Source organism: Mobula hypostoma, chromosome 3 (genome assembly GCF_963921235.1).
Source record: "Mobula hypostoma chromosome 3, sMobHyp1.1, whole genome shotgun sequence".
Lineage (NCBI taxonomy): Eukaryota > Metazoa > Chordata > Chondrichthyes > Myliobatiformes > Myliobatidae > Mobula > Mobula hypostoma.
Genome location: NC_086099.1, coordinates 171502405 through 171574493, shown reverse-complemented (window position 1 = coordinate 171574493; position 72089 = coordinate 171502405).

Below are 72089 nucleotides of genomic sequence, written 5' to 3'. Positions count from 1 at the left end.
AACAGGTACTGCTACTGAGTATCAAAAAAAGAATGATCAGACCCTTGCAGGAATAGAAAGCACACCAGTAACTCTGACGTATTCCCGAATTACACCACTGCCCCACCGAAGCCATGTTCTAAGTAAATGCTAGATGATTAGGCTTGGGCCTTCAAGCTAACACCTGATGGATTAATTCACACAGATTAGCATGCAAAGTGTGACCAGGATGGCTGGCTGCCAACCTGTGGTCCTGTTTCTTCCCCAGTGGCACTATTAGGAGAAGCACAGGCAACTGTGGGGATTAATTGAATGACTCCTAGAATTTGGGTGTGATGATTGTATGTGTCTACATGAGTGTTCAGTGCAATGCAGGCAGCACACCATGCTATTACTAGTTATAGCGTCCAACCAACTCTAGGCATGCTGTTCTTTAGTTGCATGCAGAAATGAGTGGCTAGCACCAGTTCAGGTTAACTAGTACTACTTAAAACCAGGATATGCTCCCGAAATGTGATGGTAACCCGGGAACAGTGACGAATGGCATTTGCGTCAGAATTTGCAACACTTGGTCATTCAGTGATTTTTGTTTGTATTACAATTTTGCGGAGCAGCAGTTTTTACTTAACGACTCTGTCTACAGGAGTTGTAGTGGAGTGGCCATCACCATTATCTTTTAAAAAGATTGGGTTCTGGGAAAAAGCCCTGTAGAAGATTTGTCCTGGAGTCCATCACACTCCTTCACCAGGAGGGTCTTCCAATGCATCAATCATTTCACTGTGCTTATTCAGCAGTCTTTGTTAAGTCCTCCAAAATACATAATCTAAGTAGAGCAGAAATCCTATATGATCTTGCCTCCTGGCACATCCTGGCATCATCTTCTCCTATCCTGCTTCAGTGGCACACCATGTGAAGGTCCACAGTGGGTTGCTGTTCTTGGCCATCTGAAAGAGGAATGGTTCGGGGTCATCACTGAGGGCCCATTTCTTCATCTCTAGTGCCTCTTAATAAAGGAATGTTTTTCCTCATTTTACTGAAGATTAATTGTCGATTGTCAATATGACAGAACAGGTTGGCAATGCTAATTCTCTCACTAACCTTGCCTCTTTGCCTGGTTGGTCACACCTCCTCGTTCTGTCCCTGGTCTAGTTTCCCCAGTAGTTCACACACTTTGCCCTCCCATTCTAATCAAAACAATCCCTTCAGTTAATGTGCTCTGCTGGTTTATAAGCCAAGGATTCCAGACACAGGCATTCCAAACATTTTCATTTATTTTCACTCACACCTTTTACATCAGTTTGTAGACAGCAGAACAGTCCCAGAAGACCCGAGGTACAGTTTGGGGCGTCCTAAAATAACGCCTGGGTTAGCAGGAGCAGGTGCACTACACCCTACGCAGGCAACATCACTGGTGGGGAGGCATTATTCTTTTATATTCATCTGAGCATGTGGACACTGACCTGCGGCTTTAACTAAGGCAGTTGTTGTGGAATGACACTGTAGGATGTTAGAATCCCTGTTTAAAATGTTCCACTATGGTCTGGTCATGAGATTATCCTATCTCTCTCTCTCTCTCTCTCTCTCTCTCCCTATCTCCCTATCTCCCTATCTCCCTATCTCCCTATCTCCCTATCTCCCTATCTCCCTATCTCCCTATCTCCCTATCTCCCTATCTCCCTATCTCCCTCTCTCCCTCTCTCCCTCTCTCCCTCTCTCCCTCTCTCGCTCTCTCGCTCTCTCGCTCTCTCGCTCTCTCGCTCTCTCGCTCTCTCGCTCTCTCGCTCTCTCGCTCTCTCTCTCTCTCTCCCTATCTCGCGCTCTCTCTCTCTCTCTCTCTCCCTATCTCGCGCTCTCTCTCTCTCTCTCTCTCCCTATCTCGCGCTCTCTCTCTCTCTCTCTCTCCCTATCTCGCGCTCTCTCTCTCTCTCTCTCTCCCTATCTCGCGCTCTCTCTCTCTCTCTCTCTCCCTATCTCGCGCGCTCTCTCTCTCTCTCTCTCTCCCTATCTCGCGCTCTCTCTCTCTCTCTCTCTCCCTATCTCGCGCTCTCTCTCTCTCTCTCTCTCTCCCTATCTCGCGCTCTCTCTCTCTCTCTCTCTCCCTATCTCGCGCTCTCTCTCTCTCTCTCTCTCTCTCCCTATCTCGCGCTCTCTCTCTCTCTCTCTCTCCCTATCTCGCGCTCTCTCTCTCTCTCTCTCTCTCCCTATCTCGCGCTCTCTCTCTCTCTCTCTCTCCCTATCTCGCGCTCTCTCTCTCTCTCTCTCTCTCTCCCTATCTCGCGCTCTCTCTCTCTCTCTCTCTCCCTATCTCGCGCTCTCTCTCTCTCTATCTCCCCGCCCCCCGCCCCCCCCAGCCCAGCCAGGCAGAGGCAGTTTTAAACCCTCAGTTTGGCTTTGCTGAGTGGTGTGGAGGTTGGATTTGATGGTTGGTGAATAGTTACGTTGGAAAGTGAAAGACAAATTGTGTCATAGAGAAAGCCTCTGTATATTTGTAAACCTTTGTACATGTTTGCTTTCATTTGTTTATTTATAAATACATATTTTCTTCACAACTTTTTGGGCAGCATTTGCTCTTTTTTTTCCTCCACCTGACACTAAATAAAGACCCCTGCACTAACATGCAGTTTACCACTTGTTTTTTCCCAATTGGTGACCCTCCTTGGATACGTTTACCCACACCTGATAACAGATGTAACAGTCAACAATGTACTAACTGAGAATGGTGCCAGCAACTCCTGGGACTAGGGATTGGATAGTGACTTTTAATGGACCTTTAACCATTGAATCACTAGATTCAGTTTTGCTTCCTTACTCATTTGGAAAAGGAATAATTCTTCACCTAAAGTAAGATGAATCGTCACCTCAGAAAATGGTCTAAACTATTTTTTCTCCATTAAGGCAATCTTATGGATCACTAGCTTAATGCTATGTGTGAAAATCAAACAAAGTAAAAGATCACAACAGTTCAAGGAATAGTGTAAAGTGAGGCGGAAGTTGATATTGTCAGCTTTGCTTTGGTCTTACCAAATGAAGTGATGCAAGTTCTTGCAGTTGCCATTGTGTGACACAGCTATGGGTCCTTGACACCCCCTCTTAAAGGAACATGTCACAACAGAAGCCACACTCTTGCAGCTGCAGGAGAGTGTTGGTAGTGAATGAATGTGTGCTGCAAATGATGGTCATGGGGCTATAAGAGTCCTTGGGGTTAGAGAGACCAGAAAAATCTGGCAAAGAGCATTCCCCCCAAAAGGAATTTATTTATGTAAGGAAGCCATAGATTTTCCAAGGCTTCTATAAGTCAGTCCAGTCCTGGTGAAGGGACTCAGCCCAAAACATTGACTATTTATTCCTCTGCATAGATGCCACCTGAACTGCTGAGCTCCTCCTGCATTTTGTGTGTTACTCCAGATTTCCAACATCTGCAGAATCTCAAGTGTTTACAGTAAGATAAGCCAGGCTGACTGGTGCCAATGAGGTCTCTGAAGAAATGTGTCCTCTCTGCCTGCTCTTGAGGGTCAAAGGAGAAGCAAATGGAGATTTCTCTCCTTGAATAGGAAACATGCTTAACCCCCTTTCACAGCAGTAAGTAGCAAATTTTGAGATGTGATGGTGAATGCCACCTGCAGCATAGTTCAGAGCCAGAAAATGAGAATAACTGCAATGATTCAAAGTACGTTTCTTTTTTAAAGTATGTATGCAACATGCAACCCTGAAATTCACCTTCCCGACAGACAGCCATGAAACAAAGAACGATGGAATCAATCTGCTCAAAGAAAAACATCAAACCCCCTGCCCGTGCAAAAAACAAATTGTGGAAATGGCAACAAAAAAGAAGAACAAGTGAAAACACAGAATATAAAACACAAAATCAAGAGGCATATTTCAGTTCAGCTCGGCATTTATTATCTGCAGGCTGCCCTGATTCGAAAATAGCCCAAAAATAGCAACAGAAAAAGGAGTAACCAGAACTAGTACATATGATAAACCTAAATCTATATATAGAATAGTACAGCGCAGTACAGGCCCTCCGGCCCACAATGTTGTGCCGACCCTCAAACCCTGCCTCCCATATAAGCCCCCACCTTAAATTCCTCCATATACCTGTCTAGTAGTCTCTTAAACTTCACTAGTGTATCTGCCTCCACCACTGACTCAGGCAGTGCATTCCATGCACCAACCACTCTCTGAGTAAAAAGCCTTCCTCTAATATCCCCCTTGAACTTCCCACCCCTTAGCTTAAAGCCATGTCCTCTTGTACTGAGCAGTGGTGCCCTGGGGAAGAGGCGCTGGCTATCCACTCTATCTATTCCTCTTATTATCTTGCACACCTCTATCATGTCTCCTCTCATCCTCCTTCTCTCCAAAGAGTAAAGCCCTAGCTCCCTTAATATCTGATCATTATGCATACTTTCTAAACCAGGCAGCATCCTGGTAAATCTCCTCTGTACCCTTTCCAATGCTTCCACATCCTTCCTATAGTGAGGTGACCAGAACTGGACACAATACTCCAAGTGTGGCCTAACCAGAGTTTCATAGAGCTGCATCATTACATTGCGACTCTTAAACTCTATCCCTCGACTTATGAAGGCTAACATGCAATAAGCTTTCTTAACTACCCTATCCACCTGTGAGGCAACTTTCAGGGATCTGTGGACATGTACCCCGAGATTCCTCTGCTCCTCCACACTACCAAGTATCCTGCCATTTACTTTGTACTCTGCCTTGGAGTTTGTCCTTCCAAAGTGTACCACCTCACACTTCTCCAGGTTGAACTCCATCTGCCACTTCTCAGCCCACTTCTGCATCCTATCAATGTCTCTCTGCAATCTTTGACAATCCTCTACACTATTTACAACACCACCAACCTTTGTGTCATCTGCAAACTTGCCAACCCACCCTTCTACCCCCACATCCAGGTCGTTAATAAAAATCAGGAAAAGTAGAGGTCCCAGAACAGATCCTTGTGGGACACCACTAGTCACAATCCTCCAATCTGAATGTACTCCCTCCACTATCATCCTCTGCCTTCTGCAGGCAAGCCAATTCTGAATCCACCTGGCCAAACTTCCCTGGGTCCCATGCCTTCTGACTTTCTGAAGAAGCCTACCGTGTGGAACCTTGTCAAATGCCTTACTAAAATCCATATAGATCACATCCACTGCACTACCCTCATCTATATGCCTGGTCACCTCCTCAAAGAACTTTATCAGGCTTGTTAGACACAATCTGCCCTTCACAAAGCCATGCTGATTGTCCCTGATCAGACCATGATTCTCTAAATGCCTATAGATCCTATCTCTAAGAATCTTTTCCAACAGCTTTCCCACCACAGATGTAAGGCTCACCGGTCTATAATTACCCGGACTATCCCTACTACCTTTTTTGAACAAGGGGACAACATTCGCCTCCCTCCAATCCTCCAGTACCATTCCCGTGGACAACGAGGACATAAAGATCCTAGCCAGAGGCTCAGCAATCTCTTCTCTCGCCTCGTGGAGCAGCCTGGGGAATATTCCGTCAGTCCCCGGGGACTTATCTATCCTAATGTATTTTAACAACTCCAACACCTCCTCTCCCTTAATATCAACATGCTCCAGAACATCAACCTCACTCATATTGTCCTCACCATCATCAAGTTCCCTCTCATTGGTGAATACCAAAGAGAAGTATTCATTGAGGAACTCGCTCACTTCCACAGCCTCCAGGCACATCTTCCCACCTTTATCTCTAATCGGTCCTACCTTCACTCTTGTCATCCTTTTTTTCTTCAAATAATTGAAGAATGCCTTGGGGTTTTCCTTTACCCTACTCGCCAAGGCCTTCTCATGCCCCCTTCTTGCTCTTCTCAGCCCCTTCTTAAGCTCCTTTCTTGCTTCCCTATATTCCTCAATAGACCCATCTGATCCTTGCTTCCTAAACCTCATGTATGCTGCCTTCTTCCACCTGACTAGATTTTCCACCTCACTTGTCACCCATGGTTCCTTCACCCTACCATTCTTTATCTTCCTCACCGGGACAAATTTATCCCTAACATCCCGCAAGAGATCTCTAAACATCGACCACATGTCCATAGTACATTTCCCTGCAAAAACATCATCCCAATTCACACCCGCAAGTTCTAGCCTTATAGCCTCATAATTTGCCTTTCCCCAATTAAAAATTTTCCTGTCCTCTCTGATTCTATCCTTTTCCATGATGATGCTAAAGGCCAAGGAGCGGTGGTCACTTTCCCCCAGATGCTCACCCACTGTGACCTGACCCGGTTCATTACCTAGTACTAGATCTAGTATGGCATTCCCCCGGTTGGCCTGTCTACATACTGTGATAGGAATCCATCCTGGGCACACTTAACAAACTCTGCCCCATCTAAACCCTTGGAACTAATCAAGTGCCAATCAATATTAGGGAAGTTAAAGTTACCCATGATAACAACCCTGTTATTTTTGCACCTTTCCAAAATCTGCCTCCCAATCTGCTCCTCTGTATCTCTGCTGCTACCAGGGGGCCTAGAGAATACCCCTAATAGAGTAACTGCTCCCTTCCTGTTCCTGACTTCCACCCATATTGACTCAAAAGAGGATCCTGCTACATTACCCACCCTTTCTGTAGCTGTAATAGTATCCCTGACCAGTAATGCCACCCCTCCTCCCCTTTTTCCACCCTCTCTATCCCTTTTAAAGCACTGAAATCCAGGAATATTGAGAATCCATTCCTGCCCTGGTGCCAGCCAAGTCTCTGTAATGGCCACTACATCATAATTCCATATATGTATCCAAACTCTCAGTTCATCACCTTTGTTCCTGATGCTTCTTGCATTGAGGTACACACATTTCAGCCCTTCGACCTTACTGTCTTTACACCGTTTATTCTGCTTCTCTTTCCTCAAAGCCTCTCTGTATGTTAGATCTGGCTTTTCTCCATGCACTTCCTTCACTGCTGTATCGCTCTGGGCCCCATCCCCCTCTCAAATTAGATTGAACCCTCCCGAACCATGCTATATACTTCTAAAACTCTCATGCTCTGTCTGTTTGTTTGTGACCTTCAATTAGCACAAACGGTGAATTACAGCGGTACTTTTTTTGGCTAAATCGGATTAAAATGCGCTCACTTACAGAATGCAGGCAAAGTTCAGGGTTATGTATTCGCATAAAATTGCTCATTCGCCAGAAATCAACAGGCTGCCTTTCAGCCGAGACCGATCGGCCATCACGGAGACGGCGACGCCACAGCCCGACGCATGCGCATGGCCAGCCTCAGCAGCTTGGAGCCTCTGGTGTTACTGCTTCCTATCTTCTATCAAGCATTGGAGTAAAAATATATGGATAGCCTAATTATGCCATGTGGAAAGAGAAGGGGGACATGATGGTCAAGAGATGACGTCAAACGTCATCGGGAGGCGGCAAGGAGAGGGAGAGAACAACAATCGGATGAGGCCAGGGATGCACGACTCCAGGGTCAAAGAGTCAGGACAAAAAAGATGAGGGAAGATGAGACAGAGGAGGACAGGCATGCTCATCTCCAAAATGACAACAATAGGCACAGACGGAGGAGAGAACAAGAATCCGATCAGGCCAGGGCTGCATGACTCCGGGATCAGACAGAAAGAACAAATGGTAGAAGAGATGAAGAGACGAAGGATGAAAGGGCTGCGCATCTCCAGAATGATAAAAGCAGGCTGAGAAGGAGGAGAGAGGAAGAGACAGAGGAGAAAAGGAAAGATCAACTCGAGAATATGCGGTACAGAGTAATTATTGCGAGAGTTGCTTAAGACGACAATGGCCGCTTTCGAGGACGATACCTCGACAGAGAAAGTTTGGTTTGGTGACGGGAGTATGCCCTCACTATCGTGCCTTCCTATTCACTGGAGAAACCGCACATTTCTGCTGTATGAAGGGAAAGGTCAGGATAGGCAATTTGCAGCCTCTACCTAATGAACTCCTCAATTTGTACAGCAATGATGAACCTATTGCAAACGAGTTCAGGAAAAACATCAGACAATACAATTGCCTCTTCCAAATGACATCTTTTGGTGCCAAAGAAGCCATTCCAACTAGAAATCGATGGAATCCTTCTGTGATTATTCAAGGCCAAATCCATCATACATCAGACATTTAATTCCAGACCCGACTCAGCATGCCCGATTCCTTCAAATTTAGTTCATGGATACATAATGTTCATTCTGGTCACACATTTGTCTTGCTATGCATCTTTCTTCTTTAATAAGCTGAGTTTTTCTTCTTTAATTTCCAAATCAAAGAGATAGCAATAGCATTCAGGAAAATTTAATGTTCATTCTGGTCACATCAGACTGCACTACCCTTCTTTCAAAGGGTGCCCCAACTGGTCACTCCGTTGTCTAGTTAGAGCTACAATCTGCAGCGATTAAGTTTGCTCCAGCACCATCATCTGACAGCATTGAGGAGAGGGAGAGGGATCACTCGAATGCGAGGACCTTCCCTCAAGGGCAGCGAGTCAGAGGCAGAGAGAGACCGCCATATGCAGACACATTCCTCTGGCAGCAGTGAAAGAGAGGCTGGTAGTGGAGATGGCGCTGAACACCCACTTGCCTAGTTTTAGGAAGCTACTCATCTTGGCGATGGCAAGAAAAGCAGTTTATGTAGGCTCTTTAAGCACCACCTCAGGAGAAATGCATTTGCTAAAACCTAATAGTTTTGTGATGAAAGAGAAAGATGCTTTTGTTTTTCAGAATTGAGAGATTGAAAATCACAACACTGATGAATTGTGCATTGCATCACAGCTGATAACCAGGAAATATAGAACAACGGAGAACAAAAATTCTGCTCAAAGATAAGATTCCCAAAAATGTGACCCAAATTGTCCTTCACTAAGTTAAGTCAATTTTCATCAATGTACTGTAATTGCAAATTAGTTTTCTGAAATGTGTGAACAGATTAAAAGTGCATTAACTTTGGCAGCATTTATTCATCTCTGCAACTCTCCATGGCTACTGTAGCAGGCTAAACAAAATTATTTTGTTTTTAATTCTATTTGACTTGGATGGCTTCCACAACATTATCAAGATTCTCCACCTCCCTGTAATGATACCTAGGTTACTTTCAGACAAAGACTGATCTTTTCTCATTCTTCAACTTTATATAAATTTGAGATTGTTCAAAACCTATTCATATAATGAAGATCAGTTTGTCCACCACCTTTCTGATTGCTTCTGGTCCAGCAAGGCCTTGATATTAAAACTGTCATCCTTCAAACCCCTCTGGCCTCTCTTCACTACATCTCCACATCTCTATATCTTCCTCCGAAACATCTAGCTATCAAACCTTTTAATTCTTGCCTTTTCCACATCCACTGTTTTAACTGCTCCATCATTCATCAACTTCCTGCCTCTCTTCCCTTCTTACAGTCATTTCTTGAGACCTGTTACTTGCATGGTGTGCTGTTTAAATTTCAATTTATTATATTCTTGTACAACGACTAGTCACTGCATTAAAAGCATATACACATGTAATTGTTCATTGTTGTTTTAAATGAAATGCTAAAAATCCTCCAGTTCGTCTATGTTCCATCTTTACATTTCAATACACTAATGAATTTAGTATAAATTGCTTAAGAGCCATCTGCTCATTTCTTTCCATGTTTAGTTGTTGCTAGCGGTTTCTTTTGAGCAGTTTATACTTATCTCCTGAATGGCAGATTAAAGTGTGAATCTCCACACACAAGGTCATTTGCTGCTCTGGGTAATTTTGCCCTTGGCCAGTTGGACAGCTTCAGACTCTGCAGGGAGTCCAATAATCCCATTGCTGACATTTTAGTGGGGTTTGAATACTTCCAGGGATTCGGGGGGCCATTTAAAATCTGTCCTAGAACCTGTGATTTTCCCCAACACACAAGCTCTTCTCCTGAAGGACTTTTAGGGGAAATATTTTAAGTTTCATCCTTTTATTTCAATAAAAATGATGCAGCTCTATAAAACTCTGGTTGGGCCACACTTGGAGTACTGTGTCCAGTTCTGGTCTCCTCACTATAGGAAGGATGTGGAAGCATTGGAAAGGGTACAGAGGAGATTTACCAGGATGCTGCCTGGTTTAGAGAGTAGGCATTATGATCAGAGATTAAGGGAGCTAGGGCTTTACTCTTTGGAGAGAAGGAGGACGAGAGGAGACATGATAGAGGTGTACAAGATAATAAGAGGAATAGATAGAGTGGGTAGCCAGTGCCTCTTCCCCAGGGCACCACTCAATACAAGAGGATATGGCTTTAAGGTAAGGGGTGGGAAGTTCAAGGGGGATATTAGAGGAAGGTTTTTTACTCAGAGAGTGGTTGGTGCGTGGAATGCACTGTCTGAGTCAGTGATGGAGGCAGATACACTAGTGAAATTTAAGAGACTACTAGACAGGTATATGGAGGAATTTAAAGTGGGGGGGTTATATGGGAGGCAGGGTTTAAGGGTCGGCACAACATTGTGGGCTGGAGGGCCTGTACTGTGCTGTACTATTCTATGTTACCATACCATAGAACCATAGAAACTACAGCACAGAAACAGGCCATTTGGCCCTTCTATAACACTTTAAATCCTAGCTGCACGTGGATGTCGCCAGCACTGGCGAGGTTGTGTTATAGGGAGAGACAAGGACTGTTTTCCCAGAGGGGGTGGTTGGGGTGGTGCATATATGGAACTAACTGCCAGACGAAGGGGTAAGTGTTTACAAGTGTTCTGTGTAAAAGATTTTACACGTGGGAAGGAAAGCTTTACATGGATATAGGCCAAACATAGGTATGTAGGATTGGATCAGGTTGGTAGTGATAACTTAGGTAAAAGAGTCAGTTTCCATGCCCTATAACTCTAACTCTAGGTTAGTTTCCTCAATTCAATTTTCTCCATTCTTGAGAGGCTTTTGATCATTCACTGTCATATCTTTAAAACTATAATATATTCCAGTCCTCTGGCTTATCATGATCCCTTGCACTTGCTATGGTTTACTTTTCAGTTCAACATTAACCTCGACGATTGGAGAATACTGATGCTGGAGTCTGGACCAATACACAAACTGCTGGGTGAGCTCAGACAGGGGGATGGGCAGCTTGTCAGGTTCAAAGTGCATTTATTATCCAACTATGTAAACTATACACAACCTTGAGATTCGTCTCCTTGCAGGCAGCCACCAAACAAAGAAACACAATAGAACCCGTAAAGAGAAGAATACCATCTAACACCCAATGTGCAAAAGAAGAGGACCAAGGTGTGCAAACAATAAAAAGTAAGCAAATAATATTCGGAACTAAAGTTTGCTAAAGTGAATTCACAGCCGTGAAACCTGTCATCACTGCAGTGGGCCACAGTCTCAGTTCAGCACAGAGACGAGTAAACCTCTGGCCTGGTGTTTAAATCAGTCAAACATCGGCTCATTCCTCGCTCTCAGACCACATCAATACGCTCTCGGGCCTGGGCCCCAGCACCTCGGTTCAGCTTGGACCCAACCTTTCAATTGGACCTGACACTTAAGGTTAGGGTTGTGATACTACATGAGGACTGAGAGCGTAGATGGGGACAGGATAAACATGGCAAGAGGGAGGGGTGATACAGGGCTGGTAGATAAGTGATAACTGAGATGGGGATAGTGAGAAGGTGGGGAAGGGGGATGGGTTTAGAGATAAAAGCTTAATGGGGGTTAGGTGGAGTCAGAGAAGGAAGAAGAAAACAATAGACAGAAGTGAGGGTAAAGGTAGAGACATTCTGGAAAGTGATAAGAAGGGGATGATGAACAGATGGGAAGAGATAGGCAAGGTACGTCAGGAGAAACAAACCTAGAGGAATGTGTGTGATGATGGGCAGATGGAATTGGAAAGATGACCAAAGAAAAAGAGACCAGTGTGAGTGAGAAATGAATGCAGGGAACTAGATGACCTCAAATTGGAAAATTCAATACTGATACCATTGGTTTATAGATTAACCAGGTGGAAAATGGGGTCCTGTTCTTCTAGTTCACATTTGCCTTCACTGTGGCAGAGGAGAAGTTGAAGGACAGATCAATGTGGGAAGAGAAAGAGAACATGATCCATGCGTCCGGTGCTCCCGATGTGGCCTTTTATATATTGGTGAGACCCGACGCAGACTGGGAGACCGCTTTGCTGAACATATACGCTCTGTCCGCCAGAGAAAGCAGGATCTCCCAGTGGCCACACATTTTAATTCCACATCCCATTCCCATTCTGACATGTCTATCCACGGCCTCCTCTACTGTAAAGATGAAGCCACACTCAGGTTGGAGGAACAACACCTTATATTCCATCTGGGTAGCCTCCAACCTGATGGCATGAACATCGACTTCTCTAACTTCTGCTAAGGCCCCACCTCCCCCTCGTACCCCATCTATTACTTATTTTTATGCACACATTCTTTCTCTCACTCTCCTTTTTATCCCTCTGTCCCTCTGAATATACCTCTTGCCCATCCTCTGGGTCACCCCCCCTTGTCTTTCTTCCCGGACCTCCTGTCCCATGATCCTCTCGTATCCCCTTTTGCCTATCACCTGTCCAGCTCTCGGCTCTATCCCTCCCCCTCCTGTCTTCTCCTATCATTTTGCATCTCCCCCTCCCCCTCCAGCTTTCAAATCCCTTACTCACTCTTCCTTCAGTTAGTCCTGACGAAGGGTCTCGGCCTGAAACGTCGACTGCGCCTCTTCCTATAGATGCTGCTTGGCCTGCTGCGTTCACCAGCAACTTTGATGTATGATCCATAACCTATTGCTGATCACAGATTGTGGATCTTTCCAATGTAGACTTCCTTTCTAATTGGGTCAAATTTATGCTGAGTGTTATACAATGTACCAGCTGGTTGATTATCTGCCACTGTTCATCTACTGACCTTCCCGCAGTTTATTTTCCAAGTCTATCTTGGGCAACTTCACTTTCATATCAGTATATTTGCCCTTATTTAAGTTGAATACAGTAGTTTTGGTCTTCCAGTGTTCACCTTTGAACTTCATTTGGAATTCTATCATGTTGTGCTTACTTTAGCCACAATATCTCTCGTTAATCTCGTTGCATAAATCTTGACAATATTTAAAATAGCCTGTTCTGTAACACATTTTTCTAAGAAACTTTGACAAATCCTTCCACCGTACCTTTACTACTTCATTTGTGCAATTTATAGATTAAAATCTCTCATGGCAATTTCAGTTCTCTTCAAGTATGCCCTAAATATTTTTCTAACTGTACTCACTCTGCCTTCAGCTGTCTCCAGTCCCATTGAATTTTATGGTAAGCACAATTCTATTGGATCTACCATTTGCTGAATTAAGTGCTCGTAGAAGAACTTCACCAAAATGTCTCCCAGGCTGACTGCTATTAACTGTGATATGCAAACAAAGGAATTCTGCAGACAGACATTTGGGCTAGATGACTGTGGTTCACTTTACAGTGGATGACATAAATCTTGTGCAACTTGTCCTCTGAGAGATTTGATCACACCTGCCATTACATGAAGCGCTGGCCCTCACACAAGGTGCACAGCGGACTTGAATACTGACTGCAAATTTAAGGAGTTCAACTCCTGTTTCAAGCAAATACCAATGGGAGAAATTTGAGATGTGAGACTGCAGGGGCTGGAGTCTAGAACATCAAGCAATCTGTTGAGGAACTCAGGCGTTGAGCGGCATCTGTGGAAGGAAAGAAATTGTTCCTACTTTGGGTCAAAACCCTGCATCATGATGAATGAATTTGCAACCCACCCCACTGAGATGGAGGTTGGGCTTTCTGTAAGTTCAGAAGCGATAGCTCGTAACCAAGTGCTCTAACAATAAAATGCTGCAGTTGTGTTTTAAGTTTTTACTCTGCCGTTTGTCCATGATGTTCCACTTTGTCCATTGTACCTTATTATGAAAGAAGAACCTTGACTTGGAAAAGGAATGAATGCTATTGTGTGCATCATTCAATTTATACTTCATCTGATCAAAGGAACAAATAGCTGCTGCAGATAATATAATAGAAAGCTACTTTTTAAAAAAAAAATTGAATTTGTAACAGACCTTAGCTTACTCAGTAACCTTGGAGAAGGATGAAAGTAAAAGAAACATTGACCAGGTCGGAAGGGAGGGATATAAGTGAGTTTCCAAAATTACATGTAACACACACAAAATGCTGGAGGAACTAAGCAGGGCAGGCGGCATCTATGGAAAAGAGTACTGTCGATGTTTTGGGCCAAGACTCTTCAGCAGGACTGGAGAAAAAGGATGAGGAATCAGAGTAAAAGGGTGTGGGGAGGGGAGGGAGAAACACAGGGTGATAGGTGTAACCGGGAGGGGGAGGGGTGATAGATTTGGGAAGTTGATTGGTGAAGGAGATACAGGGCTGGAGAAGGGGGAATCAAATAGGAGAGGACAGAAGGCCATGGTAGAAAGAAAAAATGGAGAATCTAGGGAGGGGGGCGTTACCGAAGTTCAAGAAATTGATGTCCACGTCATCAGGTTGTAAGCTACCCAGACAGTAGCCCCACCCCCTCTTCCATTCCCATTCCCATCTCCCTCTCTCACCTTATCTCCATGCCTGCCCATCGCTTCCCTCTGGTTCTCTCCCCCCATCCCCACCACTTTTTCTTTCTTCTATGGCCTTCTACCCTCTCCGATTTGATTCCCCCTTCTCCAGCCCTGGATCTCCTTCACCAATCAACTTCCCAAACTCTTCACTTCACCCCTCGCCCCCCCCCGTTACACCTATCACCTTGTGTTTCTCCCTCCCCTCCTCGCACCCTTTTACTCTGACTCCTCATCCTTTTTCTCCAGTCCTGCTGAAGGGCCTTGGCCCAAAACATCGACTGTACTCTTTTCTATGGATGCTGCCTGACCTGCTGAGTTCCTCTGGCATTTTGTGTGTGTTACTTGGATTTACAACATCTGCAGATTTTCTCTTGTTCCCAAAATTACTCTGAAGGATTTTGGGGATGTGAAAGGAAGGACTATTCACACTTGTAGCAGAAAGTAGGATGTCTAGACATCAGGCCTGACATCCTATGGTAGTTATAGAGAAAGAATTGCGATGTTTTTATTTACCTTGCTGGTCACCCTTATTAACCTGAATTGCTCATTCAGAAGCTTCGAAATGACGCATTAACTTCTGTATTCTTGAAAATTCAGAGGGCCCAAAGATGCAAAAGTGATTTTCGAATGGCTTTGTATCCCAATGCTGCACCTGGGACCTTTCAGGGTTTTGAAGAGTCCACGTATCATTTTCAAGGACCACAATACAGTTGAATGGCCTGAACCTATTGTCAGGAATGACCATAATTTTCAATGCAGTTCCCCAAAAACTTAAGAGAAATTAACAGTGGGGGAAAAGATTAGAAGCTATCAATCATCCCAGTCTGATTGACTTCATCGTCCAGCCTCTCCAGAGTTCTCCTCTTGTTCCCTCAAATTGTCGTATAAGAACTCAAGAAAAAAAAAGGCAGCAGTCCCTGACATCTGCCCTGCCAATAAATATGATCATAGCTGATATACCCTAGGCTTCATCTCCTCTTCTGTGTCATTTCATCATAACCCTCAATTCTTTGGTTGTATTAAAATAAAATCTACCTCTTTTAAATTCCCCAATAATCTGGCTTCCACAATTCCTTGCAGTAGAGGATTCCAGAGATTTGCCACCTCCATGAGAAGAAGTTGCTATACATCTTAGTTTTAAGTGACCACTCCCTAATAATGTAACTATATTCACCTGTTCAGGACATTTCCTTTGATCGGAACATCTCAATTTACTTTTTTGTGCCCTCTCAGGATCTTGTATGTTTCTATCAGATTAGTTATTAATCTTCTAAAGTACATAATTCTAATTTCTTCAGCCACTTGTGATGGAACAACCCTCTCAACCTGTGAATTACCCTAGTGAAACTCTTTTGGACTGCATCCATAGGCAATATTTTCCTAAGGAGACCAAACTTATCGATTCTCCAGGTGCAGTCTCAACAATACCCTATATTTATGAAACAATATATCTTTATTGTCTAACTCCAATTCTCTTGTCAATTCAAGACAAGTCACTTTTTACTGTCAGTTTGACCATAACTGCTAGTACAGTACACAGTAAAAACGAGACAATGTTTTTCAGGACCATGGTGCTACATGAACAATACAAAAACTACACTGAACTACGTAAAACAACACAAAATTACACTAGACTACAGACCTACCCAGGACTGCATAAAGTGCACAAAACAGTGCAGGCATTACAATAAATAATAAACAAGACAATAGGCACAGTAGAGGGCAGTAGGTTGGTGTCAGTCCAGGCTCTGGGTATTGAGGAGTCTGATGGCTTGGGGGAAGAAACTGTTACATAGTCTGGTCGTGTGAGCCCGAATACTTTGGTGCCTTTTGCCAGATGGCAGGAGGGAGAAGCGTTTGTATGAGGGGTGCGTGGGGTCCTTCATAATGCTGTTTGCTTTACGGATGCAGTGTGTGGTGTAAATGTCTGTGATGGCGGGAAGAGAGACCCCGATGATCTGTCTGTGTGTGTGTGTGTGTGTGTGTGTGTGTGTGTGTAACATAATTGCGATCAATTTACTGAAACAGTGAACTTGGCATGGAACCAAGCCTACAACGGACTTGAAGGTTGGCTTACAATGATTTTTCTAAGGATAATTAAAAGTTTCTTCACTTAACAAAGGGGAGTGTTCTTCTACAAATTGACTGTGGTAAAGCCTGAGATATTAATGTAGAATAAGTTTAGGAGTCAAACATTACAGAGATCTAAGCATTGCTTGCTTCGGGAGCTGAAATTCTATGAGAAATCTCCCTCAAGCCGACAACTTCTTTGTAAAACCTATGTATTGGGATAAGATTTTTTTTTAAAAGAGGCATGAAACCTATTGGTTCCTTGGATCATATGCAATATGGCCTGATGGGGGTTTTTCATGAAACAATGTCTGGAACTTTGATTTGGTAACATTCTGGAGTATGATGTGCAGTTCTAGCTGGCATATTACAGGAGGGATATGAAGACTTTGCATTGCGTGCAGAAGAGATTCATAGGATGCTGCCTGGGTTAGAGAGTATTAGAAATAAAGAGAGATTGGACAAACTTAGATTGTCTTCTGGGGAGCATCGGAGGCTGCGGAGCAGCCTGAAAGCAATATACAAAATGATGAGAGGCATAGATAGGGTAGATAGTCTTTCCCCAGGGAGGAAATGTCAAGTATTAAAACCATTTAAGGTGAGAGGGATGAAGTTTAAAAGAGAGCTGCGAGGGATTCTTTTTGCACAGTATGTGTGAGGAACACATTAGCTGTGATGTAGTGATGGAAGCAGGTGTGATAGCAACATTTAAGCTGAGTGCAATCTTTCAATACATCTTTAATCTGAGCCTGAGCCTGGAGAGGGTGCCTGTGCTGTGGAATATATCCTGCCTAGTTCCTGTACCCAGGAAGACGTGTCCCACCACGCCCAGTGACTACTGTCCGGTGGCATTGACCTCACATATTATGAAATCATGGGAAAGACTGATCCTGACACACCTCTGGACCATCATAAATCCATCGCTGGACCCCCTACAGTTTGCTTACCCACCACGTATTGGAGTCGAGGATGCCACTATCTTCCTGCTTCAATGGGCTTACACCCATCTGGATGAGCCAGACAGTACTGTGAGAATAATGTTCCTTGATCTCTCCAGTGCTTTTAACACCATATGACCTGCTAGGGGGACGCAGGTGGACACTCCACTAGTGTCCTAGATTACAGACTACCTGTACAGAAGGCCACAGTATGTGAGATTACAGAGCTGTGCATCAGATACTGTGGTTAGCAGCACGGGGACACCTCGGAGGAATGTCCTGTTCACCGTCTACACCTCAGACTTCAGGTACAACTCTGTGTCCAGCCACCTGCAGAGGTTTTCGGACGATTCGGCAGTTGTGGGCTGTATCAGCCGGGGTCAAGAGGCTGAGCACACAAGCGTGGTGGACAACCTTGTTGAGTGGTGTGGGCTGAATCATCTGCAGCTCAACATCACTAAGACAAAGGGGTTGATGGTGGACTTCAGGAAGGTGAAAACACCCTGCATTCCCATCTCCATCAAGGGAACGGATGTGGAAGTCGTCCAGACTGGAAATTCCTGGGAACTTACCTGGACAATAAACTGGACTGGACTAAAACACAGGGGCCCGGTACAAGAAGGGACAGAGCCGACTGTTCTTCTGGAGGATGCTCTGATCATTCAACATCTGCAGTACAATGCTGCAGATATTCTATGACTGAGTGGTGGCCAGCACTCTATTCTACACTGTAGTGTCTGGGGCAGCAGGGTGCGAGCAGCCGATGACAGAAAGATCGATAAGCCCGTCAGCAAGGCTGTTCTGTTCTGGGGGTGGAACTGGATTTCCTGGTGGCTGTGTCTGAGAGGAGGATGCTGCAGAAGCTACAGTGCATGATGGACAATCCCTCTCACCCCTCCATGACAAACAGAGGAGCTCCCTTAGTAACAGACCGATTCCATCGAGGTGCACCACTGAACCCCACAGGAGATCCATTCTCCCCGTGGCTATAAGACTCTACAACTCCTCCTCCTTAAGTATAGAAGCTTATGGCTTCATTGCACATCGGTATTTTGCACTATTACTTTTTAATGCACATTTTTGTATTCTTTTTTGTACCTCAATGCTTACATTTTGTATTTTAAAGTATATATTCCTGATTGAGCAACCTTGCAGCAATAATTTCCTTCGGGATAAATGAAGTTTTATCTTATCTTAAGGGGCATTTAGACAGGCACATGAAGAAGCAGGAATCGTGTGTGTAGAGTGGTGGATTGGATGTGTAAGCAGTTTAAATTGGCTTCATTGTTAAACAGACCTTGTGGGTCAAAGGTCTTGTTCTAGTGCTATACTGTTCCGCATTCTGTAACCCTACATTTCTGGAACCTAGGAAATCTTTAGTGTCTAAATTCAGCCTTTCAACCCTCTCAGAACAGCTTCACCCAGTCTGCAGTAGGCAGGATTTTAATTTAACTCCCATTTGACATGTTGGTCCATGGCCCCCTCTACTACCACAATGAGGCCACTCTCAGGTTGGAGGAACACCACTTCATATTCTTCCCATACAGCATCCAACCTGATAATGTGAACATCGATTTCTCCAGCTTCTGGTAATTTCTCCCCCTCCTCCTCCTCTCTTTTCTTTCTCAGTTCTGGCTCCCCTCTCACCTTTTAACTTCTCTTTAACTGCTTATCTCCTCACTCTTGTGCCTCTCCTCCTCCTCCTCCTCCTATGGTCCATTCTCTTCTCCTATTAGTTTCCTTCTTCAGCTCTTTATATTTTCCACCTATCACCTCCCAGCTTCCCCGTTCACCCCCCCTCCCACACACACCTACCTTTCTCTTCACCTGGCTTCACCTGTCACTTACCAGCTTGCACACCTTCCCCTTCCCCCACCTTCTAATTCTGGCTCCTTCCCCTCCTTTCCAGTCCTGATGACTTGCTGAGTTCCTCTAGCATTTTGTGTGTGTTAATTGGATTTCCAGCATCTGCAGAATCACTTGTGTTTAGAACTTGTATGTAAATCAATTCATAAGGTTAGAGAGCTATATAGCAGGAAAATGGGGCTTTGGCTCACTTAATCCATGCCAACCATCCAGCCCCCATTTACACTGACCACTTTATTTTTCCTCCAATCCCATCAACTGCCGCAGATTCTGTCACTCACCTATTTACTTATAGTGGCTAATTAACCTACCAACCTGCATGTCTTTTGGGATGTGGATCCCCTGGTGCGGAAAACCACATAATTACAGGGAGAATGCCCAACTCCACACAAGGATTCAACTTGTGTCACTGGAGTTGTGAGGCAACAGCTCTGCTAGCCGAGCCCCTGTAACATCGAATCCTTGCATCATCTTGGTCTGAGGCCCAGTCATTCGGTCATTCTGTATGTATCCAGGAAGGCTATTGTTTTCTGTAGATCAGATGATTTTCAACAATCCTGTATAAACCTCTTCTCACATTTCACTTTCCTCACCCAGGATCATTTGCTTATTTTCAGTCATGCTGACATCAAGCTGAGAGAAAGCTATTTAGCTGGAAGTCTTGTTTGTCACCTATAACAAATGTGTTGGGGCTCCCCAGATGTTGATTTGCAGCCAAGCCAGATACTCTGACAATAGCAGAAAAATCAGGACCATTGCAGACCCACCGTGTTTTTTAACAAATGTGTGACTTAGGCTTTGTGTGATTATTGTAGTCTTAAGATATGAGCAATAAACGACTGCTGGAGGACATGGCTCTGAGCAATTTCACTGAGTAAGTAGAGAGAGGAAAAACTGGATTAATTTAATGACCAGGAAACCCTGTAAAGCAGCCAAAGCATTGTAGGTAAGGCATGGAATTAATTTAGCTATCAGTTATATTGACCTCATCCCAACTTTGTTGAAGCCTGACTGAAAGTTGGCTACTTAACATCAGTGTAATGTACCAAAATAATTTGAAAAATTAAACTAGTTTGATTGTTTAAAGTGCATGACTTTAACAGTTTATTTCATCCTATCAGTTGGAATCCCAGGCATGTTGGAAATGTACTGTATAGCATATTTCACTCTTAAGAACAATAATTGTTTTTTATATTACATTGGGAATAATTTATTCTCCTAAGGTTTGCATGATCATGGGGAAGTAACTGTCTCCAAAGCCACCCAGCTGAGAACCAATTGAACTGAAGACATCTAAGCACAGCAGTTGCCCCTGGATTTCACAGTACATCTGTGAAGACCGACCTAAATATTATGTTTGTTGCTGGCAATTTTAGATTTTAAATCATTTTCATGTGAATTTGGTCTAATTGCCTCATGGTCAGTCCTTCAGCTACCATAAAATTAAATATACAGTGAAGCCTTTTGTTTATCCTGTGATTGAGAGAGAATAAAAAAGAAAAAAGGCTAAAAAATGTGGTTGTAATTTCAAAGACTGAATGTCACAAAAATATTCATAACATTTTGTTTTGTGCTCAATTTGCACAGGCAATAATGACACAATTTAAAGTCTTTGACATCCCCTGGAATTGTTTGAGCATAATTATTCATCCATGTACATTAAAAACAAGAATTTTTAGATTCAACAACTTTGGCAAGAATTGACATTATATAAACCACAACACAAATATGTTAGCAACTGAATACAAACACAATTAGGAAAAAACCATGAACATTTAAATCACATTAACTTAGTTTTGTGAAGCTGCAAATTAAAGCATATCATTTGGCTTGAGGAGAAGCAGGAAGTGGAATACTATTTTGTAATAAATTCTGTATTGTTGATTTGATATTTGAAAAAGAAAAAAAAGAAAAGACATATATTAGTGAATACTTGTATAGTGCATTCACTCTTGCAGGACGTCCTAAAGCCTTACACAACCACTTGGAGAGTAGTCCCTGAGAAAACAACATAGAAACGGCAGATGCTAGTAATCTGAAATAAAATCAGAAAAACAGACACTGTTATATGCTTTCTGCAGTAAATGACATTGTCCAATTTCAATGTATTTTAGAGATTTTTTTTGTAAAAAGTATTAAAGAGATACACAACATCAAAACTGGTATTTGTAATTTTTTTTGTGGATTTTAGCAGCAAATTTAAAAAGTGATCCAGGCCTGCTAGGACTTTCTGTGGGAATTGAGATTGTTTGAATATAATTAGGCACTTCGCAAGGTTCAGTAAAAAGAAGTTAGGTTTAAGTGGAGTGACCATAGTGTAGTGGAGCAGAGTTAGAGTGGGGAAACTGAGGCTTTGGAAAGAATAGTTGGAGGCTCGGTTGAAGGTTCTGTCAAGTTTCCACTTACTTTATTAGTGCCTAGCTAAAATAATGACAATGGATCTTAAAGCAGTGGTGTACTTGCAATGTCCAATGTGGGAGATCTGGGAGATCTCTAGTCTTTCTGATTGCTACATCTGCGAGGACCTCATCCAACTGCAGCTTCTTACTGACTGTGGTAGGGAACAAGAGCTGCAGCTGGATGACCTTCGGCACACATGGGAGAATATAAAAATGACTGGGAAGTAGTCACCACTAAGTTTCTGGAGGCAGCTAGCTAGGTGACTGTCAGGAGAGGGAAAGGGAGAGAGACAGTGCAGACTCAATAACAAAACAAATTGAATACTGTTGGGGGGTGGGGTGGTGCATGGGGAAGAGTGACCTACAAGAGGAAAGTGGAATGGGCCAGGACTTTGCCACTGAGTCTGGCTCTATGGCTCAGAAAGGAAGGGGGAAGAAGAGGAGAACAGTGGTGACAGGGGTTCAGTAGTTAGGGGAACAGACAGAAGGTTTTAGGGACATGAAAAGTACTCCTGGATGATATGTTGTCTCCCACGTTCCAGGTCAGAGTCATCGCAGATCAGACCAACAGCATTCTGAAGGGGCAAGGTGAGTAGCCAGATGTCCTGGTACAGATTGTAGCAAAAACATCTGTAGGTAAGGAAAAGGATAAAGTCCTGAAGAGAGAATATCGAGAAGTAGGTTCGAAGCTGAAAAGCAGGAGCTCAAAGGAAGTAATCTTTGGATTGCTGTCTGTACCACGTGCCAATGAGGATAATATAGGTTTTAAGTGAGGCATTTTATGTTTAACGAAACTCATAACACATTTTACTGAACTCCCAAACATATACACAAAAAAGCACGCTCAAATTCTTTATGTAATAACGTCATCACTTCAGATCAGTCTGTTAGTCACTTCAGACCAGCTCAATGTTGGTGGTTGTGAATTATGTACATTTCCACCGATTACGTTACCCTATGCAGGCCCCCCCCCCCACTAACCCGCGGAAATTTACTAGAACCAGCACTGTGAGCCTGTCCAAAGCTCATATGAGCCGCCCGGCCTGGGTCCAGTGTTCCATGGGTGGAGGAACAGTTTGTGCCTCTGGCTTGTCCAGAGGTGTGTTAACATGCTTATGGCCACGTTGTACAGCAGGGACATGGTAGCAGAATACTTCATATCCTGGTGGGCCAGTTTAAGACGATCTACTGAAGCATGTACAGGTTTACCCCTCTTATCTCTGATAAAATCTTTTCTCCCTATTCCAAAATGTGGAACAGGTACATCGTGTTGGACGAAGATGAATGAGGTAGAATATAGATCAACAGGAACCCAAAAGTGTTGTATGCCATGGTGAGAGGTAGGAATAGGTACAAAGGAATTGAATTTACTGGGAAGGGTGGAACGCTGTTGAGAGGCTAACCAGGTAGTTGTGGCGTCAGGAATGGAATTACCTGGCACTCATAATGGCTGTCCATATTCCAGCTCTGCCACAGATGACTGCAGCTCCTCTTTTGCAGCAGTTCTGAACCCCAGCCAGACCCACGGAAGATGATCATGCGTCCATCGGGGAAGCCCTCAGAGCAGTCTTTAAAGATCGGTGAGACTGCTCTCATTGGGCATTGGACAGCAGACGTTACGTTGTGGTGTGAAGTAGCCCAACGCTGAGTGATTGGGCCATTGTAGCCCAGAAGTCTGAAATGAATTGGGGACTGTGGTCAAAGGAAATATCAGATGGGGTGCCAAACTGAGCAACCTGAGTGCTGATGGATGACCGAGCCACATCTGTGCCTGTTGATGATGCTGGAGGGATGACATCTGGCCACCTGGTGGTACTGTCCACCATGAGAAGAAGGTGTGTGAAACTGCAGAAGGAAGGAAGAGGACCACCAAGGTTTACATCGATACGGTTTAACTGTCGCTCAGTGACCTCAAAAGGTGCCAATGGTGCCTGAACAAAATGATACATTTTTGCCCACTGACATTCCACAGAAGCTGCAGTCCATCACAGACGTTCTTTCTGAGGCTATGCCAAGCAAACTTTAGTGCAACCAATTTCCGTGAGGCCTTCCGGCCTAGATGCGAGAGGCCATGTATGGAGTTGAAAACAGTCTGTCTCCAGTTTGCAGGCATGATGGGGCAAGGGCGAATGGTTGAGACATCGCACAGAGAAAAACCCCAGCTTCCACAAACTTAATGTCATCTATCTGCAGGCCCGTGACTGCTGATTGGTAAGCCCGGACTGCTGGGTCAGTAACTTGGTCAGCTGCTATGCCGGCATAGCCAGCCCCTATGTTAACGGCCTCAATGGCTGGCCGTGAGAGGCAATCAGCCACAGTGTTATTTTTCCCCTTGGAATGTTGTAAGTCAGTTGTGAACTCTGACATATAGGCTAGGTGGCATTGCTGCTGTGCAGACTAACTGTCTGATCTTGTGTCAGGGGGTTTGTGGTCAATGAAAGCTGTAAAATGGCGACCCTCCAGAAGAAAATGAAAATGGCGTCCAGCCAGACAGAGACCGAAAAGCTCATGGTCAAACGTGCTGTCATTCCTTTGGGGAGGATGGAGCCGCCAGCTGAAGAAACCGAGCGGCTGCCACATGCCTCCGACCAACAGTTTGTGCACAGCACACACAGCACAGTCTGAGGTATCAGTAGTAATGGCTAGTGGTGCATTGGGGTGCGGGTGCACAAGTAGGGCTGTGCTAGAAAGAGCTTGTTTAATGTCATCAAATGCCCTGGTCATGTCCACTGGTCAGTCAAACACTTGATCAGAGGTATTGCCTTTAAGCGCACTATACAGGGGGAGCATAAATTCAGCAGCTCACAGAATGAAGCGGTGATAGAAATTTACTATATGTAAAAACTCCTGTAGTTTTTTTCTAATGCGGGGCAGTGGGAAATCTTTAACAGTTACTTTTGATGGGAGGAGTTGTGTACCTTCTCTGGAGATGCGATGGCTGAGAAAGTCAATTGTTGGCAACCCAAAATAGTATTTAATGGGGTTAGTTATCAACCCATGTTGACTTAACTGCTAGTAAAGTGTGCGGAGGGTCCTGCCGAAGGGTCTCGGCCTGAAATGTCAACTGTGCTTTTTTCCATAGATGCTGCCTGACCTGCTGAGTTCCTCCAGCATTTTGTGTGTATTGTTTGGATTTCCAGCATCTTCAGATTTTCTCTTGTTTTTAATCCAGAGTCTTTAGAAAGCCCGTGCTGCATTTTTCAGTCCAAATGGCATGCGCAGAAACTCATAAAGGCCAAATGGGGGTTACCACAGCTGTCTTGGGAATGTCCTCCGAGCACACAGGCGCCTGGTGGTAGCTCTTAACTAGATTGACTTCGGGAAAAAATAACTTCCTGGCTAAACGTGCCAAAAAGTCTTGAATGTGCAGGACCAGGTAATGATTAGAGGTGGTGGGTACATTAAGGCGTTGGTAATCACCACATGGGTGGCAACTACCACTGGACTTAGGGACCACATGACTAGGTGAAACCCAGGGGCTATTCAGTTGGTGTACAATTCCATGTTGACAAACTCAGTCTTTGCAGTTGCCAACTTTTCTGGGTCAAGTCTATGTGTGTGGGAATGTTGTGGGACAAATGTGGTGTTCAACCTCATGTTTTGCAACTATAGTGGAGAATGTGGGCTTTGTGAGGTCTGGGAGTTTGCCAAGCAGTCTGGGAATTCTCCAAGCATGCGATGGTGCATGCACTCGAGAGAGTATTTGTGGGGAACTTACTGGGGAACAAAGTAAAGACCCAGAGTCTTTGACATCCACAAGCCAGCAATTCTTAAGATTGACTAACAGTCCTTGGGCATACGGGAAATCTGCACTGAGCAGAAGTCTAGGTCTAGTCACTTTAGCCAGGACGAAGTCCCATGTGTAATGTCGCCCACTGGAACAGATTGTCACCTGTCATGTCCCTTAGCTCTGGATCCTGTTGCCATAAGTGGCCTCCAGGTTTTGTCACTCTTGGCCTTCTCATCAATAGGTGATGCTGGCAGCGCACTCACTTGAGCACCCGTGTCACACAGGAAATGTCACCCTGAAAGGGGGTCCATAAAGAACAGCAGACGACTCTGGCAGCTGGAACCCACAGTGTTCAGAGACCTGTAATGTCCTGACGCACTGGCAATGTCGAAGCTGCAAGACGGGTCAGCACTTCCTCGCATTCATACCAAAACAAGCACAGTAAAAGCACAGACCCAGTGTTGTCTGTTCCTCAGCCGCGGGTGTCCTTATGTTGGGGGCCTTGCTGACCAGGCTTATTGAGGTAGTGAAAAGAGGAGGAGTGATGCACTGCTGCCTAGCTAGTGTAGACTATCAGCCATTCTTGCAAGTTCTCTATAGTCCTTCACGGGTGCATTAGCAAGAGCTACACAAACTAGATCAGGCATTTGCTGCATGAAGAGTTCTTTAAAAATAAACCAAGGATGCTGATTTCCCAGGAGATACAGCATATGGTCCATTAGCTCAAAAGGCCTAGCATCGCCAAGTCTAGGTAAGGAGAGCAACTGTTTGGCTCGCTCAGACTCCGATAGTCTAAAATTCTGTAAAAGGTGAGTTTTTCAGTGTTCAAGTAGACACACTACTTTTGTTGCCGTGGAATTGCTGAGCAACGCTACCACGTAGTTGAGCTTGGTGTCATCAGCGGAGATTTCTCACTGAGCGACCTGGGCCAGGCAATGGCACTTCCCTCCCAAAAAGTCCAGCAGTTTCAAAGCGACTGTGTTTGCTGACATGTTCAATAACTCTGGAATCATCCTGGGCCATCCGGGTCACCAATGTAGGTGTGCACAAATAAAACCAAGTGAGGCAGTTTATGTTCGATGAAACCCGTAATACATTTTATTGAACTCCAAAACCTACACACACAAAAGCACGCTTAAAATCTTTATGTAATAACATCACATCAGACCAGTCTGTTAAAAATGAAACCCCTACTCAATGTCGGTAATTGTGAATTATGTACATTTCCACCAATTACGTTACCCTACAATAAGAACAGGATGATTAGGCAGATGAATGTGAGGCTGATGAATTTGGTGCAGGGGGCCGGGTTTCAGATTTGAGCATCACTGGAACCTCTTCTGGGGAAGGTATGATCTGTATAAAAGGGACGGGTTACACATGAGCCTGAGGTGGACCAATATCTTGCAGGCAGGTTTGTTAGAGCTGTGGGGAGGGTTTAAGCTAACTTGGCGGTGGGATGGGAACGAGAGTGATAGGTCAGAAGGTGGAGCATCGGTTGTAATGGTAGATGGAATATGTAGACAGATTGTGAGGAAGGAGAGGAAGTAGACAAGGTGTTACAGCAGACAGTTGAATGGGTTGAAATTCAAGGCTTTAATGCATCAGGAGGAAGGGTGATTAACTTAGAGCATGATCAGTGCATGAAACTACAAAATTGTGCCCATTCCAGAGACTTGGCTGTCACAAGAGCAGTGAATGCTCACAACACGCTGGAGGAACTCAGCAGGTCGGGCAGCATCCGTGGAAACGATGAATCGACGTTTTGGGCCGGAACCCTTCGTCAGGACTGCAGAGGGAAGAGGCAGAGGCCCTATAAAGAAGGTGGGGGGAGGGTGGGAAGGAGAAGGCTGGTAGGTTCCAGGTGAAAAACCAGTAAGGGGAAAGATAAAGGGGTGGGGTAGGGGAAGCAGGGAGGTGATAGGCAGGAAAGGTGAAGAAGGAATAGGGGAAAACACAATGGGTAGTAGAAGGAGGCAGAACCGTGAGGGAGGCGATAGGCAGCTGGGGGAGGGGGCAGAGTGAAATAGGGATAGAGGAAGGGAGGGGGAGGGAATTACCGGAAGTTGGAGAATTCTATGTTCATACCAAGGGGATGGAGATTACCTAGATGGTATATGAGGTGTTGCTCCTCCAACCTGAGTTTAGCCTCATCAAGGCAGTAGAGGAGGCCATGTATGGACATATCTGAATGGGAATGGGAAGCAGAGTTGAAGTGGGTGGCTACTGGGAGATCCTGTCTGTTGTGGCAGACGAAGTGGAGGTGCTCGACGAAGTGGTCCCCCAATCTGCGTCGGGTTTCACCAATGTAGAGGAGGCCGCACCGGGAGCACCGGATGCAGTAGATGACCCCAACAGATTCACAAGTGAAGTGTTTCCTCACCTGGAAGGACTGTTTCGGGCCCTGAATGTGTTCTGTGTGTTCTGGGGTTTCAATGTTTTAAGTGGAATAGGTAAGGGCATTGCTAATCAGGGGACATAATTTTAAGATGATTAGAAGAAAGTATAGGGGGATGCCAGAGTTGCACAGCAAGTGGTATGTGGAAACCACTGCTAGAAGTGATGGTGGGGGCAAATACTGCACATTAGGGACATTTAAGAGACTCTTAGGTAGACACACGTATGAAAGAAAAATGGAGAGCTATGGGAGTGGGAAAGAATAGATTGATCTTAGAGTAGGATAAAAGGTTGGCAAAGCATTGTGGGCTAAAAGACTGTACTGTACTGTTCTAAGTGTCTTCACCTATTAAGATCCCAAGCAAAAAAACACCCATCCCTAAAACTTCCTAATTTCCTCTTTGGATTTAAAACCTATTTTTCCATTTTATTCTTGTACAGCTTGATTTCAAAATTTGTTTGGTAGAATTCTCATAAACGAAGTTAGAATGTTTACTAGATTGTGTTGTTACTGTAGTTGTTAATAATTTTTAAATGATTTATTATTTATTGAGATACAGTGCAGAAAGGACCCTACTGCCCAGCAATCCCTGATTTACCCTAGCCTAATCATGGGACAATATACAATGACCAATTTGACCTCCCAGCACCCGGAGAAAACCTGAGCATTCCATCACGAGGACGTACAGAATCCTTACTGATGACATCAGAAAAGAACTCTGAACTCCAACGCGCTGAGCTGTAATAGCTTTGCGCTAACCACTACACTACTGTGGCACCCAACTGCTCATGTGTTTTTTTAAAGAGCATTTGGGGAATGTTGGAGACTGTGGATGAAGAACTTTTTAGGGATTCTTCCATTTTGCTGCACAGACAGTGGGATTTCAGCCAAGGTTATAGGTAGCAAAATATTAAGGAATTCACTATTAATGAAACACACTAATTGTTAAGCACAACATCAAGCCAGCTCCAATAATGGAATATCGTTCAAGTGTGAATTGATTGACTAGTAAGTCAGCTTAAGAAAATTACATCCTTGACAATTAGAAACTGCATTATGTTGATAATGTTGAACAAACCAATGATATACTTGTTTGGTTTCTGAAGCCCATGAGCAGTGTACGCAATGTAGCAACTTAGGAGGAAATATTGGCAAATTGCTGCTCCAGATAAGAAATTTATGTTTTGATATGACAAAGTGTAGGAGGTGTTGAATTCATGTGAACTGCATCTCTGTTTATGTGGGAAGCTGTTGGAAAGGGGCAACTGGGAACAGGGATATTGGTGAAGGAGTGATTCCTGGAGGTGAAGGCAAGGTAAATTTACTGCTGAGGTCAGATATGTGGTAGAAATGGTGAGGTGATTTACAAAATGTGGATCATGATGGAGTAGAAGGGGAAGACCTAAAAGGGTCTCTGTAGTTCAGAGAAAGGCAGGGTCATCAATACAAAAGGATAGAAAATCACCATTCTTCTGTCTCTGACTTTGTGTGAGTTGTTCACACAAATCCAGTTGTTCACCTTTCCCCAGCTGCATATGATCCGTGTGAATTCTGCTGCCTACTCCTAACACCCTGGAAGTTCCTTCACCTTAATTCTTCTCTCATTTTTTTAAAGAAAAGTACTCCTTGTTGACCCTCCCCCCATAATATTCATTGGCTCAATATCTAGTTTTCTATTCTGGTTACATCTCTAAAGGACTAAAGAAGTTTTTCTTTTATAAAGTTGGATGTGAGAACGACTTGTATTGATGTGACAGTCTCTATTTAAGAGTCCAGTGAGATTGAACATATTAGGGTGATTTTCAATTACTGCCGGTTTGCAGCCTAAATAAAATCCGGTAGCAGATAAAGTGGAGACACACTGAGCCAAAGCTACTTAAGAAAATGTTCTGATGTGTAAAATGACAAGGGGATTACTTTTTGGTTTCAAATAGAAAAATAATATTTATGTATGGAAATGAATGTCATATACCTGCTGAGCTGCAGTGGACCACATGCTTAAACGTTCAAAATTTCAAGGTTCAAAGGTACATTTAATGTCAGAGAAATGTATAAAATATACATCCTGAAATTCTTTTTCTTTGCAAGCATCCACAAAAACAGAGGAGTACCCCAAAGAATGAATGACAGTTAAATGTTAGAACCCCAAAGTTCCCCCCTAACTCCCCCCATCTATGCATGATCAGCAGTAAAACAACGACCCCCCCCTCCCCCACCAGCAAAAGAGCATCGGCGCCCTCCACCAAGAACTCAAACGTGCAGCAAGGTATCAACAAAGACACAGACTTGCAGTACCCCAAAGACAACCTGGTAATTCAACATACCACAGGCTCTCTCTCTCCCCAATAAAGGAGAAAGAGATGTCTCCATTTCAGAGCGAGAGGGGAAACATAACAAACAACTTGCTGATTTATGATGTTAAAAGTCTGTTGCGTCACTTCTTCCGAGCTGTTACCCAAAGAACTCCGGTCTCTGGGCACACAGCCAGCTGCTAGCTTGCTGCTTTCGATCTGCCATCTCCCATGATGCACCAGGTTCCTGTGGCGGCAGCGACCTCGAGTCCACACGCCTCCAGAGCCACAAAATCCTGGAACCCTGAAGGCGCACTAGTGTTCTAGGCCCCATCCTTGGCATATAGGATAAACGTGACACATAAGGTCCAGCCTGAAAACAGTTTTGTTCAAGTTCAAGTTTATTGTCATTCAACCATGCACATGTATATCATCAAACAAAACAACATTCCCCCAAACCAAGGTGCACAATACAGTACATATAACTCACACACAACACATAAAGTGATAATGCCACAAATAAATTAACAAAGAATAAGGTGTATTTATGTCTCAAGTTAAAAGGTAAACAGTCGAACACTACTGGCACTTCATACATGATGAGACCTGGGTGGTGACAGGGAGTTCAGTAGTCTCACGGCCTGGGGGAAGAAGCTGTTTCTCATTTTATCAGACCTTGATACCAGCCTTGGTGTGTTATGTCACCATACAGGATCATAAAATCATCTCTACTAAGTCTATGGAAGCAATGTCGAAAACTGCTTTGAAGACTTACACGAAAACATATTCGGCATCTCACTTCTAAGTCATTAACGTGTAATTCAACCTCTGAAAACAACTACATATTTAACCTTTTAACACAGGCATTCTCCTTCCCAGTCATTTGACAGAATGATAGTTAATAGGGTGTAAATATAGATCATTAAACAGACAAATTAGTGATCTTATATTCCACTATGGGACCCAAGAAAGGTTAGGAACTTTTCTTATGACTGTATCACGGCCAGATGCTCCATGAACAATGGGTTTTGGAGAATGAGCCTGCTAAATTAAGGTAGATGACAGGCTGTCCCATGTGTAGCCCAGAGAACTACTGAAGGAATGTTTGTTGATGCAAAACTGAATTATTATTTCTTTATTCTGAGTTGCATCCAATTTCATAGAACTGTAGCTTTTACTACAGAGGAGGTCAGTCAGCCCATTGTGTCCCACTCCCCAGCTCTACGAGTTACCACTTACAAAGTGACTTCCAGGTTATTTTCTAAATGGACTAAAGGACTTTGCCTGCACTATTCATGAATTTATAGAGTTCCGTGGGCTCTTCAGTCCAAATTGTCCACGTGGAACAAAATGCCTATCTATGTTTATCACATTTGCCTGTGTTTGGCCCATATCCATCTAAAACCCAAACCCTTCTTATCCAAGTATCTATTCAAATGTCTTTTAAAAGTTGTACCTCCCGCTACCACTTCTGGCAACTCATTCTATGTATCCACCATGCACTGAGTGAAATACTTGCCCTCATGCCCTCTAGTTTTAGACTCCCAGATTCCCTTATCGCTGTAGTGCGCCAAATCTCAAATAATGAAGAGTCGAAATACAGGAAGGAGATAGGGAACCTAGTGACATGGTGTCATGACAACAAGCTTCCCCTCAATGGCAGCAAAAACTAAATATGATCACTGACTTTAGAAAAGGGAGGGAGAGGGGAGGTGGGACGTGTGTACACACTTGTTTACATCAACATGGCTGAGGTCAAGAGGGTTGAAAGCTTCAAGTTCCTAGGGGTGAATATCCTGGTCGAACCACATAGATGCCATGGTCAAGAAAGCTCTTCAGTGCCTCTACTTCCTCAGAAGACTAAAGAAATTTGGCATATCCTCTTTGACCTCACTAACTTTTATTGATCCACCACAGAAAGCATTCTATCTGAATGCATCATGGCTTGGCCTGGCAACTGCTCAGTCCCAGACTGCAGGAACTGCAGAGAGTTTTAGACACACGTCAGTACATCTCTGGTATCAGCCCCCTCTCGATGGATACTGTTAACATTCTAGCTGCTGATGTAAAATAGTCCCAGATGATCCAATCTCTCCTCGTAACTCAAGTTGGAACTCCAATTCCTGTGATGTCTCAGTGGTGCGGCTGATGAAGGCAAGCATACTACATGCCTTCTTCGCCACTCTGTCTACATGCAGTATGTCACTGTGTTTAGGGAATTATGCACTTACATCCCGAGACCTCACTGCTCAATAACACTCCCCCAACCCCTGTCACTTACTGTGCCAAATTGCACCACTTGCCTGAGTTAAATTCCATCAGTCACTTCCTTGCCTGATGGACATGTCTAGATCCTGTTATAAGCTTCACAACTTCACTCGACCATCAGTTTACTAATCATGACACCTACTGATCTCTGCAGCACACTACTCATTACCTCTTCAATCTGAAAAGCAAATCTCCACTATCACTGTCTATTTCTACCACCAAACCATGCTGGCTTACCCTAGATCAAAATAAGAATCAGGTTTAATATCACTGGCATATGTTCCGAAATTTGTAAACTTAGCAGCAGGCAGCAGTATAACGCAATACATGATCATATAGAAAAAAATAACTAAGTCAATTATAAGTATATATCTGTACATTAAATAGTTAAATTAAAAATAGTGCAAAAAAAAAGTGAGGTAGTGTTCATGGGTTCAATGTCCATTTAGGAACTGGATGGCAGAGGGGAAGAAGCTGTTCCTGAATCTCTGAGTGTGTGCCTTCAGGCTTCTGTATCTCCTTCCTGACAGTAACAGTGAAAAGAGGGTATTTCCTAGGTGATGGGGGTTCTTAATGTTGGACACTGCCTTTCTGATGCACTGCTCCTTGAAGATGTCTTGGATACTTTGGATGCTAGTATGCAAGATTGAGCTGACTAACTTAACAACTTTCTGTAGCTTCTTTCAATCCTGTGCAGTGGTGTTCCCCGCCAAAACCACCCCCCGCCACATACCAGACAGCGATACAGCCTGTCAGAATGCTCTCCATGGTACCATGTATTCTAACCTTCTAGACTAGGCTACCAGGCAGGACATTGTTAAAGCCCTTGATAAAATCCATGTATACAACATCTATTGCCCTATCTTCACCAATCCTCAAGGTGACCTGCTTAAAAAAAAACTCAATCAAATTTATGAAATATGCTCTCCGTGAACAAAGAAATGCTGATTTTCCCTAATCAATTTTTTCCTTTCCAAATTCTAATACATTTTGTCCTTCAGAACTCCTTCCAGTAAATTTCCCACCACTGATGTTAGGCTCACAGTCTGTACTTATTGGCTCATTGTTGTATCCCTTTTAAAATAAAGGCACAATAATATCTACCTTTCAATCTTCTAGTATCTCACCGGCAGCTAACAAAGTTCCCAGTAATCTCCAGTCTTGCTTCCCAGTATCCTAAGATATATCTGGTCAGGTCCCAGGGATTTATCCACCCTTATGTATATCTTGATAATGTTTTATAAGCTTTAGGATATCACCTGTTCTATTTCCTGAACATACTAGCTTTCATGTCTTTCTGTACGGTAAATACAGATGGGAGATATTCTTCCAATACCATGCTGATATCCTGTAGCTCTGAAAGTAGATTACTGTACTGATTCTTAAGGGGCCTGCTCTCTCCCTAGTTACCCTTTTATCATCTTAATATATTTATAATTTTTTAAGATTTCCCATTTCTTTATCTACCAGGGGTACCTACAGGTCCCACCTGTCCTGCAAAAGAGCCCAATAATCAATGTACCTGAACCTGTTACACCAGCTCTTTAGCCAAGCATCCAACAGTACTATCTTCCTATTTCTAGCCTTGTTTTCAAGTGACACAGGGAGTAATTTTGAGATATAGCCCTAGAGGCACTGTTTTTTAAAATCTTTCCAGCTAACTCCAAAAATTACCTTTCCAGAACCTCATTTCTCTTCCTGCCTATGCTGTTAGAGCCGAGTGGAAGAGGGGACCAAATGCATTTTGCTGATGACACTAATGGAGTGGAAAAGCAAATTGTGCAGATGATACTGAGGGCCTGCAGAGAGATATAGATAGATTAAGTGATTGGGCAAGGGTCTGGCAGATGGAGTACAATGTTAGCAAGTGCAAAGTCATCCACTTTGGAGGGAAAAATGGAAGAGCAGATTATTATTTAAATGGTAAAAAATTGCAGCATGCTGCTGTGCAGAGGGACTTGGGAGTGTTAGTGTATGAATCACAAAAGGTTGGTTTGCAGGTGCAGTGAGCAACCAAGAAGGCAAATGGAATGTTGGCCTTCATTACTAGAGGGATTGAATTTAAGAGCAGGGAGGTTATGCTGCAACCTCCCTGGTGAGGCCACACCTGGAGTACTGTCTGCAGTTCTGGTCTCCTTACTTGAGGAAGGATATACTGGCTTTGGATGTGATGCAGCGGAGGTTCACCAGGTTGATTCCAGAGATGATTCTGTGGTACTGGGCTATCATATAATCATATAATTTATAAAATTAAAAACAGACATATGAAAAAATGTTGCATTTGTGCAAAAGATCCTCAGATAATCAATACTGATTATTCCAAATAAGAAAATGTTATTCATTTTCAACAGAATTAGCACTTCTCTTAGTGGGACATGTTTTTGCTGAAGTCTCAAGAATCAGTGACAGACGCTGATAAAATTGAGGGGCATCGATATGCTGAATGCCCATGGTCTTTTTCCTAAGGTAGGATAGTCTGAAACTAAATGGATAGGTTTAAGGTATTGGATTCTGGTGTTTAAATCCAAAGTTCTTTTAGAAATCAAGATCAAGGCACAAAACTTATTTCATGTTCATGATCATTTTATTAAGAGTTGATAGAATGACGAGAACAGGAACAGAGCAGTGACAGGGGGTCTTACTAGTTGAAGAAGAGAAGATCTAAAGAAAAGAAAGATGGCACCTAGCACAAGGCAGCGGCTATTATACCATAGAAAAAATAACAATTCATTCTAACCTATGAATAGTAGTAATCCAGTTAGAAATACTTATTCATTACTGCAGTAAAAAGTTAACCAATGAGAAAATACTAGCCACTTAAATAAAAGAACAAAGCTTCCAGAATTATACTTTGTATAGCCACTAGAGGCATATTAAACTATTATGTATATAAGGGCTAATTAAAATACAAGCAGATAATTGACTGTTAAATTACAAAGGAAACGGCTATTACAATTAAACAGTTGGATCCAACGAAGATGAGAGACAAGAAATTTGAAGGAGATCTGAGGCAAGTTTTTCCACACAGAAGATGGTTGTTATATAGAATGAGTTGTCAAAGGAATTGGAAAAGTCAGATATATTTACAGTATTTTAAAAGGCATTTAAGCAGGTACTTGGATAGCAAAAGAGTAGAGGAATACAGGCCTATTGTCTCACAGCTGGCATGGGTAAGTTAGACTGCAAGGCCCATTTCAGTGGTACAGTATACAGCTTGCCAGGAGCTTTCATTGACAGCCCTGTGAGAGGCCCTGGTTTATCCACTATACACACTGAAGAGAAATAAAGTGACAGCAGGATCCTGGATGAAAAGCAGCTCTCCGATTGAAGAGTGCAAGGTAGCACCATAGATGTGTCCTTCTGAATATATCCATACAGATGGTGCCCTGAAATCTTTGATCTGTAGGATCAGACCTTCTAATCTGTTATATAAATGATGAGTTACTCCATGATCCTTTGAAATCGGCAAGAACTATTCTAGTCTCAAAAGCATCGGGGGGTTACATTTGCTTGCTTGCAGGATGTGCAGCTCTGAGCAGTGTGAGGTGAGATTTGTGTATACAATGCTTCATGTGGCACAATGGCTGGTAGAGCTGGAGAGACAAGGCTGTGGATGCTGCAATCTGTTGAAGGAACTCAGTGGGTCAGTGTGTTCAGGGATGTGGGGGAAAGGAATTGTTAGTATTTTGGGTTGAAACCCTGCATCGGGCCAACATTTCTTCCACCCCCGCCTCACCCCACCACTATAGATGCTGCTGAACTTGCTGTGCTCCTCCAGCAGATTATTTGTAACTTATGGAGCTGATGCTTCACAAAGCCACTGTGAACCGGATTCAGCCCGTGTGGAGTTTGCCTGTTCTACTGTGACCATGTGGGTTACCACTGGGTGCTTTGATTCCACAGGGGTGTGTGGATGGGTAAGTAAACTGAAAGTAGTTGGTAGCAATGGGGTGTGATTGGGCTACATGGAGAATTAGTGTGCGTGCACTGGCGGCGCAGGAGATTTTTTTCTTGCTGGTGCTACGGAGGGGCTGAATTATTCAGTGATGGTGCTGAGGGATGCACTGTATAGTAATATGTATTCTCAAGGCCAGACGCGTGGCGTTAAAAAGTCAGTTTCAAGCATTATGTGCCTACTATAAATGCCTCTGTTGATTCACAAGCAACAGCAATTGATAGATCTAATATAGAAGTGAACTGTGACAGTCTCAACCGCATCGGAGAAAACCCAGGCTACACGGAGCATAAACCAAAAAAAACAAACAGAGCATCCGAGCAACAGCGGACAACGTGAATCACTCATCAATCCCACAATCAGCGTCAAATGCGTGCTTTTCAACTGAAAAACACAAAACAAACCCACTGCTATTCGCATTACATAGACAGCAATGCCAAAAGATACACCGTTATTAAAGTCAAATAAGGCAAACAACAGATGCGAGGCTTTACCAGGAGTTGGACAAATCGTACTCTGACCATGCAATACCTCAATTAATTCGGCTACTAAATTTAAAACAAAAATCAACAGAATCACTGCTTGGAAGTCTAAGCAAAACCAATAGGCTTAATAGCAGTAAATGTAATATTTTAGGATTTGCAGGAAACATAAGGACTATGGGGTATCCACCACAAAATAATAATAATAATCAGCATTAGTCTTGGCCCAAATTTTTAAAAAATCAACTGCACTCACCATTAATGTTATCAGAGAAGGACAATCCGTCTGTTGTTGTGATTGGTGGCGAGAGCATCAATGATTTTCTGGATGTCAAGTGCTTTGGTCCTCCGGCTGTTTATGGCCAACAGGGCCAAGTTGCTGTTCAGAGCATCGCTGCTGCTATTCCTCAGGTAGTTTTTGAGGCACCTGAGGCAAGAGAAACTCCGTTTGCATGAGGCAGATGTCACAGGTAGAGTCAGTGATATGCAGATTAGTTTGTATAAATCTATAAATGCATCACGGTAGGGTCTCATTAGAGCTAGAAATTCCACTGTGTCATTCACTGTCTGTCCTTGCTTTTGGTTTATTTCCAGCAGGCGCCGAACCTGATGTAGATCTGCAGTCAGGTTCACTTCAGTCACTTCATAGTATTGGGCCGTTGGCCAAAGAGAATTCTTGTCTAGGAAGAACTTGTGTTTGGGACTCAATGCTGAGACTCCAGTCAGAACACTCCCAGTCTCAACTGAGAACCGTCTTTTCATTTCAGTCAGAAATCTGTCTATAACTGGATAGAAACAGTGGTTGCGAAGGTCATCAGAGGATGTGACAGGTGTGCGTTCAGTTTGGGCCTCAACAACAAAATCATGTAGGCGGCAGGGTGGCTGGGCCTGTCTCCTTTCATGTGGTCAGCTCTGTATACCAGCCTTGACACATAGGTCCCTAGCTCTTGTCTGAATTTCACTCCATGATTCCTTTCCCTGTTTTGCTGAGAGTGCATCGATAACAGACTGAGTCAAATCCACAGCGGACGAAAGCTCCAAACTGGGAGATTGTAGCTGGTCTGACATGAACTTGGTGACTCGGAATAAATCCTCAAACAGAGTGAGAAGTAAAGCAAACTGCTCGTCAATCAGTCCATTTACAGCTCTGGCCTCCGTTTTCCTCCGTGCATTTAGTTGACGCACAATATCCTGTAGTGTAGCTAGAATGGCAGGGATCGATTTCCTTTTAGCCCACAAAGCTGTATACTGCCATGCCCAGCATGTATCTGACAATTTCTTCAACTCCACGGGCTGTGCAGTTGATTCCAGTTCTCTCTGTTTCTTCATGAAAAGATCGTGGGCAACGGAGTTTGAAAAGAAGTTGTAAAGCAGCTGCACAGTTTCAAAAAACTCACCTGCTTGTGGTACATTGCTCACAACATCCACTAAAACAAGGTTAAGTCTGTGAGCATGGCAGTGTATATATAATGCCTGCGGGATCTCTTTCCTGAACCTCTCTTGTACCCCGTTATTGCACCCAGACATCACTACCGCCCCGTCCTAACACCGACCTATACACACGTTCTTATCAAAAACACACTGGGCCGAGTGTCTGTTCAATGCTTTTAAGAAGCGACTCTGAGTCCAACCCTTCTGCTGGAGTGAAGTGCAAGAATTCTTCAAGCACTGTTTCATTATTCAAATACCACACCACCACTGATACTTGCTCCTTTTTACTCAAGTCTTTACTTTCATCCACCATGATGGCAAAACATCCAGCCTCCTTGATTTCTGCACTTATTTGACATCTGACCATATCTGCCATAATACCCATAATTTCATTTTGGATATCGTGATGGGTGTTCTTTGCATTTCCAGGATTGTCCTCTATTTTTTTAGCTACAGTCTTATCAAACTGCCCAATTACACTGAGCAACTCAACAAAGTTTCCCCTATTGCCAGATCCATCATTCTCCCTGTGTTCTCGCTGGGCAATGCCTTGGCACGCAGTATAGCGTAAAGACTCAAATACTGCTCTCATATACTCACGATTTTCTTGGACAAGCTTTGCATGTCCTTTATCAAGAACATTTCCCAATCTTGAACTGTCTTGTTTTCTCAATGGGAATTCGGCCCATGCCTCCATAGCAAACTTATGAGCTGCACTTACATGATGGGTGTTGTAGCTGTTGTAGCTTTCCGCCAGTTGCAGTAACCGGTGACAGTGAAGGTAGACTCAGAATGGAACCCATGTCCTCTACACAGGAAATGCCTGCATGCGAAGCAGAATGTAGCATCTTTTGTGATTGAATATTCCAGTCAGTCAAACCAGCCACGAATAAACCTCCTTTGCTGATTGCCAAACTGTTGCGAAGGGTACTTTCTCAATGCTGGCCGACGGGGTCTTTCCTCAGGCTGCTGGCTAACATCGCTAACAATATTCCTACTCGCACTAAGAGCAGCTTCATCCGCTTTCTCTTCTGAATCCTGCTCCATTTCTTGTTCCTCTATTTTGCCCTCACACTCCTTCGATGAACTGCTGTCGTCCTCATTCCCACTTCCTTCCTTCTGCATGTCACTTTCAATTAAGACATGCTCAGGCTGAGACACCACTGATTCCTTTGGATGAAGTTGTTTTCTCACTAAAAATCGATCCATTTTTCACACCGCCAAAATAATGCACGTGCCAGGACCACGCTCGCTTGCAAAAGCACAATGCATGTCTGTGGCATCGGTTAGTCTTGCGAGACCACAGATCTGCGCCTGGATGTATACTATCAATCTCTCGCGTGAGTGAGAGTGAGTGACGTCACCACCTTCAGTGATCTTAGATCAGTTTAACTGATCTGAGGACAGCAACGGCAAGACATTGACAATGAACGAATAAGCAGAAGTGTAGAGTGGATCTGACAGAGTTTATAACTTTATTGCTGTGTGGGTGCTATGGTAATTGGGGGTGTTGTTTCACTAGATCAGCTGGAGAAACAAACTGTATTCAAAACTATACAGAGAAAGCAAAGCAGCTGCAGTTAATTTCTTGGTGGTGTTATTGCAATTTCTGCTGGGGCTATAGCCCCAGCTAGCACCACCTTAGCGCCGCCCCTGTGTGTGTGTGGGGTGGGTGGCAGATGGGATTACTTCTTTAAATTGGCATAGATTTAATGGACCAATTTATGATAAGGAAGTGTGGGCAAGGGAAACAGTCCAAATAATTGTTGCATCAACTGGGATAACTGTGAGAATGGATAAGTAATTTAAACACCTCACAGAATATTATGCTAAATTGTTACTTTTGTGTGTTTCAAGTTTTAGATAGTTTTAGAAACATAGAAACATAGAAAATATGTGCAGGAGTAGGCCATTCGTCCCTTCGAGCCTGCACCGCCATTTATTATGATCATGGCTGATCATCCAACTCAGAACCCCGCCCCAGCCTTCCTTCCATACCCCCTGACCCCTGTAGCCACAAGGGCCATATCTAACTTCCTCTTAAACATAGCCAATGAACTGGCCTCAACAGTTTCCTGTGGCAGAGAATTCCACAGATTCACCACTCTCTGTGTGAAGAAGTTTTTCCTAATCTCGGTCCTAAAAGGCTTCCCCTCTATCCTCAAACTGTGACTCCTCGTTCTGGACTTCCCCAACATCGGGAACAATCTTCCTGCATCTAGCCTGTCCAATCCCTTTAGGATCTTGTACGTTTCAATCAGATCCCCCCTCAATCTTCTAAATTCCAACGAGTACAAGCCCAGTTCATCCAGTCTTTCTTCATATGAAAGTCCTGCCATCCCAGGAATCAATCTGGTGAACCTTCTTTGTACTCCCTCTATGGCAAGGATGTCTTTCCTCAGATTAGGGGACCAAAACTGCACACAATACTCCAGGTGTGGTCTCACCAAGGCCTTGTACAACTGCAGTAGTACCTCCCTGCTCCTGTACTCGAATCCTCTCGCTATAAATGCCAGAATACCATTCGCCTTTTTCACCGCCTGCTGTACCTGCATGCCCACTTTCAATGACTGGTGTATAATGACACCCAGGTCTCGTTGCACCTCCCCTTTTCCTAATCGGCCACCATTCAGATAATAATCTGTTTTCCTATTTTTGCCACCAAAGTGGATAACTTCACATTTATCCACATTAAATTGCATCTGCCATGAGTTTGCCCACTCACCCAACCTATCCAAGTCACCCTGCATCCTCTTAGCATCCTCCTCACTGCTAACACTGCCACCCAGCTTCGTGTCATCCGCAAACTTGGAGATGCTGCATTTAATTCCCTCATCCAAGTCATTAATATATATTGTAAACAACTGGGGTCCCAGCACTGAGCCTTGCGGTACCCCACTAGTCACTGTCTGCCATTCTGAAAAGGTCCCATTTATTCCCACTCTTTGCTTCCTGTCTGCTAACCAATTCTCCACCCACACCAATACCTTACCCCCAATACAGTGTGCCTTAAGTTTGCACACTAATCTCCTGTGTGGGACCTTGTCAAAAGCCTTTTGAAAATCCAAATATACCACATCCACTGGTTCTCCCCTATCCACTCTACTAGTTACATCCTCAAAAAATTCTATGAGATTCGTCAGACATGATTTTCCCTTCACAAATCCATGCTGACTTTGTCCGATCATTTCACCGCTTTCCAAATGTGCTGTTATCACATCCTTGATAACTGACTCCAGCAGTTTCCCCACCACCGACGTTAGGCTAACCGGTCTATAATTCCCCGGTTTCTCTCTCCCTCCTTTTTTAAAAAGTGGGGTTACATTAGCCACCCTCCAATCCTCAGGAACTAGTCCAGAATCTAACTAGTTTTGAAAAATTATCACTAATGCATCCACTATTTCTTGGGCTACTTCCTTAAGCACTCTGGGATGCAGACCATCTGGCCCTGGGGATTTATCTGCCTTCAATCCCTTCAATTTACCTAACACCACTTCCCTACTAACATGTATTTCACTCAGTTCCTCCATCTCACTGGACCCTCTGTCCCCTACTATTTCTGGAAGATTATGTATGTCCTCCTTAGTGAAGACAGAACCAAAGTAATTATTCAATTGGTCTGCCATGTCCTTGCTCCCCATAATCAATTCACCTGTTTCTGTCTGCAGGGGACCTACATTTGTCTTTACCAGTCTTTTCCTTTTTACATATCTATAAAAGCTTTTACAATCCGTTTTTATGTTCCCCGCCAGTTTTCTCTCATAATCTTTTTTCCCCTTCCTAATTAAGCCCTTTGTCCTCCTCTGCTGAACTCTGAATTTCTCCCAGTCCTCAGGTGATCCACTTTCTCTGGCTAATTTGTATGCTACTTCTTTGGAATTGATACTATCCCTAATTTCTCTTGTCAGCCAAGGGTGCACTAACTTCCTTGATTTATTCTTTTGCCAAACTGGGATGAACAATTGTTGTAGTTCATCCATGCAACCTTTAAATGCTTGCCATTGCATATCCACCGTCAATCCTTTAAGTGTCATTTGCCAGTCTATCTTAGCTAATTCACGTCTCATACCTTCAAAGTTACCCCTCTTTAAGTTCAGAACCTTTGTTTCTGAATTAACTATGTCACTCTCCATCTTAATGAAGAATTCCACCATATTATGGTCACTCTTACCCAAGGGGCCTCTCACGACAAGATTGCTAATTAACCCTTCCTCATTGCTCAAAACCCAGTCCAGAATAGCCTGCTCTCTAGTTGGTTCCTCGACACGTTGGTTCAAAAAACCATCCCGCATACATTCCAAGAAATCCTCTTCCTCAGCACCTTTACCAATTTGGTTCACCAGGTCTATATGTAGATTGAAGTCACCCATTATAACTGCTGTTCCTTTATTGCACACATTTCTAATTTCCTGTTTAATACCATCTCCGACCTCACTACTACTGTTAGGTGGCCTGTACACAACTCCCACCAGCGTCTTCTGCCCCTTAGTGTTACGCAGCTCTACCCATATCGATTCCACATCTTCCCGGCTTATGTCCTTCCTTTCTATTGCGTTAATCTCTTCTTTAACCAACAACGCCACCCCACCTCCCCTTCCTTCATGTCTATCCCTCCTGAATATTGAATATCCCTGAACATTGAGCTCCCATCCCTGGTCACCCTGTGATCCCAACTATATCATAATCATTAATAACAATCTGCACTTTCAATTCATCCACCTTATTACGAATGCTCCTTGCATTGACACATAAAGCCTTCAGGCGCTCTTTTACAACTCTCTTAGCCCTTATACAATTATGTTGAAAAGTGGCCCTTTTTAATGCTTGCCCTGGATTTGTCGGCCTGCCACTTTTACTTTTCTCCTTTGTACTTTTTGCTTCTACCCTCACTTTACACCCCTCTGTCTCTCTGCACTGGTTCCCATCCCTCTGTTGTGAACTAACCTCCTCACGCCTAGCCTCTTTAATTTGATTCCCACCCCCCAACCATTCTAGTTTAAAGTCACCTCAGTAGCCCCCGCTAATCTCCCTGCCAGGATATTGGTCCCCCTAGGATTCAAGTGTAACCCGTCCTTTTTGTACAGGTCACGCCTGCCCCAGAAGAGGTCCCAATGATCCAAAAACTTGAATCCCTGCCCCCTGCTCCAATCCCTCAGCCACGCATTTATCCTCCACCTCATCGCATTCCTACTCTCACTGTCGCGTGGCACAGGCAGTAATCCCGAGATTACTACCTTTGCGGTCCTTTTTCTCAACTCCCTTCCTAGCTCCCTATATTCTCCTTTCAGGACCTCATCCCTTTTCCTACCTATGTCATTGGTACCTATATGTACCACGACCTCTGGGTCCTCACCCTCCCACTTCAGGATATCTTGGACACGATCAGAAATATCCCGGACCCTGGCACCTGGGAGGCAAACTACCATCCGGGTCTCTGGACTGCGTCCACAGAATCGCCTATCTGACCCCCTTACTATTGAGTCCCCTATCACAACTGCCCTCCTCTTCCTTTCCCTACCCTTCTGAGCTACAGGGCCGGACTCTGTGCCAGAGGCACGGCCACTGTCGCTTCCCCCGGGTAAGCTGTCCCCCCCAACAGTACTCAAACAGGAGTACCTGTTGTTAAGGGGCACAGCCACCGGGGTACTCCCCATCACCTGACTTTTCCCCTTCCCCCTCCTAACCGTGACCCGCTTGTCTGCCTCCCGTGGCCCCGGCGTGACCACCTGCCTTCCACTCCTCTCTATCACCTCCTCGCTCTCCCTGACCAGACGAAGGTCATCGAGCTGCAGCTCCAGTTCCGTAACGCGGTCCCTTAGGAGCTGCATCTCGATGCACTTGGCGCAGATGTAGACGTCCGGGAGGCTTGGAAAGTCCAGGGCCTCCCACATCTGACACCGAGAACAGCAAACTGCCCTCACAGTCATAATGCCCCTCTCCTCAAATAGCAACAGAAAACGAATGTCAAACCTTCCTCGCCTCGCCCGCTTCCGCCTAAGCCTGGTGAGCCGAAGCCCTTAAGTCTTCACTCTGCTCCCGGCTCACTCCGCAGCCCGCAAACTACGCTGCCCGCTCTATGAGGCTTTGTTCCTTTTAAATCTGCCGCGCTGCACTGCCCGACGTCACACGCCTGCGCAGTCCCGCCTCTCAGAAAGCCGTTGGAGAAAAAAAATAACGAAAATTTCAAAAATCTCTTTCTCGGCACTCCCACTCAGACTCTCAGACTCCTTCTTCGAATCAAACCCGAAGCAGGATGTCTGCCCTTTTAAATCTGCTGTGCTGCACTGCCCGACGTCACACGCCTGTGCAGTCCCGCCTCTCAGAAATTATTCTGATTATTTGGAACTTCTCCTTTTGCCCTGTTCAAACTAAGTAATCTGCCTTTAATCCAACAGAGGAGTTCTTCAACATAAACTGTGCCAAGATTAAATCTAGTCCAGTTTATGTTTGCAGAGAACATTACTGTTTATTACTTTTGAAACTTTGGATTAAAAAATTGATCAGTATTTTTCTTAACTATGTAATAGTTAAAAAACAAAATTGTTCACTTATATCATAAAACTGAATCCTCAGAAGAAGTGCTGTGAGCTCTGCCACCAGCTCACTTGGAACATTCTGCAGCTTCTCCATGAAGTTCATAGACAGTTAAAATGGCTCAGAATGGACTAGATGGGCCTGGTTCTGTGCTGTGCTTTTCTATGACTCTATGTTTGAGAAAGAAAGAACGAGAAAAAAGTTGGATATTTCCAATAGAAAACTTTGCGAGGAATTCCTCCACTTGAAAAGTAGTTGGCGATGAGCAGCTAGCTAAATAGTCCTTCTAAAATCAGCTGATGCTTGTCACTCCCAATGGGCACTCTGTAGATCCAGCACTGAGCACTAACAGTGCTGTTTACAATGAAAATCCATGTCGTGATCTTTTTGTCATCATAGGATATCAGTATAAGTGCTTTCATGAGGCTCATGTCCACTGTGCAGCTATTTCCCAATGAAGGTCATAACCAAAATTGCAGCAGACATGAATACTCTGGAAACAGGGAGCAATTGTCGTCTCATTCCTCCAGAAATGGGGACTTACAATTGTCCTTGGTCAGTACACTGTGGAAATAAAAATTAACAATATGGTGCATGTCCACAACAGGCTTTTAGCAATGAAAAGGCCATCCCACATTTCTCATACTTGTGACATACACATAACGGATCAATTGGCATCTCCCTATACCAGCTCTCAAATGGTACCATCAGTTCCATTCCTCCATTTTGGTTTCCATGGAAAATGATTCTCTCTCATGCCCATTAACACCCCCTGATATTCCTGCTACCCACCTACAACTTACTGTAATTTTCAAGAGCAATTTTCTGCAGCCAGTTAACCTACCACCTCATTTTGGAATATGGGTAGAAACCAGAAGATGTGGGTCGCAGGATGAACATGCAAACTCTGCATGGTCTGCACCAGAGGTTAGGACTGACCCCATTTCACTGGAGCGGTTTGGCAGCAGGACTAAGGTCTGTGCCATACGCTCCTTGTTTTTACTGTTGCAAGCCTGTTGCTTCCTGTTCTTGATCATTGGGCTGGGCAATTCAAAGAAGTACCTTAAGTCTATCAGATAAAGGAGGAAAGAAATTAGTTGATTCTGGACCTAACCCTTCAGTTGCAATAGCAAATCTTGTCCAAACAGACAGTCATGTTAAAGAGGAACTTAGCACACAAACATGACTTGTGCAAGGCGTAATTTTCTCAATCTCATGAGAACAATAATCTTGTGTTACTGGCCTTCCCTTTGGAGTTAGGGCACCAGGGTTGCTGGTGGCAGAAGGAATTGCCGGGAGGTTCTTCCTGGCTGTACATAAAAATTATTTTAAATAATGACTTAGAGTTGTTTGGCCTGGGGCCACTGAATTATCCTAATCGTGTTGAGTGCTGGCTGTTCTAATTCACAATTGATCTGTCTTACTCCTGTATATTGGCTGCACCAGGGTACCAATTTCAGTCACGGGTTACCTGGATTTATACCTACAAAAGAGTGGTGGCAAACCCAGCAGAAATGTAAGTGAACAGTATACGGCTCAGCAAGATGCAGATGAAATTTAAGCACAAAATACTCTGCAGATGCTGGGGTCAAAGCAACACTCACAACATGCTGGAGGAACTCAGCAGGTCGGGCAGCATCCATGGAAATGATCAGTCAATGTTTCGGGCCGGAACCCTTCGTCAGGGCTAAAGGGGGAAGGGGCAGAGGCCCTATAAAGGAGGTGGGAGGAGGGTGGGAAGGAGATGGCTGGTAGATTCCAGGTGAAAAACCAATAAGGGGAAAGATAAAGGGGTGGGGGAGGGGATGCAGGGAGGTGATAGGCAGGAAAGGTGAAGAAAGAATAGGGGAAAACACAATCGGTAGTAGAAGGAGGTGATAGGTAGCTGGGGGATGGGGCAGAGTGAAACTGGGATGGGGGAAGGGAGGGGGAGGGAATTACTGGAAGTTGGAGAATTCAATGTTCATACCAAGGTCTTTCCAATGTAAGGTGTGCTAGAAAACAAATTACAATATTTCATCTCTTTGCTTCTGTGGCCTGCAATTTCATCAGTATGTTTTGAACCGCTTTGTATCTGGTATCCCAAAATAAATCACTAAACATTGGATCCATTCTAATGAATTTTTGCTGCTCTTTGTGATTTCCAGAAGCACTTTTCTATATTCAATCCATAGTATATACCAATATACTGCAAGTACAGTAATAAAAGATAATGCTAAGAAAGAAGCAGCTATCAACCCTATGAACCGAATAGGGTCATATTAAGCTATTCATCATTTGCCGCACATCTGGCACAGTTAGATTTTCTGTTGATAGCTAAAAGTTACTCTTCAACATGTGCTTGCAGGAAAAACAAAGGACTGTAATAGAAACTCAAAGTCTTAATTTTCAATCATGAGTTGCTGGGCCCACTACATAAATTCATCAGACCTCCAGCTGATCTGCTTGATAAATCTAAATAATTCTGTGAACATTTTCCCCAGTACATCCAAAAAAAGTTGTTTGTAACAATAAAGATTTATTCCATGTGTCCTGTAATGTGTTTCCCCTTGGGCATAGAACAATTGAAGTCTGTTAATTGGGCTGCCCAAGTGAAAATCAAATTGCTCCATTTATTGGTTCACCTCAGTCTAGGAAAACCCATCAGGACTGATTGCAATACAGTGGAAATCAATCATGTTCCCTGAAAAAGAAATTTTCCCATTAACAATGTCCCCATTAACTCCTCTGAGCTGCTTTCATTTAATTCCATTTTTATTTCTAAAGAGTCACTTTGAGAGGAAAGATACTTCAGGGGCTATTTTTAATTTGCATTCCTCGGGAAGGATTAGCATAACGATTGATCTACTCTGGCCTTATACAGAATGATAATAATAAACTTAAGTGTCACAAGGTATCTGAAGAGAGCATCAGAGTTAAAGTTTCAGTCAAAGACCTTTCCACATCTGGGTTATTCTCCTTGGATAATTAATACTTTGACTCATCCATTTTCTCGCCGTTAGAAAAAGCAGCCGCTGAACTGGATGAGTCATTGGTGAATAAAATTGTTCATGTGAGACTTGTACTTCAGATAAGCTGCTCATACGGGCAAGGTTAACAGAAAATAATTATGTGAAAGGCATCATTTGACTTTTCAAGGTAGATGCATGTTTATTTTATAGTAATTTTGATGAGTTTTTTTTGCAGCAACTGTCCTTGAGGCATTTATAAGAAACATGCCCGATGTAAGATACAATAACACCATGTTCCTTACAGGTGCAATCAGTTTTGGATTCTGCATTTCGATATTCAAAAATGACCAGAATTTTTCTAACTTTCTGTATATTGCGTCTCACCCTTTACAAGTACAGTTTAGAATGTATTTTCTTTTCACTGTCCCATCATGACTTGAAAGCTAACATTTACACCAAATTTACTAAATGGAGAACAGTAGATTTACCCACTCTATAGAACATAGAAAAGTACAGTGCAGTACAGGCTGTTCAGCCCACAATGTTGTGCTAACCCTTTAACCCACTCCAAGATCAAATTAACTCTTCTCGTCCCCCGTAGTCCTCCATTACTCTATCATCATGTGTCTATCTAAGGGTTTCTTAACTACCTGCTTCTGTCATCATCCCACCCCCGACAGTGCATTCCATACACCTAACACTCTCTGTGGAAAAACAACAAAATAAAAACCTACCTCCGACATCTCTCTAGCACTTACCTCCAATTACCATGAAAGTATGTCCTTTTGTATTAACAATTGCCCCCCTGAGAAAGGGAAGAGGCTGTCCACTTTATCTATGCTTCTTGTTATCTTATATAACTATATCATCCTTCTTCACTTGAAAGAGGGAAGCCCTATCTAGCTCAACCTCTCCTCATAAGACATGTTCTTTAATCCTGGCTGCATCTTGGTAAATCTCCTCTGCATTCACTCTAAGGCTTTCACATCTTTCCTGTAATGAGATGAACTGAACACCATACTCTGAGAGTTCTATAGAATTGCACCATTACCTCATGACTCTTGAATTCAATCCTCCAACTAATGAAAGCCAACACACTTTACACCTTGTTAACCACCCTATCACCTTGTGTGGCAACTTTGAAGGATCTATGGACTCGGAGGGATCTATTCGGTTCCAGTTCCCTAACGTGGTCTGCAAGAAGGCACAGTCAGATGCATTTCTTGCTGGTGCACTCATCCAATATCATGCAGAGGAAACCATCACTGCCCTGAGCTTCCATTCTCATTGCTCTACCTGTGCAAACTAAAGTAAGCAAGAGAAACGTTCCAGAATGTCACTTTAAATCTCTGCCTCCTCATGTTGAAACCTTTTAAGCCAGAAACTTAATTCCCCACTCTACATCTGTCCACTCCCACATGTCCCTCTGTTGAAACCTACACACTTTGCTGTACACTCCGCTCACACCTGACTGCCTGGACAAACACCCGAGTAGTCATATTGTCAAGTTTGCTGATGACACAGGTGGGGCTCATCACCAACAATGATGAGGTGACCTACAGAGAGGAGATGGAAGAGTTCAAGGCCTGGTGCCAGGCAGATAACCTCTTCTCCAATGTCAACGAGACAAAGGAGATGGTTATTGATCTCAGGAGATCTTGCACCACTCACTCCCTCTTTACATCGGTGACACAGCAGTTTCAAACTCTTGGGAGTGCACATCTTGCACAAACTGTCATGGTCCCAGAACACATCCTACACAGTCAGGAAAGCTCACCAACACTTCTATTTTCTGACGGGCTGAAGAGAGCTGGACTATACACATCAATACTCATGACCTTCCTCAGATGCACAGCAGAGAGCACCCTAACATGCTGCATCACTGCATGATACAGAAACTGCACTGTAGTGGACAGGAAGGCTCTACAATGGGTAGTCAAAACTGTCCCATGCTTCACTGGCACCAGCCAACCAGCCATCAATATCATCCAACTGCTCATGGACTGTTTATCCTAGTCCTAACAGCATCCATGCCAAGGCCACCTAGCTTATCAACACCTCTACTCACTAACGCACCTCACCACACCTCCCACCACCACTACTTTATCATTCCCTGTCAGAGTCGCCTCATTACAGACACTCCCATACTCTGTGTAACTTTATATACATACAATCCGATACAATCAATGTATGTAAGCTATCTTATGTATTTATATTTATTGTGTTTATTTATTATCGTGCTCTTTGTCTGATTGTGTTTGATTGTGATGCATTGGATCTGGAGTAACAATTATTTCATTCTCTTTTACACTTTTGTACTGAAAACGATACTAAACAATCTAGAAACCTAACTTTTTTTTTATTGCTTCAAGTGAATCTCGTGCTGTGACACTTGCCTTTTCCAAAGGTTGCTACTCTCCCATCACCCCTCCTTCCAATCTCACTCTCCCTCTCTCTCACGATCCTCCCAAGTGTAGGCAGAGAGCATACTTTGCCGATCATTCTTCATTTTGTTCTACTCTGACTTGTGTTTTGTCCTCTGTCCCCTGCCTTTCTCTATCCCCTTGGGGCTAATTATAAAGTAGACATGTTGTGTGCTGTATTGGAGTAGAGATACACCAAGCAGCCTGTATGCTGGCTGTCACATATTAATAATTATCAGTGGCCTGAACTTGGTTGATTCATGATGGTATTGGGTAAATAGCAGAGTGGAAGTGACATGCTACATAGGTCTGTGTCATTTTACTAATCAGGCAGAGGACCAGTTTTCAATATCAGGCAGGAAAGGACTTCTTTACACACAATATTCCCGTTTGTGTTATGTGTTTTCTTTCAGTGCTATCTTTTTTTTGTTACTTTAGGATGAAGTATGTGCTGCAGCAAATATATCAGGATCCAAATTGTTTTCCCAGATTTAAGTGATATTCATGAGAGATGCATTTTAAAAAAGCTGTAATATAATCAAGGTAATTTTTTTAGGCACATTTGTCATTTGAGTTCTTTTAAAGGAATTGTTCATTATAATGAATGAATCCAATAATAATTGACCCATAACCATTTGTCATTTTCCCTTGCGCCTTCTATTTTTCTGTTCGTTTTTCTCACGGGCAGTAAAATATAAATGGAGAGGTGAATGAAACAGTCATGATGCAAGCTTCAGCAATACTATTCAGAAGCAGATGCAAAGTACAGTGCAGTAGCGTGGGTAGCAAGTGGGGAGAATTGTGAGATGTGCCTTCATTTCAATTACTTTTTTTAAAGGTGAATTCTTTTCTGTTGTCTTGAATGTTTATTCAAAATAATGACCTTGAGTGAAGCAAAAGGAAATGATAGAGGTCACATGGTCTCGCCACTTTCTAGCCAGCAAGCATTGTAGCAGTGCACACATGAAGTCTTGTTCCCTACTTTGTATGCTCTTTACAGGGAAACCATTAATTGGTATCAAAAATCTAGTCACTTTCGCTTAGTACTCCCTGAAGAAGCAACACATTGAAAGTGATATTTACATTTATATTGCATAAAATAACAATGGTAATTGTATGCACATGAAGATGAATGCTGAGAGAGGAACATATTGCGAAATACAAAGACTGACAGTCATTTACAGTGACAGTAAAATTGTGTGAAGTAGGTATTGCCAATTCTCCCTTGAATACAGCATGTCATCTGAGGCCTTAAAGTGAGTTTATTGAAGCCAATGTATGGCATCATCTAAATTATGAAGCAGAGAAATGAAATATTTTCCTAAATGCTATTGTTGCTAGTTTGCTGTGGAAATGCTCATTATACAGAGATTCTCATTTGAATATAACACACACATTTGAACAAAATCAAATGTTTGTCCTTTAATAGTATCTAATGTGAGCAGCTGAGAATCTTTTGCTGCAAGCTTATTACATTTGAACTGACAATCAACCTAGCATCGTGATGTGCTAGTTATGCTGCTGCACTTGTAATTATAGTGAATTATTTCAAATTCTACAAAGATGGGTTGAAAATTTGAGCAACACACAAAATGCTGGAGGAACTTAGCAGGCCAGTCAGCATCTAGGAAAAGAGTACAGCCAACATTTTGGGCCAAAACCTTTCAGCATGACTGGAGAAAAATGCTGAGGATGAGGAGTAGATTTAAAAGGTGGGGAAGAGGAGAGAGAAACACAAGATGATAGGTGGATCTGGGAGGGGAAGGGATGAAGCAAAGAGCTGGGAAGTTGATTGGTGAAAGAGACAGAAGGCCATGGAAGAAAGAAAAGGGGGAGGAGCATCAGAGGGAGGTGATGGGTGGGCAAGGAGATAAGGTGAGAGAAAGAAAAGGTGATAGGAAATGGTGAAGGGGAGCAGTACTGGAAGTTAGAGAAATTGATGTTCATGTCATCAGGTTGGAGGCTACCCAAACGGAATATGAGGTGTTGTTCCTCCAACCCAAGTGTGGCCTCATTATGACAGTGGAGGAGGCCATGGTTGGACATATCGGAATGGGAATGGGAAGTGGAATTAGAATGGGTGGCCACTAGGAGATCCTGCTTTTTCTGGCGAATGGCGCATAGGTGCTTGGTTAAGCAGTCTCCCAATCCATGTTGGGTCTCACTGACATACAGGAGGCCACATGGGGTGCACCAAACATAGTTTATGACCCAACAGTCTCACAGGTGCAGTGTCGCCTTACCTGGAAGGACTGTTTAGGGCCCTGAAGGGTAGTGAGGGAGGAGGTGTAGGGTCAGGTGTAACACTTGTTCCGCTTGCACAGGTAAGTGCCAGGAGGGAGATCAGTGGGAGGGAATCGCATAGGGAGCGATTTTCTGGAATGCAGAAAGTGGGAGGAGGGAAAGATGTGTGGGGGCGGGATCCCGTTGGAGGTGGTGGAAGTTTTGGAGCATTATTTACTAGATGCAGAGGCTGATGGGGTGGTAGGTGAGGACAAGAGGAACCCTATCCCTGGTAGGGTGGTGGGAGGATGGGGTAAGAGCAGATGTGCGTGAAATGGGAGAGATGCAGTTGAGGGCAGCATTGATGGTGGAAGAAGGGAAGCCCCTTTCTTTGAAAAAGGAGGCCATCTCCTTCGTTCTGGAATGAAAAGCCTTATCCTGAGAGCAGGTGCTGCAGAGATGGAGGAATTGAGAAAAGGAGATGGTGTTTTTACAAGTAGCAGGGTGGGATGAGGTATAGTCCAGGTAGCTGTGAGAGTCCGTGGATTTATAATAGACATTGACATATAACCTGTCTCAGGACAGAGGGACAGTGAGATTGAGAAAGAGGAGGGAGGTGTTGCAAATGGACCAGGTAAATTTGAGGGCAAGGTGGAAGTTGGAGGCAAAGTGGATGAAGTTGATAAGTTCAGCATGGCTGCAGAAAGCAGCACCAATGCAGTGGTCTATATAGCATAGGAAAAGTGCGGGACAGTCACCAGTGTAGGCTTGGAACATAGACTGTTCCACGTAGCTGACAAACAGGCGGATAGCTGGGACCCATGCGAGTGCCCATGGCTACACCTTTTCTTTGAAGGAGACAAAGGAGAAATTATTAGAGTGAGGACAAGTTCCGCTAGACAGAGGAGAGTGGTGGTGGAGGGGAAGTGGTTAGAGGTCTAGTGTCCAGAAAAAAATGGAGAGCTTTGAGGCCTTGCTGGTGGGGGATGGAGGTGTAAGGGGACTGGATATCCATAGTAAAAATATGACAATGGGGCCAGGGAACCTGAAATCATTGAAACTAACCATGTACCTATCCAAATATATTTTAAACATTGTAATTACACCTACCTCGACCACTCCTGATCCAGCTTTGAAATACCCATCTTGTTCCTCAGTATTCTCTAGGAAAGGAAATCCAATGCCCTCACAGTGTTAGGTCTATGGGACTTGAGTTCAATTGCAGTATCTTGACATGGCTGTGATTAAGTTTAATATCCCTGCAAGTGAGTGCTTACCATTGCATTACTAACTCCTGGGTATCTCAGGAATCTTGGCTATTATATTCAAAATCAAAAAAGGAGTCCATAGCCTACAAAAGTGAGTCCATGGAATAAAGGGAAAGAGGTCAGGAAACAGAGGGAGGTGATGGGTGGGTCATGAGGGACACTCTATTCAAGACACTGTATAAGGAAGAAATTGTTGAGTTTGTTTTGAACAGGAAACTTATGGAGAATGAGTTATTCCAAAAGAAGTTACGGATAAGTGTGAAATACAAACATTCAATGATTGGGAAAATAAATAATGGTGCATGTAATATTAGTGCAGCATTAACATTGACTGTTTTGATTAACCGCAATGTGTCAACATTCAAGGTAACTTAGCCACAGCTATATTGATAGAGTATCACCTGTCTAAAAATGGACCATATTCATTCTCCCAAATGAAAGCAATAGAATAGATTAATGCACAGTGAGAACCTATTGAAACTGACAGTGGTATGCAGGATGAGGTGTGTATGCATGTTAGATGGAATTTACTAAAGAATGAAGTTCACAAAGGAATACCCCTGTACCTGGGCCTATAAATTCTGCCTGACTGTTCTATACATGTATCCGCATAAACCAATCTGAAGCTAAATATGTTGGAATATTGGCTAGATATTCAACTTACTCAATCTGTTCATGATTTCAGCATAGGGTTCTGTCACAACTTGAGGTATACTTATCCCTGATTTTCATTCACAGATTTAATTAGCTCTATATTTAGGTAACTATGGAAACAAAAATACCTTTTATCAGTAGGTTTTATTTTTGTTTCAAGAAAATCTGCACACCTTTTGCATTTTAATATGCATTCATTATAGCTAAAAATATCACTTAGTTGTTGCCCTATGAGGTTCTCTTCTATTTAAATATTGTTTCCTATATGACAGCATGTCACATTGCTAAATGCTTCAATCTGCTTATAAACTGCTGTGCATTTGCTGAAACTAGCCTGACTAATTGTACGTAATTTTTATTGGAGTATCTTGTAGATCAGATAGAATATGGTCATATTTTACACTTGAATCCAAGAAACCCAGGATCCTGCAATGGTATAATGCATTGAGCTTCTGTAGATTATTGAGAATCAGTCTGATATCCAATGTTCTTACCCCACAGCAAGCAAATATTTCCACTTCAAGTATTTATCCAATGACCTTTCAAAAGTTACAATTGAATCTCTTTCCTCCACCCTTTCAGCCAGCCATTTCTGATGGTAGCATCTGGTGGTGTAAATTAAATTCTCATTTCTCTGTAGGATGCATCAGTTACCTTTTTAATCCTTTCCCCCAGTTACTCATACTCCAGCTATCAAAGTCACTTACATATTTACTCTGGCAAAACTCTTGGATGTAGAACTTCTGCATTTTTCCCTATAAGTATACCTTATCCATAACATAAACAATAAATACTGTTGCAACATGTCTTTCTCTCCATTCAATCCCTCCTCATTAAAGAATGCACCCATGAAGCAATGGCGAGGGTGTTGATGTTTACTGATGGTTGGACCCTAGCCTGTGGTCCTTCCCAATGTACACCTTACAATGGTTACACTGAGTTACAGTCATTCCTCAGCAAGTATTCCTACATTTTGGAATGTGCCAGTGGTAGCATTCACTTATAGGCATCTTATATTTGCCTGTCCAAAACATGTTGGTCTTCCAAAATGCCTCCTTCACTTATTTGGTGATCGTCAGTTGCTGTTTGTCTCTGGATGCAGTCTACAGAGCATAGAGTCTTATGTTACACAAATGCTTTGGGCAAACATTGATAAGGTCAGCTTTATATTTATATGCATCTTGCAACAGGATTTCTTCAGTGAACTGATTCTGAAATGAAGTTGTATTTTACTGGACTGACCATATATTCCTTCAAGCTCCTCCACAGAAGTACATTGATGTCCAACAGTTTGCAATGCATGACGGGGCAACACTTTCAGAACATTAAGTGGCAGATGGGAGTCCATCAGAGATGATTGACCACTCATGCAGATCGGACCTGTATGACACCTTCCATGCACTCAACACTAGGATATGGCTTAAGGAGGTGCAATTCAACAGTAGAAAAACCTTATCCCTTGTGGCAGATTTCCCTTGGACTGATCAACTCCTTTTCTTAATCTGAGTGCAAGTCCCATCCACTCTCAATGTTTCCAAGACTGCCTTCTCCTACTGCAGCCCTTACAGCAGCAGATCAGGGCTGTTTTCACCAAACCCCACTCCCCACCCCACTAACTCAAGCAGCTGAAGTTAATCTTAATTCCCATCTCCCATCCTCAACAACGTTCTGCCCTAAACTGATCCTGAGTTCCTAATTCTCCTGACCCCTGAATGACATCATTGACCTTGGTCTAAAGCCTTCTCTCCAGAGCCAATGTGATCACCTCCAGTCACTCTGAAATGAGAGAATAGGTTCAGCAAAAGTATTAACAGTTCAAGGTTCTGTGCCCTTGCAAAAAAAAAACATTGGCCAATGTGCAGCATGTTTTTAAATGCACCTTCCCAGTGTTGAAAAGTTTCTGGGCTTTTGTGTTCATGAATAGCTTGATTATGATATACTTTAATCTTTCTGCTTTAAGTACAACCCGGGTCACTTTTATTCCTCACTTGAACAGAAGTCCAAATTCAAGTGAGGACTTCAAGCTACTTTGGAAATGTTAAACACTAGAGAGCATAGGTAAAGGTGAGTGGGTGAAGGTTTAAAGGAGATTTCCAAGGCATTTTTTTTTACACAGAGGGATAAGTGGCTGGAAGGAGAGGGAGGTGTGGGGGTGGGGAAGATAGGGTAGTGCTGTTTTAGAAGCACTTAGATCAGCGAATAAAGAGACAGGAGATGGAGAGATATAGCCCATATGCAGGCAGCTATGCAGTTATGGTCAGCACAGACAGTGAGGGCTGAAGGTCCTTATCACCCCATGCTGTATCTTTCTTTGTTCTAATTAATGTTTCAATAGTTTGAAAGTCCTTCCTTAAATGAGCATAGATCATCAGGTGAAATCTAATATTGCTTAAAATGCCAACATTCTTGCTTGTGTATGCTGTACCTTTGACTAAAGAGCTTAGGAGCCTAAGAGAGCTTTTACCAGCTTTCTCAACTGTGTTCTGTCATCTACTTTAATGAGTATATACACTCGGGCCTTTTATTCCTGAACTCACTTGAACCAGATACTTTTTAGTCATATTTACTCTCACTTTTCTTGCCAGAACACTTCATCTCATACTACACTAGTTACATTGCCTCTATTCAGATGATTATGTCACTTTGTAGTCTTCTACCAAGTTCCCCATTGTTTTATTTCTAAATTTTGCCTTGGTAACCTTACTTATTTAGAAATCTCATGTTTTCTAAATAGGCCCAGATAATGAATAGATATCAAAAACAACTGTGGACTTAATACAGATCTCTGTAATATCTCTCCATGTTTACCTACTGTCTGTTCAATACTAATCTTTGATTACTAGCTCCTTCAAAATACCAATTTTTTTCAGTGTTTCTGTGGATGTTCTAGCTCCATCACCATGATGCAGTTTACCCCAGGAAGGCCCTACTCTATCCAAAGCTAGCTGATGAGGATTAGAGATGTTTCTGTAAGGAAGATCCTGTGAAGGTTTTATTCTAAACAAGGACAGATGTGGCAGGATATCAGTGAACCACCACTTTTACATCAGTTTTAATTCTCCTGAAATAATTTGGAATATAATTGAATAGCTGTATGCATTTATTGGCCGGCTGGTGGCGTAATGGCATCAGTGCCAGACTTCAGAGCGAAGGCTCCAGAGTTCGAATCCAGCTGGCTCCCTTGCATGTTTTCCATCCGTGCTGGGTTAAGCGTCAAGCTAGCAACTTGGCCTCATAAAAATTAGAAAGCTTGTTAAAAAAAATGCCATCATGACGGCATCCAAATGACTCCACTCGGAGTCCACTCGTATGCATTTATAATCTTGCCAATTGATAGGAACCACTGATGTGATCCTGTCTGTTCAGACTCAGGATCAATATTTAAGTGAAGATCTGTCTACATAGAACTATGGTCCAGCAGAATTCGACCCATAAATCATAATGATCTCTTAAATCTAATTTCTTTGTGTTGCATGCACCGTCTACAACGAAATCCAATCTCTGTTGTCCTGTATGATTGAAACCTAAATGGAAGTTCATATAAATAAAACTAAATGCAACATTAACATAAACATTACTATTTGCAACAATTTCAGTATTGCCTCTCAGAGTCCAACCCTATGTCCCAATCGTGAGAGGTGGAAATGTGTAAGGCCATCCAAGTGAAGTTGTATAAGCCAGTCCCCTGTACAGTGGATGCAATGGATTACAGAAGTGTTGATGAACTCCAACCATACCATCAGCTTGAGAGGACAATGGAGACAGGAGATCATCAATGGCCTATGCTCCAGTTAAGGGCCCAAGTAAGTAAGGAAGTATCAGGCAATATACAGTTTCATTAATAGGTATGAATATTTCCATGTTAATTTTCTATATTTTTCTCTGAACACTGGAACTGTGAAATTAAAAACATCTGCATAATCATTTTTTAAACAAACAGAGTGATAGTGCATTTGACAAACATGGAAAATCTTGCATTTCTATACTGCATTATAATGACTTCAGCATACATCTAAACATTTAACAATTTAATTTCAAAATGGAGTCAGTGGTGTTAAAAAGGCAAATGAAACCATCAATTACACAAAGCAAGAGAGTCTTGATTGTCAAGATAAAGGGTATTGTGGAGACCTGGATTAACCTTCTATCAAGTTTCATGCAAAGTTTGGAATCGATGTTTTCTAACTCATTAGTACATGTATAAACCAAGCACCAACTCCTTTTTATTCCATTGTAGAAATTCAGAGAACTACCCTGCAAACTCTGACTGCTGCCATCTGTCTTTGGATACCAGAGTTTCAGGGCATCGTAGCATCCAATAATCCCTCTAACAAACTACCGGGATTCCTGATACACCAAGCCAGAAGGGATACGAATGCTCTGTGGAAAGCCAACATCCTCCCAGAGGTTTGTGATCGCAACAAAGCTATTTTGCAAATGCCCTTTCCGTCGTCTGTTTTCTACACAGCTGAGACTTCAAGTGCTCCTGCTGAGATGGTTCGACTCAAAGTGGGATTTCTTTCAGCCCAGAGCTCCTGGAGAAGGCCAGCATCTTTCCTCCAATGATCTCTATCCACTGCAGTAGTGTTGCACTGCAGTACTAGGCCAGGAAAACGTGCATTGAAGACTACACCAAGGGAGTAGAGAGGGGTGATTATTTCATTCTTTTAATATAAAATTGTCATACTTTGATTTATGATTTTAGTTAAAGATGTGGATTTTCACTGCAATTTTTTATGTTCGAGCTAAAAGAGCCTGAGGCACAAAAGTTAATCTGCACCAGCAAGATGGTACAATGATTTGATGCTGGTATTGTGGGTGGAGGTTTCACTGAGGCCGTGTTTTCTGAAGCATGAGAGGACCCCATGCACTTTCTCACTGAGATTCATGTAGAAGGATTACTTCTTGATGTCCCTGGGCAGATGTTACACTCAGGCTGACAGTCCTTCTCTTTCTCCTCCTCCTCCACCTCACTGACTTCCAGCACTTTTCTTCCCTGCCTGTGTCATGCCAGGCTCCAAGGGGTAAGTTTACTAATAAAGCTACACCCCAGAGCAACAGATTTACTCTATGCAGGAACGTTCAAGCCAAAACAGAAGATGTTGGAAAGAAATAACACTTTTACAGTCTGTTTCAACATTATCATGATAATAAACAAGTCAAGGTGCGGTGTACTTTAAGTTATTACTGAATGGATCATTTTGATTACTGAAATGATTCTTAAAAATGAACACTTATTAATCAGAACGACACTGGCAGGATATCACTACTGCTTTCTCAACCTAAAGAAGTATGAATTTTTCAATGTTTTTGATTTCAACATGTGAAATTAGTTTCAGCAGTGAGCTTGATCAGAAATGAGACTATGACCTTTTGAATGTGTGCAGTGTTCTACCTTGCCTGTATGCACCACTGACTTCTACATATAGTTGTCCTGTCAAACCAAAGTGCTCCAGCAGATGCATGAGAAATAACAGCATTACTAGCTGAGCTGAATTACCAAATCTAAACAATCTGCCAGAGCCCAGTGTACTTTCTCCATGATTGAAGTATCCAGTTTTCACTTGCCTTCTTTTCCTAAAATGTCCCCATAGTCAGCATTACTCTCGTGCCCAATATAGCATGCTGCTCTAAATCTAACTGGCTTTTTGCCTAAAGCGTTCTTTTTCTCTGATTTATTTTCTTATTCCTATCACATTCCCACTACAATGGATTCAATAGGCAATACACGTGCGTGTTTTCTAATTAACTCACCCAACCAGATCATTGAAGAATAACTCCTCCCCATGCTTCCAAATACATTCACATCGAAACTGAATTAATCATATCGTAACTCAGTTTGCTTCTGACCGCCAGCAACAATGAGATTAGAAAGCTCAGCAGCCTCTGAAACTGAAATGTTTAACATTTAAACAGAAGGTTGACTTCTGCTGTCATTCACGTTTGTACTCTCATTTGCAGTTTATTTTGTCTATTAGCTTCCCTTCCTGGTTGCCATGTCTTCAGTTCCTTATGCCCATGCCCTGGAACCCCTTCTTTCAGGCTCAGTCTCTTTCTAACTCTGTCTTTCTTTAAAATGATGTATTCATTATGAAACTTCGCCATTTTTTCCATACCATCAGATTTTGTTTATTAATCTGACTGTAGCATTCAATTGCTTTATAATGGCACTAAATAAGTAAAGGTTATTGATTAATTCTTGCTATTCTGATTAATGATGCAACTGTTCACCGTGTCTGTCTGTCTCTCTCTCTTTCTCTCTCTGCCTGCCCATCTTTCACTGTTACTCAGTTTGTTTCCCATTTGTAGCTTTTACATAACTCTCTGCTTTTTTCCTGTGGTGGGTACGATTTCATCAATCATTCACGGCTTACGATCAGGGAGCTCCTGCCTTCACGGGTGCATCACACAGTATACAGTAACTGTGTGGAAGTTCATCAGAGCCAGAAGTTCTATAAGCAGGCCCTTTGCCCACACACCCGCAGGGCTAAATGACCCACTGCTGGCGGAACATGAGGCAAACAATCTCGGTATTATTTCAAACACAGTAAGCCATTTGAAAGCTCACTACAGGAGAGGCTGAGTGCGGATTCTAAAAGCACTCAATCTCTCCTGAAAGATAAGAGTGTGCTAGTAATAAACTGCATAGAATAACTGGAACAGTACAGCATAGGAACAAGTCCTTCACCCTGCAATGTCTGTGTTATGATGTCAATTTAAACTGCACACCTGCCTATTGATGGTCTATATTCCTCAAATCCCCGCTTGTTCATGTGCTTGTCTAATTAGCAAATACCAGGGTGTAAAAAAGAATTTAAACTGAACAAGAGGAAGGTGGGGTGTTGTAGCTGAGGAAAAATTTAAGAAATTAAAGATAATGGAAAGGGGTTAGTGTATGTTTACAAAATGTGTTTTGATCATGTGAATCTGAAAGGGACAGAGACTGGTTATTATACTTAGAGTTGGAGCAGCAAAATGGCTTGTAAGGAAAAATCTGCAGGCATACGTTATTTGAAACAAGGCAGACACAGGCACATAGAGAAATAAGTTGGTACAATTTAAAACCATTACAAAGGCATGGCTGCAAATGGCTCAGGTTAGGAAAAAATGAAATGGAAAATGGCCAGCCTTGAAGGTAAAGAATGGGGAAAATGAAATCGTGACGTAGAGTCAGTTTGGCTGGAGCTGAAATGCAGCAGGGGCTGTAAACATTGCTGGGAGTTGTCTATGGGTTCCTTAACAGTAATGGTAATATCAGCAAATTTGAGGTGTTTGAGAAAAGGGCAATGTAATAATAATGAGTGACATTAATCTACTTATTCAAAGTTCATAGTTCAAAGTAAATTTATTATCAGAATACATATGTGTCACCATATACAATCCTGACATTCATTTTCTTGTGGACATTCACAGTAATACAAGAAATGCAATAAAATCAATGAAATACTGTACCCAGCAGGATGGACGATCAATGTGCAGAAGACAGAAAATTGCTCAAGGTCAAATAATAATAAAAATAAGTAATAAATATCAGGATGAAGAGTCCTTGAAAGTGAGCCCATAGATTGTGGGAACAGTTCAGTGATGAGGTGAGTGAAGTTGAGTGAAATTACCCCATCTGGCTCAAGAGCCTGATGGTTCTGAACCTGGTGGTGTGGGTCCTGAAGCTCCTGTACATTCTTCCGGATGGCAGCAGTGAGAAGAGAGCATAGCCTTGATGGCGGACATGCTTGAAGTTGGATGTTGGTTTCCTGTGATAGCATTTCATACAGATGTGCCTAATGGTGGGGAGAGCTTTACCCATGATGGACTGGGTCATATCTACTACCTTTTGTAGGATTTTCCATTCAAGGGCATTGGTGTTTCCATACCAGGTTGTGATGCAACTAGTTAATATACACTCCAGCACACATCTATAGAAGTTTTAGATGACATGCTGAATCTTCACAAACTTTTAAGTAGAGGTTCTGCTGTGCTTTGTTCATAATGACACTTACATGCTAGACCAAGGACAGAACTTCTGAAGTGATAACATTAAGGAATTTAAAGTTGTTGACCCTCTCTACTTCTGATCCCCCGATGAGAACTGGCTCATGGACTTCCAGTTTCCTGCTCCTGAAGTCAATAATCAACTTTTAGGTTTTGCTGACTTTGAGTGAGAGGTTGCTGTTATGGAACCACTCAGTCAGATTTTCAATCTCCTTCCTCTATGCTGATTCATCACCACCTTTGACTTGGTCAACGATAGTGGTGTTGTCAGCAAATTTAAATATGGCACTGGAGCTGTGCTTAACCTCACGGTCATAAGTATAAAGTGAGAACAAGGAGCTATGCACACAGAATTGTGGCGCACCTGAGCTGATGGAGATCATGCAGGAGGTGCTGCCAACCAAAACTGACTGGGGTCTGCAAATGAGGAAATCAAGGACCCAGGTATTGAGGCTAATGTCCTGAAGCTTATTGATTAGTTTTGAGGGGATTGATAGTATTGAATGCCTAGCTGCAATCAATGAGGAGCATCCTGATGTCTGCACCTTTGCTGTCCAGATGTTCCAGGGTTGAGTGAAGAGCCAATGAGATGGAATTTGCTCTTGACCTGTCATTCCAGTAGGCATTTGGAGTGGATCCAAGTCATTTCTCAGGCAGGAGTTGATATGTTTCGTCACCAACCCCTCAAAACACTTCATCACAGTGGATGTAAGTGCTACTATATGATAGTCATTGAGACAGGTTACCACACTCTTCTTAGACACTGGTATGATTGAAGCCTGCTTGAAGCAGGAAGGTACCTCAATCAGCCAGAGTGAGAGGATAAAATCATCAGTGAACACTCCAGCCAGTTGATCAGGTTTTTAGTACTTCACCTATCTGGGCCATTGCTTTCCGTGGGTTCACCCTTATGAAGGATGCTCTCACAGAGACCTCAGAAACTGAAATCACAGGGTCATGGGGGGGGGGTGGATTTTGTGAAGGTTCCTCCATGTTTTGGTGATCAAAATGAGATAGAAGGCATTGAGCTGATTTGGAACAAAAGATGAGTTGTCACCTATGTCACTTGATTACACTTTGTAAGAGATAATAGCGTTTAACCCTGTCACAGCTGTTGAACATCCTCCAGTGATTCACGTTTGGTCTGGAATTGTCACTTCGCACGTGAGATAGCTTTCCAGAGGTTATCCTGGACCTCTTGTATTTTGCTTGGTTGGTAGACCTCAATGCCACTGAGCTGGCCTTTAGCAGATTGTGGATCTCATGGTTCATCCAGGGCTTCTGACTGGGGAAGACTCTGAATTATGTATATGGTTGGGACACACAAGTCTATAACTGTTTTTATAAAGGCTGTGACAACTATGATGTATTGGTTCAGATCCCCTGATGAGTCCCTGAACACTGCCCTTTCTACTGAATCAAAGCAATCCCAAAGCTGCTGCTCAGTCTCCCACAACCTTTATATTGTCCTCTCTCTCAAGCCTTGCCACTTAGGCTCTACCTGTATACAGATCAGCCCAAGTGATCAGAATTCCTGAAAAGTGCTCTAGGCATGGAACGGTAAGCATTCCTAATCGTAGCATAGCAGTGGTCAAGTGTATTGGGACCCTTGGTGCTGCAAGTGATATGTTGATGATAACTGGGCAGAGATTTCTTCAAGCAACCCTGATTGAAGTCTGTGACAATGATTTGAAAGGCATCGGGGTAGGCTGTTTCTTGTTTACCCATGGCAGCACTCAGTACATCGAGTGCCTGCTTAACATTGGTCTTTGGCAGTAGGTAAACAGGAGTCAGGATCATGGAGGAAAACTCTTGTGGTAAGTAGAACAGTCAGCACTTAATCATTAGATGTTATAGGTCGGGAGTAGATGAGTGCAACAAGGAAACTGTGTCTGAGCAGAACAAAGAGTTTATCATGAAACACAGATCCCCACTTTTTACCTCCTCCAAATTAGCAATCCAGTCCATCTTGTACATCAAGAAGCCCTCGGATCTTACCGATGTATCCGGCATGTCTGGAGTGAGCCATGTCTCTGTGGAACAGAGAATGCAGAAATTCCTCATTTCCCTCCGATAGAGCAATCTTGTTCTCCATACTGAATGGAAAGAACAAATCAACAGTGGTATTATAGAAAATTAATCATGAAGATATAAGAGACAGTTTTCTAGATCAGTAAGTTGAAGAGCAAATTTGTTTTAAATTGTACTAGAAAAGGTTAAATAATAATTTGGTAGTTAAAGGTCCTGTTGTGAAGAGTGAGCATAATACAGTAGAATTTTTATATGAAGAATCATTGATTTTGTTCATTCTGAAACTGTCATAAACATACTGCCAATTGTCTCTCATAGAATGAGAAATGCATTAATATAGCACAGAAATGTGGCCTTTGGTCCACTGGGTCCATGCCTCGCTATCAAGCACCCACTTGCAGTAATCCCATTTTATTCTTCTCACATTCTAAACAATTCCTGCCAGATTCTACCAAAAGAAAAGGTAATCTATGGTTGGTAATTAACATACTGACATGTATGTTTTTGGAATTTGGGACGAAATCAGAGCACCTGGATGAACATTGGCAGAACATACAACTCTACACTGACAGACAGAACAGGTCAGAATAAAAATCAGGTGACTGGAGCTGTGAGCTTACTTAAAGAATTAAAATGGTTTACAACAGAAGAAAGCACAAAAAACCCAATGAAAAGTATCTTCAGTTGTGACCAGCAAGAGATGTCAGAGAGAGACATGTAGACCCATACAAAATGTGGACAGGCCATTTGACCCAACTGAACAATTCCAACCAGGACTGCTGTCTAACCTAGACCCATTTGCCTGCATTTGGTCCATATCCCTCTCTAAGTATTTCCTATCCATGTACCTGGCCAAATAACTTTAAAGTATTGTTAATGAGCCTGCCTTAACCACTTCCTCTAGCAGGTTATCTCATGTACTGATCACCCAGAGGATGGAAACAAAGTTGCTCCTCAGGTTCCTAGGGGTGTTTCAGGTTCATAGAGTTGGTTTTGGGGACATGGGTAGTTAAGTGTCAGGTTAGGATTTCGGGAAAGGGATAAAGGAGAACTTGAGGTCAGGGGCAGAAGCTGGTGTTCAGAGTCCAGATCATAGTGCTCTGTGGTCGAAGGTCAATGATCGTGGATGCCAGGTTGGCAGGCTCTGAGAAGACCAGAGATCCTTGTGTTGGTAAGTAGCAGTTTGGAGGTCCATATAGCTTGGAGCATTGAAGACTGGCACCCTCCCAGGTTACTGGGATAGAAATCCATGTGAGTCCAGCAGTCAAGGCTTGAAGGTCAAACTTTGCCAGCAAGTCATTGAGTCAAGGCCTAAAGGTCAAATCTGTGATTATCAAAACCTGGAGCTGATACCCAGAGATCTGTGAAGTCCTGAGGGCAAAGCCAAAGGTTCGAGTCCAGAACTCAGTGAGTTCTGAGGTTTAGGTCGGAATGGTGAAGCCCCTGAGTCGGACTGTCCAGATGTCAGAGGCCTGGTTTCTGTAATTCCGGGCCAGGAACTGGAGGTTGGAGGCCTGGTATCTGTGAGTCTGAGAGTTGGAAGTCGGGGGCTGGAGGCCTGTCACCGTGTGTGAGTTGGTAGATGAATGGATGGAAGGGTGGGAAAGAGGCTTGTTTTGCTATTGTCATACAGCTTTGTTGTTGTGGGTGCTGCTGCTGCTTGTGTTGTTCCGCTGAACATTGTGGGCATGCTATGTTAGCACCAGAATGTGTGGCAACACTTGCAGGCTGCCTCCTGTGCATCCTTGGTCGTGTTGGTTGTTTACAAAAATGAAGCTTTTCTCTGTACGTTTCGACGTACATGTGATAAATCTGAATCTGAGTGTGATCTGATTTAATTTATTAAATTTCACCACTCTCTTCCTAAACCAATGTCCTCTAGTTCTTAATTCCCCAGATCTAGGAAAAAGACCATGTGCATGATTTGATGCTGCTCTGAAAGATCACTCCTTATTCTCTAACGTTCCAATGAATTAAGCCTCAGCCTCTCTCCATATCTCAGTCCTATATTTATAACTATATAATATCAAATAGAAACAGAAGAAAATTATCTCAAAAAGCCCAGTGATCCTGAGGATTGTGAAGATTTTGAATTCACCAAAGAAAAACTATTAATTGGGAAAGGGAGTAGAATTGATCAGAAACACTGTGGCAGTTTTCTTAGATTGAGGAAAAGGGAAAGGTTACCTAAGATTAATATGGGTTGCTTACAAAATTGAGATAGAAGAAATTGTTTAGGGGATAAGGAAATGGAGATGAAATTAAACCTGCCGGGCATGTACTAAAGTCCTATCATTAGCAATACATAGCAGAGGAAAAGTGCAATAACCCTTTAATTGTCTCCCATTAACTAACTTTAACTTGACATCATTTTGTCGCAGATATCCCCTTTGTCCTGTCCATCTCTCCCACCACCTTTTTTATCTAAAGGGTGGTAAATCAGTGGAATTCATTGCCACAGACAATTGAGGGGTCAAGTCTTTGGGTACATTTAAAATGGAGGTTGATAAGTTCTTGATTAGTAAGGGTGTGAACATCACCCATAGCTTGTACTGGTTCAAGCACGATGTCACAACTGAGGAAACTCAACAATGGTTCTACTTTCTCAGGAGTCTAACGAAACTTAACATGTCCCTGTCGACTCTGACTAATTTTATCGATGCACCATAGAAAGCATGGAAGCATAACAGCTTGGGCCATTTCTTGTGGTCGTGGCAACTGCTCTGCACATGATTGCAAAAAACTGCAAAGATTTGTGGAGACAGCCAGTACATCTGTCACAATGGGGTACTGGGAATGGACCCAAACGCGAGACACAGGCACTGAAGTACAAGGAACAGGACTTGACTAGAGTAGGGACGTGACAGGATAAGACAAGGAGCAGAGACAAGAACGCAGAGTTGGGCTAGGGAAAGCAGGACCAGGACTAGGATCCACAGACTAGGAGACAAGGTTTGGACTCCGAGCCCGAGACTGGACAAGGACCCAGAACCTGGGTCTTGCCTTGGGCTCGAACCCCAGAACCAGGCAAGGACATGACATGGCTTCAGGACAGGACGTGGCTGGGGTCTAGAGGCCTGAGCTTGGAGACAAGACAAGGCTCGGACTCCAAGCCCGAGACTGGACAAGGACCCAGAACCTGGGTCTTGCCTCAGGCTCGTACCCCAGAACCAAGCAAGGACATGACATGGCTTGGCTTGAGGCTGGGTTCTTGGATCTTGAGCTTGGCTTGGGATCCTCGAGGCTTGGGGTCTTGGGTCTTGAGCTTGGCTTGGGATCCTCGAGGCTTGGGGTCCTCGAGGCTGGGGGTCTTGGGTCTTGAACTTGGCTTGGGATCCTCGAGGCTTGGGGTCTTGGGTCTTGAGCATGGCTGCTTGAGGCTTGGGTTCTTGAAGTGGCTTGGGATCCTTGAGGCTTGGGATCTTCATCTTGAAATGCAGAAGCTGATAACTCAGAGACTGGAGCTGAGAGACAGACTGGGAACTGAACATCAACATGAGCTGGGACTTATCCTACGACAAGCCAGGACTCATCTTTAACACAACACAAACATGAGACAGGATAGAACATAGACATAGAGCCAGGACTTATCCTACAACAAGCCAGGGCTCAACTTCATCTCCACACCAAGGTGGGACAGGTCTCTCCGTGAGGTAACGGCAGAACAGCTGGACTTGCCCAACAGAGGCAAGGACAAGACAAGACAGGTCCCCCCCACAGGGCAACGGCAAAACAGCCTGGCTTACCCCACAGAGGTGAGGACAAGAAGAGACAAACACCAAAGAACGACAGACAGTTCCATCTCCACTCCAGGGAAGCTCTAAGTCTCAGTTCGGCCAGCAACCTCAGCTAGCTACAGAAACAGCTGGATCCCTACCTAGCTTGGAGTGGCTGGCAGCCACTCAGCTGGCCCAGGAAACAGCCAAATCCATACCCCAAAGACTACTCCAACGAGTGGCAACAAGGCTCCATGAAGCAGTGGTCCTCCAACCAGGCCTAGAGATCACAAATGTTTTCATTAGCCTTCCATCAGCAGGTTGCTCCAAAGGGGACTGACAAGACAAACCAGCAGCCAACACTCAATCCCAAGCCAAGGCTACTTATATTGCAAGCCCAAAGATGGGAATCAGGTGCCTATGATTAACTTAAACGAGGGACAGCTGGAAGACCCGGAGTCCTGAGTCCACGGACCAGACCGTGAACCGGAATGCAGACTTCACGGACCGGACCATGACAACATCAAAGGAAAAAGCTGCCCATCTATGGACTCTAACTATACTTCTTGCTGCCTCAGTAAAATTGCCACCTCAATCTAAGGCCCTTCCCACCCTAAACAATCTCTCTTCTCCCCTGTCCCATCAAGATACAAAAGCCTGGAAGCATGTATCACTGTGCTCAAGGACTGCTTCTATACCATTGTAATCAGACTCTTGAATGGGCCTCTTGTACGATAAGACAGACTCTTAGCCTCTTACTCAGTCTACCTCGTTATGATTTTATACACCAAATCCTCGTAATATATGGGGGATACGTTCCACGCAGTCGACACATAATGTGAATAATTATTTAAATAGAGAAAATAGGGATGCGTTCCAGAGGGCTTCCTAAAAGTGTTTTATCTGTAATTTATTCACATTTTCATACCAATACGACACAAAGGCAGTACCACAAGGCAACATTCGTATTATATTTCATCAACTTAAAGTAATATTCAATGTAATAAATCATAGAAAGTTAACATACTAGAGTGTACAGTACTCATCAACAGTGGCAGGTGTGTTCGCTCCGGGAGATGGGTGGTTGTTGTGGTGTCGGGCAGCTTTACATAGATAAGGTGGATGGTTGTGGTCATCAGGATCATATCAAGCACAGCAAGGGGTGAAGGAAGACTCACAGAACTCTTAGAACTGCCGGAAGCAGAAGCTGACACCGATTTGAAGAAAGTGGTGAGGGTTGTTCACTTGGCAGCATTTTGTTTTTCAGCATAAATTTGCTTGTATGGAAGAAGGGTTTACGGCAGGGAACGACTGAAATGCTGACTCCGTTCTAAACTTGGGTCCATGTCCATCGCCATTTGTGCCAAGTGTTCCACTTATTCCAACTTCCACCATTCCCGCACCATTGGTAATACTAATACCAATCTAGTCCAAGTAGGTGGCTGAGCAGATAATGGGTGCATTGGTTATCATCTAACATAATTCTATAGATTTCAGAACCGTTCCGGCAAATTGGTATGTAGCAAATGCAGTTGCATTATTTATTAAAATAAAGAGAGAGCAAAGGAAAAAGTACAGATGAGTTAGTCTGACATTAGTGTTTGGGAAACTGCTATAATCAGCAATTAAGGAAGTAGGAACAGGATCCTTGGAAAATAAGAGTATTTGGGAAGAGTCAGCATTTGAAATGTGGAACAAAAATTATGCTTGATGAAACATTTTGAATTTTTTATGGTTCCAAACAACAGAGTTGATGGGAAGAACCTAAGGATATGGTGTATTTGGACTTAAAAAAGTTTGATGTGAGCATGCAGGTGATGATTAAAAGTGAGATTAGTAGTAATATACAGACACAAATTGATGATTGGTTAACTGAGAGAAAACAGGGTTAGAATAAATGGGTTATTTTCACATTCGGAAACTGTGACAGGGGGAGTGCCTCTGAGTTCATTGCTGGGAACCTAGCAGTTTATAATCTGTGTCAATGACTTGGATGAGTGGACCATGTATGATGTATCCAGTTTTGCTGATGATGTGATGGAATTGGAATAGAAATTAGTTTATTATTGTTACAGTGAAAAGCTTGTCTTGCACACCAATTCATTACTCAGTGCATTGAGATAGTACAAGCTAAAACAATAACAGAATGCAGAATGAAGTGTAACAGCTACAGAGAAAGTACAGTGTAGGTAGACAATTAGGTGCAAGGATTAGAAGATCGATAGAGAGTAAACAAAATGGGACAAGGCACGACAATTGGAATATAAAATGGACTAATGTGAGGTCATTCACCTTGGTTAAAGTTAAGGTGGAGTATTTTATTCCTCAAGACACAGGAGCAGAATTAAGCTATTCAGCCCATTGAGTCTACTCTGCATTCAATCTTAGAAACAGGGGTCCCCAACCTTTTGCGCACAGTGGACCGGTTTAATATCGACAATATTCTTGCAGACCTCGCATGGGTTCAAATTCAACAGTGGGCATGACAGGGAATGAGGAAAGGTGCAGCTGACTCATATCGGTTCATATCGCCAAATCATATCGTTTCCTCGCAGCCCAGTGGTTTGGGACCACTGTTAGAAGTTGAAAAGTCTTTATATTCTAAAGGACCTTGTTATCAATGTACATGAATAACTGAAATGTACATCGGGCACATAAAAATAGCAAAACAGGCAGTTCAGTTGTATTGCAAGAGGATTTCATAAGGAAAATATGCCTTGGTGCAATAATATGGACTCTGAGATGATTACACCTGAGATATTGTCTTCCTACTTGAGAAAGGAAGTAATTGAGATAGACAGAATGCAATGAAAGTTCACTGGATTGATTCGTGAGATATTATTTTTTGAAATATTTTAACTGGGCCTGTTCTCCCTGAAATTTTGAAGAATGAGTACGATCATTGTTTATATTTGACGAGGCAGATGCAAGAATTAAACTTCAGCTCGGATTGCCTGGAACAAGAGCTTACTGACACCAAGTAAGAGGTCAGCCATTTAGTACAGAAATTAGAAGAAATTTCCACTAGGAGATTTTGATTGTTTGGAATTCTCTTCCCAAGAGGCCAGCAGAAGCTCAATCACTGAGCATATTCAAGACAGAGATCAATAGATTTTGGATATTAAGGGAATCAAGGGACATGAGATTCATGCAGGGAAATGGGGCTGAGGCAAACAATCGGACAGAACATTTTTGAATGACAGAACAAGCATAAGGGGTTAACTTGCTCTTGTATTCTTAGGCCTGGCAGAATCAGTAAAGAAAAACTAACAATTCATTTCACTGAAGACCATCAACCTGAAATGTTGCCGCTGTTTCATAGTGCAGATTAATTTTGACTTGTGCAGTATTTCAAGTCTCTTTTGTTCCTGTTGCTGGTTGCCAACCTTGATATTTTCTCTTAATATATCAGGTTTTGTACACAGTTTGCTGTTTTCTACATATATTTCTAAATCTGAATGATCAAACCATGTTATAAATAAGAGAAAACAAACTGTAGAATATTGTTCTACTGGTGATAATAACAATCCACAAAGAAAATACAACCATCCCATTTGCCCTACAGAGATGCATGCTTTAGGTTTACAGTAATGATTCCTCTGCAGGGGAACAAAAAATGTAATTTTCATACTCCATAGGTAATCTGTAATATAAAAAAATATGGAAGTGAGGTACTGACAGAAACGATCGAATAAATAAACTATGACTATCACCTTAAAACTGCAGTCAGGCCCCTGGGAAAGTCATGAATACCAAATGATGCAAGCAGTATTCAGTTTCTATTTTTTTAACACTTAAATAACTGTCCACATTTTCTAGAATCCAGAGGGATTGATCTTTCATAGCAATGCCTGCCTTTACAGGCAGTTTAATATCATGATTCTTCTCTATTAACAAATGATAGGAAGGTTCTTGGAGGAAAAGAATAAGCTGCAGGGATGCACATAATCAGAGTACAAATGATTGTAGTACAGGCTGTTCTT